Below are 72,089 nucleotides of genomic sequence, written 5' to 3'. Positions count from 1 at the left end.
ACCAGACTTCACTGCAACCAAAGGAAGGCAGGCTCAAAACGAAAAGAGAGGGGGAGATGCCGTGGAGGCCAGACAGGGGGCAGGCTACAGGCTGGGCGGGGACACGCAGAGAAGGCTTTGGGCTGAGGAAAATCTACAGTAGGCATCAGCTCCAAGGTTGCCTGTGTCCCAGTTGTGCTTCTTACAGTGATAAGCACCTTCTTCCCTCACAAGAATCAGGAGTTGGGCTACAAGCCACATGACGGGATGAGAGTCTACGAGAAACTGATGGCCTACAATAAAGAGGAGGGGAGCAGGAGTCAAGAGGACAGTGGCTGGATTTTGAGTTTCAGCGAGCTGATACCACAGACGAAGGTCCTAGGCCATATTTATAAATACAAGGAAGCAGTGGTCAGCCACCAGTAGGCCACCTTACTGTGTTTGCGCTTTGCAGATTATAATGATCTTTCCCCTGCTGGGAACTATGCCTTCCGCCACCACATCCATACACACACACACTTGTGTCCCCCAGGTACCTTTTTGCCTGGGGATAGCTATCATCTGTGTACCTGCTTTTGAGTATGCTGAATGACCAAGTCTTCAGATGAGCAAGAGGAGGGGATATTGCCCAGGAAGCTTAAGCACCAAGGGCGGGCCATGCCAACACCCCTCCTCAGGGAAATGGACCCTATGAATGACCAACTGGTCTCTCATCTGGCTATCTGGCCTGGCCCTAGTGCTCCACACACCAAGAATGAGGAGGACCAACTGAGCAATGAGACCTTCGCCAGGAGTTTATATGTGAGCCTTAGAGAGACAAAGGAAAAGGGAAAGAGAAAGAGAAAAAAATAAGGAGAAGGGTCTTTGAGTAACTAACAGGGATCATTTTGTGTAGGATTACAACTCCTTCCTCAAATCACCAGACTTCCACTGGACTCCTAGAGCTAAAGCCTTTGCCTGTGCTGACTTCTCTGCCTGGAGTACATTTCTCTCATTTGGCTGTCAATGTCCCTTCGTTTCCAAAGCATATTTAACCTGAAAAGTTAGGAGGAGTGCAGGGAAAAACACCTAGAGGATACTCCCGGAATAACTGGTGCCTGGAAAAGTCTAGAAGGATAAAGAGAAGGCAATGCTTAACCTGGAGACAAGAGCACCTAAAAAATCCTTCCCAGTTCCTGCACAGGTGTAGGGGATGGGTCTCCCGAGCTTGGCACTTTATCCCAACAATGCCAGAGGAGGCTCTGTGTTGACCTACCCTCTCCCAAGTTCAAGGTTCAGTCACTGATTGGTGTCTTAGTTGTGGAAACAGCTGAACCCTTATCTAAATTAGCTCTGATCTTCTCATTTTTTTAAACAATGCAGACAAACCAGTTTCACATAAGAAACAAGTGACAATAAAGGAGGGGGAAAGTAACCTAGATGAAACACTTGGTTAACAATTTTTGCTGGATTTACTCTTGGGAGACAGAGTGCTGAGACGGAAATACTTGGGTTTTATTGTTAGACAAACCCAGCCCTGAATTCATCCTCAGCAAGCTCTATGAAGTCTTGGATAAACACTGTAACCTATCTGAGCCCGGTTTCCTCAAGTGAAATGCATATATGAATAATTGCCTCATAGATGTATGAGGAATAAATGTGATAATATGTGTAGAAAACCTTGAGCATATTTGGTTGTAAATAAATGTTAGCTTTATGTGCTAATATATTGAGCTATTAAAATATATCCCTGCCACCCTCTGTTTCCCCCTTTCCTGTTCCCTTTTCTAGCAGGTAATTGTCCTTGAATTCCTTCATTCAAAGGAGATTTATTGAAAGCCTACTACATGACAGATGCCATTCTAGGTGCCGGGAATATTGTAGTATATAAAATATACAAAGCATTATTTCCTTGGAGGACAGACACTGAAAAGCAAAACGTAACCACCCTTCAAAAGAAAAACAAAAACAAAAACAAAAAACCCAAAAAGTATAATGGATTTGCTTTCAAAAGCCGAAGTCCCCGGTAAGAGAAAGGATTTGAGTCCAGATACCTCGTTGAGGGAAGCACGGTTTCCCGGCTGAGAAGAGACTGCGTGGGCAAGAAAATGGGCAGACAAAGACAGATGGGGGGGTGGCTTAGTGCGGTCCTCTGTTCCTGGGACTGCAGAACTCCAGAGACACATGGCTACACGGTCCACAGGGGACATTTTGCCAACTAGCCACCTACATGGACATTTTGTTTGGGCCGCAGTATTGTCCCACGTTTCATTTGAAAAAAGAATTAGGGTCTGGAACACTTAAGAGGTAATTGGATCCACTTCTTTTACAGATGAGGGATGTGAGGCCGAGAACAGTGCAGTGCAGTAACTTGGCCAATTCGCACTTGGGTCATGGTGCGTATAACCTAAATGTAGCTGGTACTGATCATGGGAGGCCAGGCCCAGAAAGATGGTCTTATTCGGCATGCATAAAAACCACCTGGGGGCGGGACGGGGCGGGGGGGGGGGGGGAGGGGTCGCAAGTGGTGTGTGTGTGTGTGTGTGTGTGTGTGTCCTAAATGCCGATTCCCAGGCCCCACCCTAAGGGCTTTTGATTCAGTTGGTCTGTAATAGAGCTAGGGGAAACTGCATTTACTAGGCACCCCAGAGCGGTTCTGATGCAGATGGTCTGAGGACTAATTGCCACCTTAAGCCTCTCCGGTGCTAATCTGTATGGAAACCCACAACCTCTGGGATGTAATAAGGTGCCATCAGTTCCATAAAATCCCTGGCTAGTGCAGCTCCCTTCCATAGGTGCGAGCCGAAGCTCTTCAGCTGAGTTATTGCGTGTATTTGCATAAATTACCATGAGAAACTTGTTAATATTTCCTAGATCTCTTTTCTCATTGCTCCATTAGACAAGGCTTTGTGCTTTTGTTTGGGGCTGAATGTCAGCCAATTGGAATCCACAACTGCGACGGCATGGAACTTGAGGTTGTAATTTATTCCCCTCATGGAACCCTGGTGTCACCTATCTGTTCTAAGAAATGCTATCTGAAATCAGTTGAATTTTAGCATGCAAATTATAGGAAGTGTTATCATTATAAGCAGCGGGAGGTTCCTGATTTGCTATCATTTACACGGTAAATGAGTTCGACCTGTTAGGGATAGGGGACGAGTTTGGGAGGTAGATGGGAAGGGGCAATGAGGGAAGCGATTCTACCAGGGCTTTGAGGCCCCCAGGGGCTTTATGCTTTCCGTAAAATGAGGCCTCCAAAAGACGCTTGGATTTGCTTGATAGAAAAGGCACAAAAAGTTTGCTTTTTGGAGAGGAGGCACGCATGGGGAGGGAAAGGGCGTGAGGCAGTTACATCTGGCGCTTTCAGCGAAAGCGAAAGCCTTAGAGAAGGCTGGCTTCGGGAGAGTCAGAAGAAGTCAGGACCTTGAGATAATCAAGTCCAGCTACTTCATTTTGCCGTGAAGGAGACTGAAGCCTGGAGTGGCGAAATCACACGTTCAAAGTCAAGTAAGTAATTTGAGCATAAAAACCACACGTCCGGGTGCCTGAGCCTGGGGTGTTCCGTGCCCTCTGGCTTTCAGTTTCTCTTGGACTCTCCCCACCAGCACCGTAGGCAGTATTAGACCTGTTGTGTTCACCCTGCTTCCTAGGTGCCTGATTCCTCTAATCCGTTTCTATTTCTTTTCTTGAATCAAAACGTACCCACTTTCTCTTCCATCTCTACTAAAATAAGGACACAAAGCTGGAAAATCCTTCTCTCCAAAGGGGTGTGGTCCACACACCTCAACCTCAGTTTGGTTCTCCTCTGGGATCGTCTCTGTCCACCCTTTTCCATCTGTATCTCCCCATCTTTTCTGTATTCCTGAAGTCCAAGATAGCACATGTAAATAGCTCACCACCCTCTCGGGTAACCTGGGATAGGAAGAATTGAATTGAGCATTCCTGCTTGGCCATGTTCTCTTCCCAGGGTAATTGCAAATAAAAGGAAGTGTAAAGGAAAGAAGGATTCTTTAACCTTTGATATTGAAATTTCAGCCACAATTACAGCAAGCACATTAGAAACATCTCTAGGAAGAGCTGCTTCTTAATGACTTCCCTCAGGCTACATTGGCAAGGAATACAGAATGTACTTTCTATTCAGCCAATTCTGTGTGTCTTCCTAAAGGTGAGTGAACAACAGCAAGTAACAGTGAGGGGTGGGGTAGGAGGAAACAGGGGGAGAGGAGACACAGAGACTGTAAAGAACAAGATGGATAAAAAATGAATTGTAAGATCTTCAAGCCAGTGCAGAGAGGAAAGCAGAAATTACCCATGGAGTCTGAAGTAGAAGCTTTGGAAGCAGCTGGTAGGGAGCTAACTGACCAGAATGATCAGTGGTCTGGGAGTTAGAACACCTAGCTTCTCATCCCCGTTCAGCTACAATTATCCATTTAAACTTCGATAATCCATTACAGCTCTGTGGCTTCCGTGACCCATTCTATAAACTGAAATGTAGAAGTGAATGATCTCTATCATTGTGTAATTCTAAATGACCTTATGTCTATGAGAGTCATTGGCAACAGGCCTGTACTAACACTAGGATTTCTGGAAGAGACACAGCCCCTGTGGTGGATAAAGATTTCAGGAAACTGGCCAAAAGAAAGGGAGGATCATTAATAATGAAGAGCTAGCAGGGCAATCCCAGGTAGTCAGATGACAGGGATGAGAAGAGAGCAGGGGATGGAAGGGTGTGCTGATTTCATATCCCAACATCTCTCAGAAGCAATCCATATCCTTGCTCAGGAAAAGTGAGGAGGTCACCTTCTGCCTGACTAGCAAGGGAATAGAGCACATGGGGCCAGGCTTCACCAAAGACCTGAATTACAGTCATCAGGGTCCAGCTGAACTGGAACCAATTACTTCAGTCCCCCCATGTCTGTCATTCCCTATTATTAGGTTTGATAACAGTGATCAGAAATTTCCTTTAGATGGCACCACGTCATTCATCCCTGAAGAATTTTGAGCTCAGTTGGGAAAAGAATACTTATTGCGGGAGAGCCCCAGGACAGCAAGGCCACTGGGTGGGGAGTCCGGGGGAAGGTGGCAGGATTTTCAGAAAAGGGGGGATGCTAATAACGGGATCAAGATCTTCTCTCAACCCAAACCTGGAAGCCACTTTTAATTCTAGCTTCCTGGGTCTATTAAGAAATATGTATATTAATGGGATCCACAAAGGATCTGGGGGATCTTTCCTCCCAGTTTAGCTCCATTTGTGACGGTGTCATAACAGAAGAATGGAAGAATCTCCTTTTTTTAATTATGAGCAGATACAGTCAAGTCAAGACTTGTATTTTTCCTTGAAGCCTTAATATTCATTATGCAGTAAGCCTGAGGACTGAAAGTCAAGAGTTCCTGAAAATAACTTGTTGATTGGTACAAAACTATGTACTAATCCCACTGATTAATTCAGTGGGCTGACTCTTCTCTCTCAGTGACCAAACCCTAGTGTGTTTTGACAGTTCCAAAGCTGCAATCATTTGGTTACCTCCCTACTTCCTTCTTGCTCATATATTCTGTCAAACATTTGGTTCAGGAAGTTTAATCCCTGTACTAAGATGAGAATGTGTTGTACATCTATAGGATCCAGCTGGGTTTTGAGGTTGTAACACATTTAATTACTGGGAAAACACCACTCAAAATAAAGGAGGTGGTGTCGACGAGGTCCTTTGCCTCCCACCAACATCCTCTTGTCCAGACAGACAAAAGGAGCCCAGGGAAGCTAGCCTGCAAGTAAACCTTGGTGCTTTGTTTCTGCCACGCTCTTCATACACGGGAGGCATCAGTGCCTAGTAGCCATCCCCTGGCTGCCATGTTTGACAGTATCTCAGACACACATCCTGAACATGGGCTGTCCCTGGAGAAGTTTTGGCACTTAATCCTGTCACTATAAAGCATCCATGCACAGCCAGGCTACAGGCAGACCCGATGTTCTCAGGGAATGGCTGTCAGTCATCAGTAATCCTACAGCCAGCAAGATTACACACTGAACCGGTGTGCAGATGAGCTTGAGAGGAAGTGGGAGACGACTCGGACTATAATGCGTACAACCAGCACAACCAGCACGAGATTCTCTCCTGCTTGGAGGAGTTTCAGGTGGAAATGATTTCCAGGATGGTGTCCTTTCAGGCAGTCCACTACCGTCATGCTTGGAAGGGGTCACCTCCATAGTATCTGAGACGTAAGCTGCTATGGTTGATCAGGTCATCCTTTTGAGGAAAATATCCAGAGGTTCCTTAAAAATCAGTCACTCATCCACGCATTTATTTCCCATGGAACCTGTTACAGGTGTAGCATGGACAATATAAAGTTGGGTTTGGGATAATGTGTCTCCTGAAAGATCAAACTTAATATCTTTGACCATCAAAATAAAGAGGGTATTGTTCAGGGCCTGGGTAACCATCCTGAAGCCTTCACTTGGTATTCTCTGGTCCAGCCCTCCCTACAAACTCCTTTGCTTTGAATAATGGGAGCCTGTATTAAACTATTTCATGAAATATGTTATTTTCCTACTACAATGGCAGACATCCCCACCCGTGGGGATATGTCATAAAGTTATTAGCACTATTCATAGATAATGTATCAGAAATTAAATAAGCTTAAGTGACAAGAGCAAATCCCCAGCTAAAACTCTGGGTCTTCCGCCTCCAAGTCCAGCACTGGAGTCCTCTTCCCATACCTCCATGTGACTGTAGGTCCCGCCAGTTGCGGTTAGCCCCCAGCAGGATCAGTGAGTCGTGCACTTAGCTGGCCGAGGGCCCCTAAGGAACAGACTGGGCTGGTGGTTGTGTCCTTTATCCCAGGACTAAATACACCCTAAGAAAGGAATTCATGGCTCTTGAGAAAGTTTCTAACATCCTCTCACAAAAAGTGAACCAAAGATTGTTGGCAGTTTCTTCACAGAGAATTGTTTTCAGCAAACTAGGTATCTTGAACTTATCAGATGACAACAGGAAGGGACACAGAAGTGACTCTGAACAACCCCTTGTGAAACATGTATCCTGAAAGCTGTCCAGGGACTAAAACCTCTCAAGATTATCGTGTCTGTTTGTCTTGTCTCTGTCACCTTCGACTTGAGATAGAGGGCATTTATGACGGCCTAACCTTTTGGTCTTCTAGGATTTGTGTTTAACATTTGATGGAAGGGTGATTTTAAAAAAAGAAGAAGAAGAAAGAAACAAGGAAACGGGTGCATATATTTCCAGAGCTATGAACTTTTTCAGCAGGTTTTAGTCCCTGGCGTGGTGATGCTGTAGGTGGAGGTTTACGTTCTACCTGCATTTTGCTTCTTCCACCCTTGGAGTCCTTTGCATTTCTTTCCTTACTTCTTCTCTCATCCAGGAGCAGTTATCTCTTATCCCACTACTCACAATGTCATGTCGTATCCCACTACCCTTCCCTCCATCAACCCCCCCCCCCCCACACACACACACTCCTAGCCCTTTATAAGGAGGAGACTGTCTAATATAGGAATCAAGAGTATTTCTATTTTAAAGAGGCCACCCAAGAATGTATCTCCAAGGCTGAGCACCACCCAGATGTGAAGGATAAATCTTGGTGCTAAGGGAATGCTGGGGTATTTTTCCATCCCTCCTCCTCCCTCCTCATGCCCTATCCTTGTCTACTGCAGGTGTTGGGGTATGGCTAGTCATGCCCTTCAATCTCAAGATTAATGTGACAATACCTACAGATACATACGTTTTTCACTTACACAGGGATATCAGAACAAAGAGTATGTTGGGACCCCTGTAGTTTTTCATGTTTGCCTGTGAGTTGTCCCATGGTCTGAGGCCAAGGCTCAGCTCACACAGGACCTCAAAAGAAAGACTCTTCCCTCATATTGTTGAGTTGTGTTTTAGATGCCAACATAGTTAAGAAACCTGGGATGGCTGGAGGAGAAGCAAGGAAAGGTTGAAAAGAGTGGGGATAATATTCCCAAGGAAAGATGAAAAGATTTATCCTGACCAAGGGATTTCTAAAGGGCCTAATGATGGGCTTTAAGTATATGAGGGTGTATTATGCACAGAACAGTGACCATCTGCTCCCCACTCCTTCCTCATCTGCAATCCTACAGCACAGATTGTCTGTAACATTGTTTCAGCCATTCATCATCTCCTGCCTCATGACTTGCCTTCCGTGGTTGTCTGGAAAAGTCATTTAACTTTATCATGAGCTTCTCTTTCTTCTTTCCAATTAAGAACCTCCTTCCTTGAGAGTAGGAACCATTTGCTACTTACCTTTCTACCTCTTTCACTTCTGAGCACCAGACTTCACACATACTAGATACTCAAAAATCAATAAATACGATTTTCGATTTGGCAATTGATACTGAGGGGAAGAAAGATAAACTTTACTATCAGAGATCTAGGTTAGAGATACGAACATAAGATCTTGACTGGAAGGAGTTCAGCAGGCAGTATGATGGAGAAAGAAAGAAGGACAGGAGTCGTCTGAGGAATGGAGCACTTGGGGACTCAAATACTTAATTTCTAGGCCTCAGTTTTCCTACCTATAAAATGGAGACCTACTCAGCAATTATGTGAGGTTAATGTGTGGGCCACAGGAGTCACATAATCACACGGACTTTTGAGTCAAAAATTGAATTTGAACCATGGTTCTGTTCCTGACGAACGGTAGGACCTCCAACACGTTACTCTCCCAACTTAGACTCAGTTTCTTGGTAACAACACCTCCTCCACAGGATGGTGGTACGTGTTAAGTGAGCCGACGTCTGTAAAATGATTATCACAGTCCAGCACAAAGTAGGATTTAATATATATGAAATATTATTAGGTTCTTTTCATAGGAATTCCTCGTTCTCTCTGAAACAAAGTCTTAAAAGGAAGAAGATAATCTCATCCTTTTTCTTCATTTCTCTGCATATTTCTCTTACTAAGAGCCAAGATGGATGGCTCTTAGTAAGAGAAATACTTACTATGGATGATACTGCCTTTTCAAACTGAGGTAAAGTAAACTCAAAGTGCCTTGAAGTAGATCACCAAAAAGACATTGGAGAATTCTATTGCCCAGCCAGAAGTAACTAAGAGTAAAATCTAGGTCCAGCTAATCTGGTATAGACTGTTACAGAAATTCCAAACTGATGAGAGAGCATCTGTTATGGCCACTGGAACAGTCCCCATTCTGGATGGCTCTCTGTTTTATGTAAAACATCCTGCTTGCATCTGAGACTATGGAATTAATAGCTTTGGTTTGGGTTTCTTTTTCTTTGGCCTGGCATAGTATCTTCAGAAAAAATAGGTACTTGATTATTATGTCATAAAAATGAGAAAGATTTTATGGGCCGTGGGACAGAGTTGATCCTCCCTTAGAAACAGAGAACCTGTTCTCTATTTTGAGAGATATCTCTGTTATGAGATATCTCTGTAATGAGAGATAAGGCAGGTCCACAGACATAGAGATAGAAAAAACAAAACTAATACAGAGAAAAAGAAATGGCATCAGAGGGAAAGCTAAATGTAGGAATAGAGAGGCAGAAAGAGAAACACACAAAGGGAAAATAGTTACTGCTTATCTTGGAAGGTATGGAATCCCCTTCTAAATGGAAGGGCCAGGACACCTGGCTAGTTTCATTGGAGGAGGTGAGCCTACAACTCTTCATTTTGGGGTGGTACATTCCAGCCCCACGTTGGCTATAGAGATTAGTAAAAAATAAACAAATAAACTTTCAGTGGAAGGGCCCTCTCCCTGGAAATTTCCTTTGTCTTCTCCTTTCATTGCTGAAATGTTTTTAAGCAATACCTTCCCTTTGAGCGAGTCCCTATATCTCCCCTGCACATACCCTTCTGAGACAGGAAATAGGAACTTTGTGGTTACTTTAGAGTCTTTGCTTGAAGCCCATTAGAGTAATAATTACACTGTAATCTTCTCAAGAGATGCAGCATAGTGCTGCCTCCAAGGTCACGGTCCTCATCATAAACAAACCTCTTTATGACAATTGCTGAAATGCAATCTCTCTCTTTCAAAGGTCCATCGCTTCATTAATGAACCTGTAATCCCAAGCACACCTGTTTGCCTGATTTATAGTTGTTTCTGTCTCTTCAACAGACCCATACATTTTCATGCCAGCCTCAGGAACTTTCTCACTTGTCTTAGAGTATAAAGTTTGAAATTGGGCCACCACAGTTCTCTGATCCCACACCCTGAGGCCCACACACCATCCCTGGGGCACTAGTTCTAATGTTCTGTTTCTTTCAAACATGTCTGAAACATCAAATCTTTCATGGCAGCCCCCAAGCTTCTCCAAAGCACAGTAGTACCCTCAATCAGGTCATACTAAATCAAGACTGGATTAGCGCCATGAACTGCTTTATTCAGGGCCCAGAAGAGAGAAGGTCAGCTTGATCATCTTAGAAGCCAAGTATTGCAGCTGGCATATCTATAAGGTCATGTGCATTGTCGTTTGGGAGAGGACTGACCAGGAAGAGCCCCTCAGTTCACATCAAATTGTGACATAAGCAATAACTAAACACTTATTGTGCTTTCTTCTTTTGGGTTTGTTGCTGCAGTTAATATTAATAACTGTGAACAATATACCAGCCATCCTTCAGGGTTAAGATTAAGTATTACTTCTCTTAAGAGAGCTGTCTCTAAATCTGTACCCATCTAGACATTCATTTCTGCATATATGTAATACTAGATCTGAGTCATTTTGCTTCATATCTGACTGTTTGAAGGGTGACATTTTCTTTTCATAATTAATTTTGAAGCTCATGGGAGAGTTTCCTTGAAGTCTATTACATCTTTTACATTACCTACACATGATCTTTTAGGTCGACAACAAAGACAAGGAGGGAAGGAAGGAAGGAAGGAAGGAAGGAAGGAAGGAAGGAAGGATAATTTGTCACTAGGCACTAATATACTCAACGTTGTCGACTGAGCAGGCCAAGGTAAACAAATGCTAGTGGTTTATCAAAATGCATGGAAAATAGAAAGCAGAGGTGAAAACGCCTGAGGACAGGCAGTAGAGTGGGAAATATGGGAGAAACAAATTTTGTAATTTGTAGGAAATTTTGGTAATCTCTGTTTAGGGACAATAAATTCAGTGGATATTTATTGAATGAAAAGTTCATGCCAGGTATTGCAAAGGGGTATTTTGCATACACGACTCCTTACTCCAGTACCATAAATTAGGTATTGCTATATGATTGTATAGGTGAGGAAATAAAGTTGGAATGAATTGTCCCAGGGACTTGCTTAAGGTTTCTCTAACAAATATATCTTATTTATGTCCTATAAGTTTAAAAAACAGTAACAGGTCCTCTTACCCCTGATCCAGGGAAACGTGTCATGGTAACACTGAGAAATCTCATGTAAAACATTGGGAGACACTCTGTTGACCAGCTGTCCCAGTTTGCCCTTGACTGAGGGCTTCCCTGGGGTGCCATGAGACTGAATCTCAGTACTGAAACCAGTCGAACTGAGATGGCTAGTCACTCTAGGAAATGTTTATACTCTTTCTTCCCTTCCTCCCCAACAGTGGACAAATGACAAAACAGAATCTCTTGGAGTCCTGGAAAGAAAGGCATGATGGGAGTGGAAGACATCATTATTATTCAGGAAACATACATTTTTTGCAGCAAAGACCCAGGGATAAAACCAACACATTTGGTTGATAATCCCCTTCACATGTGCGTGCTAGTTTGGCTTTCATTTTCATCTGCAGGGAGTCTTCAACAGATGTTACTGTCAGGCCTTTGCACTGTTTCCAAACCTAGAAGAACCACACAAGGGCAGGAATATTCAGAGAATGAAGTCGGAGGGGCTTAAGGAAAACTAGCTCACTCGCATTGTCATCTGGAAATTCACACCCCCCTTTCCCCTCTGTCTCCGTTCCTTGCTCTCCTGCTTTCTCTCCCTGTGTACCAGGCAGAGATCCCGGGATGAACACCAACGTGCCTGTTTGGTATGCATACCGTGTGGACAGTCCAGATAGGAGGCTCTCACTTCATTGTTCACTAGGGCTTTCTGTTAAACAGTGTTTAATATTATCTAAGGAATTTAATGGCACAGTTATTGGAAATATCACAAAGACAAGAGGAAAAAGAAGTCATCCCTCTTACATTTTCCAGATCTGTCATGAACGCACTCATCCCAGAACCTGACACCTTTTGCTACAGAAGCTTTGTTCATTTTTGTTTAATTTATTGAAATTATATACGATCTATTTCTGTCCTAAAAGAATTGAGTTGCCCATATCTCCATTTAAAGGAAGCGTTCAGCCCACATTTCAAATGCACTTATATGGTGATATAACGTTGGCTGGGGAAGGTCTAAGGAAAGCCTAGATGGCAACCTTTGCCATGTGTGGAAGAATCCATCACAAACCAGAAATCCCTGGTGTGGACCCTTGGCATTCGTATATTTAGATACTCAACTAGGTAACTCTAATGTGCAGTTTGTTCCAGTCTCTTCTTGAATGTCAACTCATTACCGGATGCCTTCATTCATCATTCATTCATCCATTCATTCCTAATTAATTTATTGAATATCCCCTATGAGTCCAGCACTATGCTTTACCCTGCGGAAGATAGAAAGCAAGTTGAAGATACACTTCCGACCCCTAGGACAGTTATAACCCCGTGGAAGAAACAAGACAAACACACAGGTGGAGTGCCCTGTAAAAGATGAAATTGGCATTAGTGAGAGTAGCTAGGACATACTTTATGTAGGAGGTCATATTTAACAAGGTAAGAGGGTTGTTTTGTTTGTTTGTTTGTTTGTTTTTTAAGATTTTATTTATTCATTTGTCAGAGAGAGAGAGAGCACAAGCAAGGTGAGCAGCAGGCAGGCACTGAGCAGGGAGCCGGATATGGGACTCAGTTCCAGGATCCTAGGATCATGACCTGAGCTGAAGGCAGACATTTAAACGACTGAGCCACGCAGGCATCCCAACAAGGTAAGAGTTTAAGTATTAAAGCCCGGAAGCCCAGGTTTGAGTCCTGACTCACCATGGCTTGCACTATATACATATGCAAGTCACTTTCTCCTTCTAGACATTTTTTTTCTCATTTGCAAAATATCCTCCAAAGTTCATAAAGATCAGTTTAGATAATGTATGGGGACAAGTTTGTAAGCTTTCAGGTATACCAGATGTTCTCATTGTTGGTGACTGCATATTTACTATAGGACTCTATTTCCTATAATCTGTCCCCAACCTAGATTTCCAAATTCATGTACAATTTCTAGCTTCAAAACCTAGGCCTTTAATTTTATTTGCATATTCATCTATAGCTGAACTGATCTATTGCACTTTCCTAAAGCATGCCATGTTTATTCCCATAACTGAGTCTTTGCTGATGCCATTTCCTCCTGGGAGTATCTCTTGCCCAGTTTTCCCAGCTTAGTTTACTGATCAGCTTGAATATCAGGTACTTTCTGACTATGCTAATTTACATGGATCCTCCATCCTAAGATCTTACAGCAAATAATACATTGCATCATAATATGGCTTGGTTGACCTATTTTCCACACATTTATACCTTATTTCACCAACTGGTTTGTTTGTCAACTCCTTTAAGAATAGGTACCACAGGTTACGTTGCTTTGTTCAACTACAGAGACCTGTTGCCAAGTTGATACGTATCAGTACATGGTTGGAAGGAAGAATGGCGGGAGGGAGGGAGGATGGAGGAAGAAAAGGAATAAAGAAGATCAAAGGAGGATTGGAAGGAAGAATGATTCTTCTCTACGTACTGAGACTTCTAAATTGTTAACACTTGTTATAGTTGCTCTGGCATCCACACAGTTTTAGGTGTTGAACTCCAAAACAGCAATGTCTGCATTCTCCCCTACACCTATAACCTGCATAACCTCTTGCCCTAAACATATTTACCTATTCTTTCCCCATCTGAACCTTACGTTCTCTTCCAGTTTGATATTTTAAGCTTCAATTTATAGAGTGGCTAAGTGAGAGTTATTTCTTTTACTTCACTTCTTCCCTCCTTTATTTAAAAAATGAGGAAGGAGAAGTCTGTTGATAGTTTCCTGGCAAGAATATTTAATACGCCCTTTGATCAATGCTGCTTCCAAACCAGGGAGGGATGGGGTCTAGGCCCTGGCTAGAACCCTGCATTAGAGGCCCTCTTCTGCTTGTCATCCAACCACAATCCCCCTTCAAAGAAGTAGTCCCTGGGACTAGGACGAGTGATCAACTGCATCCCATATCTCTCTCAGATCACATTGTGAGAATGTAATTTCCCATCCAAATGACCCAAGCCACTATTCAGGGCCTGTGTGTGCCTCTTCCTGGGTCTATGTTTCCAAGGTCAAACTACACTTTCAGTGTGCAGTCCCATAGGAATGACCAATAGGCATGGTTTGTGGGCCATGCGGGCAAAATTTGGACATGAAAGTTGAGATGTCCACGTAGATGATGTGGAGCATAGGTAAATGAAGAATTGAGGTGGACTAAAAGCTAAAGTCTCTATGACAGTCTCCAGGTTATGAGGTCCCAAAATACTCAGCTCAAATCTGGCTTCCAGGTCATAATTCAGGCATTTGAGTGAAGGTATGAGGTTAAAAACACATTTTATGTAAGATTTTTTTTTTTATCTCAATATGATACTTCTTAAATCTTCAGACATACAGAATTCTCTGTTTCTACTCTTGCCACAGGACCAACAAATTAAGGACATGCCTAAACTGGAGAATAAAAAGTCCTTTAAAAACCTTTTCCATCCCTCATGTGTTCTTGTTAATTTTGAAATAAATCTTAGTGAGATACCATTTACCAATAACAAAATGCATCGAGTTAAAGTGTACAATTTGGTGAGTTTTGACAAATGTACAGACTTGAGTAATCACCCTGCCAATCCAGGGAGATCGTATTTCCATAACTGCTCAAAATTTCCCTTGTACCCCTTTGTTATCTAAACTGAATCATATGGTTTTTATTCTTTTGTATAAACCTTCTCTTGTTCAGCATAATGTTTTAGCTTTATCTTTTTAATTGTAGTTTTTAACTTTCCTGGGGCATCTGAGGAACACAGTTGGTTAAGCCTCCGACTCTTGATTTTACCTCAGATCATGATTTCAGAGTCCTGAGATGAAGCCCACATCCGGCTTCATGCTCCACTTGGAGTCTGCTTGTCCTTCTCCCTCTGCTTCTCCCCCTGCTCACTCTCTTTCTCTCATAAATAAAATAAAATCTTTAAATAAATTTGTGTTTCCTGATATCAAATGGTGTCAAGCATCTCTTATTGTGCCTATTGGCCATTATTATATCTTCCTTTGTGAAGTGTTTGATCAAACATTTTGCTTTTTGTAAATTGTGGCATTTTATTCTTACTAAGTGGTAAAACTTCTTTATGTATTCTGGATACAAGTTCTTTGTCCAATGTATGCACTATAAATATATTTTCCCCTAGTAAGGTTTGCTTTTTATTTTTATTATTATTGTTTTCTTTTTTTTTTAATTTTCTCATGGCATCTTTTAAAGAGCGGAAATTTAAAATTCTGGTGAAGTACAAATTATTATTATTTTTTTCTTTTATGTTTCAAGATTTCTGTGCCTTGTCTAAAAAATATTTGCCTATCCCAAGTTATAGATATTTTTCCTATGCATTTTTCCTAGAAGTTTTATAAGTTGTAGTATTTAAGTCTATAATCCATTTTGAATTGTTTTCGTGTATGGTGCAGGGTAAAGAGCTGGGGTTCATTGATGTTTTTGTTTTTCTTTGGAGATAGCCGATTGTTCCAGCACGATTTGTTGGAAGCATCCCTCTTTTCCTATTGCTATGCCTTGGAAACTTGGTCAAAACCAAATCGATCCTTTATTTTTAAATCTATTTCTAAATTCTCTATTCTATGTTACAGGTCTATGTGTCTATACTTACATCACTATGACTCTGTCACAATTCCTACAGCTTTACAGTGAGTCTTAAAATCATATACTCTGAGTCCTAAAACTTTATTCTTTTTTAAAAATGGTTTGAACCCCCTAGAATTTTTACATCCATATAAATATTAGAATCAGCTCATAAACTACTATTTTAAAAAGCCTGGTGGGAATGTTGAATAAAATTGATATGAATTTATACTTCCACTTGGGGAGATTGACATCTGAACAATAGTGAGTCTTCTAATCCATAAATATAGTATGTCTCTTCATCTATGAGGTTCTTTTAAAGTTTTCTCAGCTAAACCAACCTTGTGTTCCTGGCATAAATTTCATTTCTTACTTTATGATCCTTTTTATATATTGTGGACTCAGTTTGCTACTATTTTGTTAAGAATATTTAAATCTATGTTTAGAAGGTGTATGTGTCTTAGTTTTTTCTTGTGATGTCTTTGTCTGGCTTTGAAATAAGAATAATATTGGCCTCATATTTCAGTTTGAATGTCTTTTCTGAATTAATTTGTGTTGGATTGGTATTATTTCTACTTCAGATATTTGATATAATTCAATAATTTGGGCCTGGAGTGTTCCCTGTAGAAAAGTTTTAAATTATGAATTCAATATATTTGATAGATGAGGGGCTTTTCAGGTACTCTGTTTCTTCTTGTATCATTTTTGGTAATATAATCCTTTAAAGCACTTTTTCAATTTCATCTAACTTGTTTAATTTATTGACATAAAGTTGCTCTAATATTTTCTGACTTTTTTTCCTCATGGGGAAATGCTCAAAAATTTATCAAGTGAAAAAAGTTACACCTGATTATCTTTTTAATGTTTGGAGAATCTGTAGTGATATATCCTCATACATTTCTGGTATTGGTAATTATCCTTTTCCTAGTCATTCTAGCAAAATATTAAATAATATCCACTTTTCAAAGAATCAACTTTTGGTGTTACTGATTGTTTTTTATTTTTTGCTCTCTACTTCATTTATTTTAAATATTATTTTTATTTTCTTTCTACTGACTTTGAGATAATTTGTTCTTTTTTTAAGCTTTTACAGGACATCATTGATTTTAGAGACTCCTTTCCTAAAATAAACATTTTACATTTTGCCTCTAACCACTGTTTTAGGTGTTCCCACAAATTGTAACATATTGTGACTTTATTATAATTAAGTTCGAAATATTTCCTAATTGCCTCTGTGATTTCTTCCTTGACACATAAGGTAATTAGAGGTCACTTGTTAATTTCCCAAATTTTAAGAGATTTCCTAGAATATATTTTAAAATTTATTTCCAATTTAATTATATTGTAGTCAAAGAATATACCCTAGGTGACTCCAAGCAATTTAAATATATATAATATACTTAATATATTATATGTTAAATATATTATGACTTCTTTTGTCCTGAGTATGGTCTATTTTGGTGACTGTTTATGTCTCCTTTAAAGATAGATATGCTTTCATTTTGTATATATATACCAATTAAATTAAAGTAGTTGATAATGATGTTCAAATTTTCTCTACTCTTATTTTTTTTTTAATTTTTTAAATTTTTTTATTTTTTATAAACATATATTTTTATCCCCAGGGGTACAGGTCTGTGAATCACCAGGTTTACACACTTCACAGCACTCACCAAATCACATGCCCTCCCCAATGTCCATAATCCCAACCCCTTCTCCCAAACCCCCTCCCCCCGGCAACCCTCAGTTTGTTTTGTGAGATTAAGAGTCACTTATGGTTTGTCTCCCTCCCAATCCCATCTTGTTTCATTTATTCTTCTTCTACCCACTTAAGCCTCCATGTTGCATCACCACTTCCTCATATCAGGGAGATCATATGATAGTTGTCTTTCTCTGCTTGACTTATTTCGCTAAGCATGATACGCTCTAGTTCCATCCATGTTGTCGCAAATGGCAAGATTTCATTTCTTTTGATGGCTGCATAGTATTCCATTGTGTATATATACCACATCTTCTTGATCCATTCATCTGTTGATGGACATCTAGGTTCTTTCCATAGTTTGGCTATTGTGGACATTGCTGCTATAAACATTCGGGTGCATGTGCCCCTTTGGATCACTACATTTGTATCTTTAGGGTAAATACCCAATAGTGCAATTGCTGGGTCATAGGGCAGTTCTATTTTCAACATTTTGAGGAACCTCCATGCTGTTTTCCAGAGTGGCTGCACCAGCTTGCATTCCCACCAACAGTGGAGGAGGGTTCCCCTTTCTCCGCATCCTCGCCAGCATCTGTCATTTCCTGACTTGTTGATTTTAGCCATTCTGACTGGTGTGAGGTGATATCTCATTGTGGTTTTGATTTGTATTTCCCTGATGCCGAGTGATATGGAGCACTTTTTCATGTGTCTGTTCGCCATTTGGATGTCTTCTTTGCAGAAATGTCTGTTCATGTCCTCTGCCCATTTCTTGATTGGATTATTTGTTCTTTGGGTGTTGAGTTTGCTAAGTTCTTTATAGATTCTGGACACTAGTCCTTTATCTGATATGTCGTTTGCAAATATCTTCTCCCATTCTGTCAGTTGTCTTTTGATTTTGTTAACTGTTTCCTTTGCTGTGCAAAAGCTTTTGATCTTGATGAAATCCCAGTAGTTCATTTTTTCCCTTGCTTCCCTTGCCTTTTGCGTTGTTCCTAGGAAGATGTTGCTGCAGCAGAGGTCGAAGAGGTTGCTGCCCGTGTTCTCCTCAAGGATTTTGATGGATTCCTTTCGTACATTGAGGTCCTTCATCCATTTTGAGTCTATTTTTGTGTGTGGTGTAAGGAAATGGTCCAATTTCATTTTTCTGCATGTGGCTGTCCAATTTTCCCAGCACCATTTATTGAAGAGGCTGTCTTTTTTCCATTGGACATTCTTTCCTGCTTTGTCGAAGATTAGTTGACCATAGAGTTGAGGGTCTATTTCTGGGCTCTCTATTCTGTTCCATTGATCTATGTGTCTGTTTTTGTGCCAGTACCATGCTGTCTTGATGATGACAGCTTTGTAATAGAGCTTGAAGTCCGGAATTGTGATGCCACCAACGTTGGCTTTCTTTTTCAATATCCCTTTGGCTATTCGAGGTCTTTTCTGGTTCCATATAAATTTTAGCATTATTTGTTCCATTTCTTTGAAAAAGATGGATGGTACTTTGATAGGAATTGCATTAAATGTGTAGATTGCTTTAGGTAGCATAGACATTTTCACAATATTTATTCTTCCAATCCAGGAGCATGGAACATTTTTCCATTTCTTTGTGTCTTCCTCAATTTCTTTCATGAGTACTTTATAGTTTTCTGAGTATAGATTCTGTGTCTCTTTGGTTAGGCTTATTCCTAGGTATCTTATGGTTTTGGATGCAATTGTAAATGGGATTGACTCCTTAATATCTCTTTCTTCTGTCTTGCTGTTGGTGTAGAGAAATGCAACTGATTTCTGTGCATTGATTTTATATCCTGACACTTTACTGAATTCCTGTATAAGTTCTAGCAGTTTTGGAGTGGAGTCTTTTGGGTTTTCCACATATAGTATCATATCATCTGCGAAGAGTGATAATTTGACTTCTTCTTTGCCGATTTGGATGCCTTTAATTTCCTTTTGTTGTCTGATTGCTGAGGCTAGGACCTCTAGTACGATGTTGAATAGCAGTGGTGATAATGGACATACCTGCCGTGTTCCTGACCTTAGCGGAAAAGCTTTCAGTTTTTCTCCATTGAGAATGATATTTGCGGTGGGTTTTTCATAGATGGCTTTGATGATATTGAGGTATGTGCCCTCTATCCCTACACTTTGAAGAGTTTTGATCAGGAAGGGATGTTGTACTTTGTCAAATGCTTTTTCAGCATCTATTGAGAGTATCATATGGTTCTTGTTCTTTCTTTTATTGATGTGTTGTATCACATTGACTGATTTGCGGATGTTGAACCAACCTTGCAGCCCTGGAATAAATCCCACTTGGTCGTGGTGAATAATCTTTTTAATGTACTGTTGAATCCTATTGGCTAGTATTTTGTTGAGTATTTTCGCATCTGTGTTCATCAAGGATATCGGTCTATAGCTCTCTTTTTTGGTGGGATCCTTGTCTGGTTTTGGGATCAAGGTGATGCTGGCTTCATAAAATGAGTTTGGAAGTTTTCCTTCCATTTCTATTTTTTGGAACAGTTTCAGGAGAATAGGAATTAGTTCTTCTTTAAATGTTTGGTAGAATTCCCCCGGGAAGCCGTCTGGCCCTGGGCTTTTGTTTGTTTGGAGATTTTTAATGACTGTTTCAATCTCCTTACTGGTTATGGGTCTGTTGAGGCTTTCTATTTCTTCCTGGTTCAGTTGTGGTAGTTTATATGTTTCTAGGAATGCATCCATTTCTTCCAGATTGTCAAATTTATTGCCGTAGAGTTGCTCATAGTATGTTCTTATAATAGTTTGTATTTCTTTGGTGTTAGTTGTGATCTCTCCTCTTTCATTCATGATTTTATTTATTTGGGTCCTTTCTCTTTTCTTTTTGATAAGTCGGGCCAAGGGTTTATCAATTTTATTAATTCTTTCAAAGAACCAGCTCCTAGTTTCATTGATTTGTTCTATTGTTTTTTTGGTTTCTATTTCATTGATTTCTGCTCTGATCTTTATGATTTCTCTTCTCCTGCTGGGCTTAGGGTTTCTTTCTTGTTCTTTCTCCAGCTCCTTTAGGTGTAGGGTTAGGTTGTGTACCTGAGACCTTTCTTGTTTCTTGAGAAAGGCTTGTACCGCTATATATTTTCCTCTCAGGACTGCCTTTGTTGTGTCCCACAGATTTTGAACCGTTGTATTTTCATTATCATTTGTTTCCATGATTTTTTTCAATTCTTCTTTAATTTCCCGGTTGACCCATTCATTCTTTAGAAGGATACTGTTTAGTCTCCATGTATTTGGGTTCTTTCCAAACTTCCTTTTGTGGTTGATTTCTAGCTTTAGAGCATTGTGGTCTGAAAATATGCAGGGAATGATCCCAATCTTTTGATACCGGTTGAGTCCTGATTTAGGACCGAGGATGTGATCTATTCTGGAGAATGTTCCATGTGCACTAGAGAAGAATGTGTATTCTGTTGCTTTGGGATGAAATGTTCTGAATATATCTGTGATGTCCATCTGGTCCAGTGTGTCGTTTAAGGCCTTTATTTCCTTGCTGATCTTTTGCTTGGATGACCTGTCCATTTCAGTGAGGGGAGTGTTAAAGTCCCCTACTATTATTGTATTATTGTTGATGTGTTTCTTTGATTTTGTTATTAATTGGTTTATATAGTTGGCTGCTCCCACATTGGGGGCATAGATATTTAAAATTGTTAAATCTTCTTGTTGGACAGACCCTTTGAGTATGATATAGTGTCCTTCCTCATCTCTTATTATAGTCTTTGGCTTAAAATCTAATTGATCTGATATAAGGATTGCCACTCCTGCTTTCTTCTGATGTCCATTAGCATGATAAATTCTTTTCCACCCCCTCACTTTAAATCTGGAGGTGTCTTCGGGCTTAAAATGTGTTTCTTGGAGGCAACATATAGATGGGTTTTGTTTTTTTATCCATTCTGATACCCTGTGTCTTTTGACAGGGGCATTTAGCCCATTCACATTCAGGGTAAGTATTGAGAGATATGAATTTAGTGCCATTGTATTGCCTGTAAGGTGACTGTTACTGTATATGGTCTCTGTTCCTTTCTGATCTACCACTTGTAGGCTCTGTCTTTGCTTAGAGGACCCCTTTCAATATTTCCTGTAGAGCTGGTTTGGTATTTGCAAATTCTTTCAGTTGTTGTTTGTCCTGGAAGCTTTTAATCTCTCCTTCTATTTTCAATGATAGCCTAGCTGGATATAGTATTCTTGGCTGCATGTTTTTCTCGTTTAGTGCTCTGAAAATATCATGCCAGCTCTTTCTGGCCTGCCAGGTCTCTGTGGATAAGTCAGCTGCCAATCTAATATTTTTACCATTGTATGTTACAGACTTCTTTTCCCGGGCTGCTTTCAGGATTTTCTCTTTGTCATTGAGACTTGTAAATTTTACTATTAGGTGACGGGGTGTGGGCCTATTCTTATTGATTTTGAGGGGCATTCTCTGCACCTCCTGAATTTTGATGCTCGTTCCCTTTGCCATATTGGGGAAATTCTCCCCAATAATTCTCTCCAGTATACCTTCTGCTCCCCTCTCACTTTCTTCTTCTTCTGGAATCCCAATTATTCTAATGTTGTTTCGTCTTATGGTGTCACTTATCTCTTGAATTCTCCCCTCGTGGTCCAGTAGCTGTTTGTCCCTCTTTTGCTCAGCTTCTTTATTCTCTGTCATTTGGTCTTCTATATCACTAATTCTTTCTTCTGCCTCATTTATCCTAGCAGTTAGAGCCTCCATTTTTGATTGCACCTCATTAATAGCTTTTTTGATTTCACCTTGGTTAGATTTTAGTTCTTTTATTTCTCCAGAGAGGGCTTTTATATCTCTCGAGAGGGTTTCTCTAATATCTTCCATGCCTTTTTCGAGCCCGGCTAGAACCTTGAGAATTGTCATTCTGAACTCTAGATCTGACATATTACCGATGTCTGTATTGATTAGGTCTCTAGCCTTCGGTACTGCCTCTTGTTCTTTTTTTTGTGTTGAATTTTTACGTCTTGTCATTTTGTCCAGATAAGAGTAAATGAAGGGGCAAGTAAAATACTAAAAGGGTGGCAACAACCCCAGGAAAATATGCTTTAACCAAATTAGAAGAGATCCAAAATCGTGAGTGGGGAGAAAGGGGATAAAAAGAGGTTCAAAAAGGAAGAAAGAAAAAAAAAACAAAAAGAAAAGAAAAAAAAAAAAGAAAAGAAAAGAAAAGAATTTTTTTAAAAAGAAAACACCTAAGAAAAATGTAAAAAAGAAAAAATATATATATTAGATAAACTAGTAAAAAATCGTTAAAAAAGAAAAAGGTAACAGTTAAAAAAAAAATTTTATCCGAAGGCGAGAAAAAAAAAAAAAAAGAAAAAGAAAAAATTAAATTAACTGCAAGACTAAAAAAAATCACAGGAAAAAAGCCATGAGTTCCGTGTTTGGCTTTCTCCTCCTCTGGAATTCTGCTGCTCTCCTTGGTATTGAAACCGCACTCCTTGGTAGGTCAACTTGGTCTCGGCTGGATTTCTTGTTGATCTTCTGGGGGAGGGGCCTGGTGTAGTGATTCTCAAGTGTCTTTGCCCCAGGCGGAATTACACCGCCCTTACCCGGGGCCGGGGTGAGTAATCCGCTCGGGTTTGCTTTCAGGAGCTTTTGTTACCTGAGCGCTTTCCGTACAGTTCCAGAGGACGGGAATACAAATGGCGGCCTCCTGGTCTCCGGCCCGGAGGAGCCGAGAGCCCAGGGCCCCACTCCTCAGTGCGCCCTCAGAGAACAGTGCCCAGTTACTCCCGTCTGCCTGACCTCCGGCCACGCTCCGAGCTCACCGAGCTTGCGACCGGTTCAAGGTAACACGAAGCTGCGAGCTTACTGTCGGCTCTGTCTCTGTAGCCGGCTTTCCGGTTCCAATACCCGCAAGCTCTGTGACACTCAGACACCCCCGATCCTTCTGTGACCCTGCGGGACCTGAGGCCACGCTGACCCCGCATGGGCTTCGCCCCGGTTTAGCCTCTGGAGCGATGTCCCTCAGCGGAACAGACTTTTAAAAGTCCTGATTTTGTGCACGGTTGCTCCGCTGCTTGCCAGGAGCCGGCCCCTCCCCCCGGGGTCTATCTTCCCATCGCTTTGGATTCACTTCTCCGCCGGTCCTACCTTTCAGAAAGTGGTTGTTTTTCTGTTTCCAGAATTGCTGTTCTTCTTCTCTTCGATCTGCCGATGGATTTTCAGGTGTTTGCAATCTTTAGATAAGCTATCTAGCTGATCTCCGGCTAGCTGAAGCAGTCTCAGCTTGCTACTTCTCCGCCATCTTGACTCCTCCCTCTCTACTCTTATTATCCCGATTTTCTTTTGACTTGGGTTATCAATTGGCAGGTGGGGTATATAGAAACCTCCAATTATAGTTGGGTAAGTGTCAAGTGTCAAGTTTCCCAGTCACGTTTAGGATTAGTATACTTTCCTCTTTGATCGACTGACCCTTTTATCATTGCAAAATATATTATTTTGCTACAAAAATATTTATTGTCCTCAAATCTACTTTGTCTTTTATTCATACAGTCACTGCAGTATCCTATGATTCTAGTTTGCTTTTATATTTTTTCCATCCTTCTCCTTTTACCCTGGGTATATTCATTGATTTTAGATTTCTAGGTTGAGAGGTTGAACTTTTTTTTTAAAATACTTTTTGTGATTTTTTTAAAGTAAGCCATACACCCAACATGGGGCTTGAACTCATGACCCCAAGATGAAGAGTCACATACTCCACCAACTGAGCCAGCTAGGCACCCCTGAGTACTTGACTTTTTGTCTTTGTTTTTGTTTTTGTTCTTTCTGAACTGTAAAGTTATTTTTTTTACTGAAATCATTTTTGATAGAGAGTTTGTAGGTTTTGTTTGTTTTATTGTCCTGTATATAATGTATCTTTTTTTCCTCTTAGATACTTTTTAGATTTTTCTTTATCATCAGTTTCCAGTAATTTCAATGTCCTGTGATATGGTTTCTTTGTTTATCCTGCTTGAGTTTTGTTAGACTTTTTATATCTAGAATTGTATAACTTTTCTCAAACTTGGGGAAAAATTTAACTTATTCAAATACATTTATTTTCTCTACTCTCTTCTCCTTCTAAGATTCCAACTACTTACATTATACCATTTGCTATTTTCTCACAACATCTATTTGGGTATCTTCTATTGTTGTATTTTCAAGTTCACTGATATTTTCTCCTGCAATGTATAATCTGCTATCCATTCAGTTAGTTTTTAATTCTAGATACTGTATTAGTGAACTGTAGAAATTCCATTTGATTATTCTTATGTCTTTCATTTCTCTCCTTACTATGTTCTTATTATTCTTTAAATCCTTGAATATATGTTTGGAATAGCTGTTATCTGTTCTTTCTATCATTTCTGCATCTATTTCTACTGATTGGTTTTTATCTTAACTTTGGGTCATTTTTCTGCCTTTATTTTTTCTATATCTGGTCATTTTTTTGTCAGATGCTTGGCATTGTAAAGGTTGTATTTTTGAATACTGATTTTGTTGCCTTCCTTTAAAGAGTATTGAGTTTTGTTTATGCAGGCAGTTAAATTACATGAGGTCCTCTTAATCCTTTCAAAGTAAGAATTTTAAATTTTGTTGTGTGTAGAGTAGCTTTCACTTTAGTTTATATTTCTACTATTAAAGTGTGATCCTCTGGGTTCTTTCTAATCTGACAGATTGGAACTTGAACATACCCTAGTATCCTAGTTTTCTTTTTAAGAATATTCATCTTGTGGCTACCCATTAGTTGATCAGCCTTTGCTCAGGCTTACAGTCTTACCCAACAAGTGCATAACTTAGAATTCAGCAACCAGCTCAGAGGAACTACCACACTGGTTTCTAGGATTCCTTCTCTGTGTTTTTGCCTCCAATCTGGCCCTCTGTTCAACAAATTTAATCCTCCTCGTCCTCATCAATTCAGATTACTGTATCTTCATCTTAGCCATATGGTTGTTCTTTGCTTGTGTGCCCATCTCTACACTGTGGTCCAAAAAATGCCTTCAAGCAGAAAGCCCAGACAATTGTAGGATTTACCTGGGTTGTTTACCACCGCTCTCCTCACCCCCCAGGGGATCATAGTCTTGTGCTGCTTTTTATCTAATGTCTGAAAGCAATTGTTCCCTCTTTTTAAAAAAAATTTAGTTTTTTATGTCAAGAGGGCAAGCCCAGGACTAGGGATTAAAACATAGCTGAAAACATAACTCACTTCACTTCGTTTTTAATTCCTTCAGACTTCCGATGTTATCTGTGGTCTGGTGGTGTCTATCACTTCTCCTTTAGAAATAGTCCTCATAATTTCCCTCCCAGTTGTGCCAAGGAAAAAGATTAGAGAGGGTGTACAGATATATATAGATACACACACACACACATACATATACATATGTGTGTATATATATATATATTTTTAAGATATTATTTATTTATTTGACAGAGAGAGATCACAAGTAGGCAGAGAGGCAGGCAGAGAGAGAGGAGGAAGCAGGTTCCCTGCTGAGCAGAGAGCCCAATGTGGGACTCCATCCCAGGACCCTGAGATCGTGACGGGAGCTGAAGGCAGAGGCTTTAAGCCACTGAGCCACCCAGGCGCCAGGTGCCCCCAGATTATATATATATATATATATATATATATATATATATATATTAAAAGGAATAAGACACACTTTCCTGAGAGTGATTGGTAAATATTTAATTCTAAGAAATAGAAAATAGGTATCCATGTCTCTTAAGAATCCAGACAATATCTGACAGCAGCCAGCTCTGGTTTAAACATCCTAAAGTTCAGCAAAAGCTTTCTTAGTGATGCTGTCAACTTCTGGGCTTTCCTAACACATCTTTTCCCATGAATCCAGGTACCCGGTATACCCTGACTCTTTTCATCTTTCTGGCTCAAATTCTGTTATCTAGTAAGTGTGAAATAAATTTCTTATGAGATGCTAATGACTCATAAAACTCAATATACTATTCTACTAAAAATTTTTAGAAAGTCTTAAACTGTAGATTGAAAGAATGAATCACTAATTGTGGGAGTTTAGGCCTTAGCCAGAAGTATGAGAAAGAAATATGAAAAGACTGGGTGTCTCCCAACACACCCCTTATATAGACTTGAGTGAATGGTGGGACAAAATTAAGCGTTCTAACAAAGACCTGAGAAGAAAAGAAGAACGCCCACTATTTCACCTCTTCAATAACCCCACAGAAACTGCAAAGTGTGGTCTAGTTTAGCAATAACCTCCCCCACCTCCCTCCCCTGCCCATTAGCTTGAGCCAGTGGATTATAGTGAAAGGCAGGAGCTCTCCCGCCTCTAGGGGGAAAATAACTTTAATCTCGTCAGAGCCCTGGAGAAGGGACTATTAAAAGAGTTCATGGAAGAAACTTCTGAATAGATGGGTCAGGCTGTGACAAACCAAAGTCATTTTTTGACTTAAGAAGGAAAAAAGAAAAAGAAAGCTGGTGATACAGACCCTGTGGCGCTGATGGCCTCTAAGTCCCCTATCAAATCAGTCCTAAATGCAGTAGCATCCTGATAATTTAATGAAGGACTCCGGAGGTGATGTGGTGAATCTGGTCACAAAGGTGAAGTGGGGAAGAAGTATAGTCCAGTACACAAAGAGTGTCCCCCTGCATCGTTACTGAATTATAACTGAGGGTGGAATGTTTTTGGAGTTTCAAAAGACGGAAGTTAGAAAGCTCTCCTTAAATTACCAACATACGAATAAATGGACTGTGGCTTATCAAATAAAGTAACCAAGCTACACGAGAAATGAAAGAGGGATAGAAGGGCGATTTTAGAGTCTAGCCAGCAATCATGTCCACAAAGTGACATTTCCCAGTCACTCCAGAAGAAACAGTGGAATTATCATATTCTGATGGTTCAGATTTGCCAAACTCTCTGGGGTATTTGTAGATTAAGTTTGTAGTTAACATGCAATAAGATCCACAAAAAGAGGTCTTTATGACCATGTTTATTCTGAAAAGATCTATCAAAGGATGCACAATTTGGGGGAACAGAAATGTGATCATAGAACTAATTTGAAGCTCTTCATTTGGAATCGTTACAAAAGAAAATTATGAAATTATTGCTATATTTTCGGTCTCTCAGTCTTTAGAGATGCTTTGGTTCAATCCCATTCCCATGCCTGATTATTCAGGCTCTTATGGACATTCTAAGGCACCAAAATCCTTCCAATAAACTACTCTTCCTGAATTTACCCAAAATGCATTTGCTTATAATCAAAGTATCCTCAATCATATACTATCTCACTTATGCAATTCTCAGATGTGAACAATTATAACCACTGCACTGTGGAGAGAAGGAGAGCAAAGAAAGGTTAAGTGACATGCCCCCAGTCACACAGACAGTAAGTGATCGAGGACTCAAATCTGGGTGTGCCTGATTCTGAGTTTCAAATGTTTAACGTGTATAGTACCAATTCCCACCTGTAATTTTCAAAACACTTTCTCAAAGATTATCAGTGTTCTCCATGCTGATCCAAGATTTTTCACTGCTGAAATTGAATAATGTCAGTCTTGCCAATTTAGAGGGAACAATAACTTAATGGATAGAATGTTTTCAATTTTAAATTTTCCTCCCATAAATTTTTCTTAAATCTTTGGTGGTTTCAACTGCTTGTCTGTGAGGCAGACAACAAAACATATGAACAACAGCAAATGAATATTAATGGCAAAACTCAGAAACAACAGATCGTGCCTCCCTCAAGAGCCTGCTTTTTTTGCATCGACATTTTATGTCGCATACCTATAATATAGTCATTTTCTGCCAGTAAAATTGTCCCTGGTTCAAATGCTGGAATTAAATACATCCATATTTCATAGTGTTATGCAAAGATTTTCAAGCTGTCGGCCACCTCACAAAATTTAAGAAACATTGACCCAAATAAGCCTAAGACAAAGGCAAGGGAACATTTTGGGTGCTATTGGTCTCATCACCTTTAGGAAACTCAGCCCTTTATCTATATCCAAAGCCATCAGATTTTGAGGATAAAGAGTTTGGCACTTGCTGGATTCTACAAGAATAATGTCATTTGTCAGCCTAACTGCAAGACCCAGAATCAGTTTAAGGGGCTTGAAATCTCATTTTAATTCTTGGCCTGGACACAAGTAAAATGCCTTGGGCCTTGAGAAAGGCCAGTGTATGGTATATTTATTGGCTGTGACTACAAATCTGGTTAACTTGATGGGAATTTATAGAAAAGGGATATAGCAAAGCCAGCTTTTGCTTTTGGCCACAGATGCATCAGGTTAATAAGACACAGGATAGTGGCCTGGCCTTAAGTCGGAATAGTAGCCCAGTCAGAGTTTCCACGGTTTGAAGATTAATATAATGAGAGTGGAGAGTGGACCCCAGGATCTCCTCCCCAGCCTCACATCTTCTCCTACAGCACAATACTATTTTACCTCCACCACTTTCTGTTTTGTGATTTTCCCCTCAAGTTACCTCTCTTCCAGAATGTACACTGCATCTGAACTGTTCTCTTCTCCAAGAAGCCAGACCAAAATAATATTATTTAAAATTGACTTTGGGCCAGCAGTGGCAAGCAGAAGGGATAAAGGATACACCAGTGACCAAACCATAGGTGCTTCTGTACAGGGAGTTTATTGTCTAGCAAAACACAACTTTTCCCTGGGAGATGGACTATCTACTGCCCTTCCCATCCTGAATATAAAGCTTTCCCCACTTTTAGTTGTGCTCATGTGCATTCTTTAGCATACAGAATATAGTAATGTAAATACTGTATTAGTCTGTTGAACGTGTATTCTAATTTGAGTCAACTCTGCGTTGGTATCGCCATTGCGATATCTGCACAGGTGTAGTCTCTGACTGAAATGTACTAGACTGTGACAGACTGGAGCTCATTAATTTAGATGAAGTCAACTTTCATCTAAATGTATAGGTAGTGAGTCTTCCGGGAGAGACCCAGGGATCATGGTCCCTCCGTGAGTCATTCCCTTAAAGAGGTAAAGCTGCTCCACATCTTTCCTTGCAAGGAGCTGTATCAATTTCCATATGGTCTAATGTCCCTCTGTTTTCCAGGTTCCTACCACCCATGGAGTTTAAAAATCACTTCTGTGACATCTAGAGATAGCTGGGGAGGCCTTCCATCCCTCTCCGCTGTACTTTATTACCAAATGTCACCAGGCAGTGCACCGGGCTCATTTTGTTTACTTCCGTAGTCATTTATATTGAGGTATAATCCTGGATCCTAAAAACAAGAACACTTTACATCCCGAGTGAGTGATTCACACTCAACACTACGTTGACACGTTCTACGGGACAGAAAAATCTCTGTTCCTGTGATTTCAGCCCCATCAGCATAATTTTCTTCCACATGGTACAGGTAAATTATGGTTAAATATTGAATCATTTATCACCCAGTGCTTTGTAAGCCAGATCTCATAAAATCTTAGGAATAGATTATGCTAACAAAGCAGCTAGCAACCAACTATGATTATCAAATTTTTCCTTCCACAATCTGTTCCTCATTTAGAGAGAAAATGGTAAGGAAATTAAAAATTAGTAAGCTTTACCTCTTTATTGGTAACAATATAAAAGGTATAATGATTTTCTTTAGAATAAAATTCTTATTTGGGGATTTATAATGAAAGGGAAAAGTTGAAATCTCTGGTTCTTCCGGAAGATGAATGGTAGTTCCCTGTGAAAGCAATGCCATTTCAGAAAGTATCCCCCCCTCTTATGTTTCCTGGGCTTAGGCTTAAATCCACTGGGATAGCACATTGAAAGAGGAAAGTTTATGCTTAGATGAAGAGGTTCTGTGACAAGCAGGGAAGTCAACCTTTCAGCATTCCGATAAGGAAAAATAGTATCTAGGTAAAGATGTTCTACAGACAACTAACTCTCTCTGCAATCAAACCTCATTTACTTCTGAAATGGTACCACCAATTTCTTTGCTGGCAAATGAGATCAAATCAAGAAAGTATTTTCTAAAGGCCAAGGTTTCCATTTAACTTGTTCCTTGCTTGGTTCTCTCTATTTACAAACAGGGGCCCACAGAGAGCAGTTCAAGAACAAAGGAGATAATGGTTTCCTACCACCCGGCTCCTCTGTCCCTACCTGAGCACCACACACCTGATTATGAAAAGAAAGACCATAAACTTGAATTGACAGAAGGGGTGGAAAACGGTGAGGGGACATGAGCTCGGATGGAAACTGAACAGAGCCCGAAGACGTAAGTGGTTGGATATGACTTTAAAATCTGAACTTTAATTCCTGTCCATCTGAGCATTCCTTTCCTCTTAGAAATGGTGAATTAAGTATCATTGTTTCTGTAAGGAAACAGTGGTTCTTTCTGGTTCAAGGCTGTGAGATCACTGTTGTTTCAATGATCAGTGACCATAGAAACAAGATTGAGTAAACAAGTCTCTCATTTAGTATGTGGAATGCCCAACCACACCTTTTTGCCTTTGGGGATTGTTTTAGAAAAAAAGCACCTATCTGTACAGCCCTAAAATAAACTGTGTTTATCCTTGGGCTGTCAGAGGGCATTAAAGCAAACCCTTCGGTCTCTCCCAGATTAGGACAAGATCCAGGCAAAATTGGAAAGTGTGTATCCCCTATCATGAGAGGAATTTGAGTACAGGCAGGATAGGCTGAGAGAGGTTATCTGACGCCAGGAGTCCAAGTAGACCAGAAGGTCAGGGGAGGCCAGAGGCTACTATGGGAGTGTGGTGAAGCATCTGTTTTCTTTGGCTAGTCAGACAGAGATGGGAATCTAGAAAGTAGATTTCCCAATGAGGTGATTAATTTGAGGCACAGAAGGGGAAAATAAGTGGAAGAGGAAACACCGGGGTATTCCTCTCAGTAAAGATGGGGGAAGCATACCAGAAAGCTCCATGCAGGCTGGAAACCTGCACGGGGGTAGAATGAGGGGATGTAGGGAAGGAAAGAAAATGTCTCTGGGGCACAAGACCCACTGTGCAATTTAGTGGGATAGAACACGAGCCCACTATCTTGGGAACAAGGCAGACCCAATGACTGCGTTCTTAGAGCACCAGAAATCACTGAGGCCAACTCCATGATGAACTGAGGGAAGCTGCCTTGTGACACTTGCCTAGTATCAGTATCTGTGCCAGATTGAACCTATCTATATAAGGTTGAAACTGCAGGGCAGGATAGGTAAGGTGTAGTTAGTAGAGTTAGAGAAAGAAGGCTTTGGAAACCTAGCAGGCCAGTGCTATACTCTGTAGCTTGCCAGGAGAGTGGAAAGAGCACTGATTTCAGCATCAGAGGGCTTAGTGTGGACGTCAGCCCTAGAGCAGGCTGGCCATTATGTACACTAGTGACAGGTGCAAGATCTGGAACCCTGTTACGTGGACTCAATGTCAGTTCTGTGGCCCTGAGTAAATTACTTTATCTCCCTTGGTGTCAGTTTCTTCATCTCGAAAATGGACAATATTTACAGTATTAGTCTCAACAGTTGCTCTGAACAGTAAATGAGTGAGAACATGTAAATACTCAGACCTGTGTCTCAATGTACCAAGTACACAATCAACATTAACCATTATTATTATAAGGCATGGAGCAGGGTACTCAGGCTCTTTTAATTTCTGTTTTCTTACCTGAAAATAGACAGAATAGCACCTGTCTCACAGAGGAATTATAAAGATTTAAACGAGATATAGAGAAACTACATCATGTTTGTCACTGAATGGGGTTGTCAGTTAAGAATGCTTTTGTGTCCTAGCAACAGAAAACCCTATTAACCATGACCTAAACATATTAGAATAATTTTTGTCCCAAAGAAAGTAGTCCAGGGCTTGGATGTTCTTCACATTTCGTCAGAGACTTCCTGAACAGCATCTCTGTGATAACTATGACTGTCATAGTCCTCATTTCAGACAGGAAGAAAGAGGAGGGGACACCGTGAACTACATACAAAGCAAAAATATATGCATGGGTAAGGTTGCCAGATAAAATCCAGGAAGCTCAGTTAAATTTGGATTTCAGAGGAATAAATGAATACATTTTTAAGATAAGTATTTCCTATGCAATATTTGAGGCATTATGAAATATTTGTGGTTTACCTGAAATTCAAATTTACCTCAGCATCCCATGTTTTATCAGGTAAATCTGGTAGCCCTACACCAGGAACACCTCATGAACCATTTGGTGCAAACTGGCCGACTCTGTCATCCTGTAGCCCTTATCCACAAAGGAAGTGGTGGGAGGGGTGGCGGGGGCAGTATTTGGTTCTTTCATCCTTTCTAGGGAGTGGGGGATAGAAGTAGGTTGGTCAGCTAACATTGCCCTTTAGTAGGTTTTCAGTCAATGTGCATTTCCTCTTCTGACCCCCTCCTCAAAGACCTGATTGTCCCTGGACACAGAAGAGAGAACAACATCAACCTTACTACCCTAAAGTATTATATAATTAATATCAACAGATGAAATCAGCAATTTTCATATTTTTAAAAAGAGATCAGAAGCTTCAATTGGCACACACAGTTGTTAACTACATAGAACAGATGTAGGCTGATTTTTCGCCATGGTCATTCAGTGATATCTGTGCTAACAGGCCTCCCTGCCCCATTGGGAAGTTTTTCCCCGATGTTTGAAAGCAGGGTCACGAAGAAGGTAAAGTGAGGCATCTAGGGAGCAAAATTTAAGGAGGCGCCTGCTCTCACTGCATGCAATCTCCTTAAATTATGTGCCCAATGCACTTCTCTTGCTCCTCCCTAGTGCCTTGACTATGTGAAACAGAGCTGTGTTCTTTTACTTAAGCTCAAGAATGAGCCATTGATATTGTTAGTTCTTAACTCCCCAATACAGTTACAGATTAGAAGTCCTCAACTCATCAACTATGTTGATTATTTCTAGAGGGAAAGCTTTGGGTGACTTATGTGACCTAATTTAAATTAGTGACACTAGGTTTTCCATACACACCAGGGATATTCTTCCCAGTGCACAGGAATACATACGGTTTTTACTCCATAGGCAATAACTCTGTGTCAGAGTATATTAGGACCCACCAAAACACTATGATCTGTTTGCAACATGTCTTCAATTACAGACAGCCTCCTGCTTTCTACCAGACAAGACCACAGCTCCAAGGTTCAGATATCATTTGACTCTCTTTTCTTTATGTGCCATAAAGATTATTACTTTTTAAAATTTCTCTACTATATCTCCTTTTTAGCTTCTCAATCTCTACTTCTCCCTTTGACCATCATTACCAACGAGATAATGACAGGATAAACTGACAGCTTATCGCCACTCTCACCCTGAATCTGGGAAGAAATTTGGAGGTCAGAGGTCATCTATTTGAGACAGCACCATTCATCATAAGCGGTTCAGACAGAAGCCTTCTTCACTAATATAGAGACAATATGAACTGGCAAGTAAGTCTAAGAAAGAGGAAGTATGCTACTTTAGGAAAATACAGATGGGGTTTACAATTTTACAGAGAGTAAAACCATTTCAACAGAAGGATTGTGTGCATCTCACATGAGATTAGACTTAGAAGAAATTCTAGAAAAAAACTTTACATCATGGTGCTAAGAGCATCTGCCTTTTTCTGGAAACATCGAGCCAGAGCCATTTCTGGAAGAAGACCAAAATGTACATGAAAGAAGCACCTGAAGCCATTGAATATTATTAAAGCCTTCCGAAAGGGTCTATCGGGAAAAGAGAAGTATGATGGATGAGGTCAGCAACTAGAGAAGAAAGCCTTACTCACCAGGGAGGACAGCTCCCAGTGGCCTGGACTATGAGACCGCCATCACCTCCCAGTGTGGCAGGAAGGGAATGGTTAGCTGAATCAGGATGCAAATGACAATCCCCTGACTCAACTTCCTGGAAGACTTACTTAAACCTTCCATGCATAGGTCAGTTTAAACCATAACTGGAGTCCAACATGTATTTAATTTTTGGATAATATGTCAGGTGATACTCAGGAAGGGCAAGTTCTGCTTCCTGGTCGTCACTGCCCCACTTCTGGAGCAATGGCAGGCAGATAACTCTGCAGTGTGATAGACTATGGTCTGGTTTCCCTGGACTCCCACCCAGGTTTATACCTCCCCCAAAGAAGAACAAGAGTCATTCTTGTGTACAACGGAGAACCTGCTACTTGCATTATTCTGCTAACTAAGACACAGAAGGGAGATGGACTTTCAAGTGGTAGTAATGATATGAGGAAAATACCCTGAAGACCATCAGATCCAAAACAGAAAACAGAATGTAATGGCAGTTACCAAGTTGACTTTGATTAAGAGGCAGCAAACCAAGAACACAGAAAAAGCAAACCTACTCTTTGTCATTTGAGATTAAATGTTTTTGCCTTCTGTCTTTCAACATCTTCTCTTTCTGTCTCTAAGCAAATAAAATAATGTTTGGGTGAGAAATAGATTTATAAACAAGCACCTTTCTATTTGGATACAGGGTCACACAAAGGAAAGGTTTGGTTCTTCCACAAAAAAATTCCTGCACATAAAATGCACACAAATGATTTCAGCAGTCACTGTCACAACTTAGAGAAAATGCAGATGGTATAAAATAATATTCACAAATGGCTAATAGAATTTTAATAGCTACAGGAAAGAAGAGAAAATGAAAACACTGAATCTACTTGGGATGTGGAAAGAATGAGAAGGTTCTAGGGAAAGTCTAAAAGCAGAGCAACCCTTGATTTTTCCCATGTTTAGAAGTGGCATTCCCTGGTGCATTGATTTATGTGAGGATTAGGCAGCAATCATAGTCTGTATACCAGCCTGGAAGGCATGTGCATAAAGTATGATATTTGCAATATGCAAATGTCATGTATGATGAATGAAATGCTCAGTATGTCTCGAGGACACCCAGATGCTAACCAGCCATTGCTTCCATGCTGCAAATTGGAAAGGAACTTGAACAAAGGTATCTTTCTATAGCTAATTGATTTTTTTTTTTAATAACGTAGTCTTTGAGTCTAAATACCAGTCGCTGAAACATAAGTCATTCTACCCATGTTAGCTTTGGGGGACTTGAGATGGTTCTTGATGATTATAACTGGCCCAAAGGGAGATTAAAGCAATGGAAATGTGGGTCAACTTCTGTATATATAGCACCTCTAGGACAAAGCCACCAGGTCAAATGATGACTGGACTAAGGAATGGATTCCAAAAGCTGAGTCCAACAGTAGAAATAAAACTTGGCAGGAAGTTTCTGCCTACTATTCTGCAGGGCAGAGGACAAATGGGTCACAAATGTCCTCGGCCAAAGTCCACGATGACTCCGGATGGTTCTGAAGGATGAATGAGAACAGTGAAAGATAGAGGTCCCACAGAGACACTAGATCAACATCTAGATGGTTTGGTGGGAACTAACTTAAGAAGACAGGCTCAATAGCAGCCATCCATTCTCCATTCTCTGTCTGTAGGCAGACATTACATCACAGTGGGAGGAAGATGGAATCTGATCAATGCAGACCAGGGATTTCAAAGTAAGACCAGAGCAATACTGACTTGAACTGAAGACAATCTACAGATCTAGGGACTTTTCTCTTCCTGTGCTAGGAGTTCTAGGGTCTTTAGAATCTAAGAATGGGCTTATGCCAACTGTAAAATAGAGACACAGTGTATAGATTCCATCTGCTCACCTACATATTACCCATGCTTACCACCCATGCCTACCACCTCCGAAAGGTTTTCTTAATGGTAACCCGAGTCTCCTGCGTTGGAGAAGATCTTTCTTATCAGTTCTTGCCGATCTCTGTTCTGTCCCTTCTTCAACTAGACCTAGATGCTTAGTTCCAGAAGACTGCCTAAAACTGAATGCAGAAGTCATGATCAGTGGGAGAATTACTGAAGCTTAGAGACAATTGAGGGATGTTCTATAGAGCAACTATGAAATGCCAGATGGGTTTTGGGGCCTGGGGAGACAGGATGTGTGATAGCAGTGTGGGTTCTAGGGCTGCTGTCCCCAATCCAGCAGGCACAAGCTACATGTGGTTATTAAGCCTGTGCCATGTGGCTAGTGCAGACGGAGACATGCTGGAGGTATACAATCCACACCAGATTTCAAAGGTTTAGCACGTGCATTCACACGTTTACACGCGCATGCGCATGCACGCGCACACACACACAATCCTTATGAATTATGTTTATTTTGGTTGCATATTGGAAAGCTAGTATTTTGGATATGTTGGGTTCGATAGAATAGAATATTAAAATTAAACTCACCTGCTCTCTTTTCTACTTTGATTAATACAGCCGCTAGAAAAAAATTAACATCCCCTATGTGGCTTACATTCTATGTCTGCTGCTCTCTGGGGAAAAGCAGAATTTGGTGATCCATGCTCGTGTTCCTCCAAGGGCTGTCCGTGGACTGGCATCCACCCGCACATCATCATTACTAACCGGTGTGACGATAAGTGAAGAACCCGAGAGAAAGGATCCAGGAACTTTTACATAAATTTAGCATTGCCATGACATCCAAGTGTGCGATGTTTTATTTTCCATATGCATCAGACTATGAAAAATTGGGAGAAAAATTGGTTTCTTTCACCTTAAGTAGTAGGCGGAGCATTGAGGATTTATGGCAAGATGGAACTTTGGTAGGTCAGAGAAGTGTATCATGAGGTTTAGAAACCCAGGGATTTAGGAGGCAATTGCCAGAGGTGTGCTAAGTGTGCTCCAGGGGAAGAAGCAGGCTACAGAGGCCACATCAAGAAGAAAATAGTGAACGGCCTCCCATCATTCTCAGCAACGGCTGCTTCTGAGAATTATTGCAGGATTGGGGAGGCCACAAAGGCATAGGTAGTGAGAATATAGGATCCAGATGGCCCTATGGAAGTGCACAGCTCCTTTCCAAGGCAGAATTTCATCCTTCACAGGCCTCATGTGGATATATGTACTCATTGGCTTATCTATTCAATAAACATTTATTGAGTAGTTACTATGTTCCAGGAACTATGCTAGATCCTGGAATGATGAGAGTAAGAAATTGCAGCTGCTCAGGGGACGACACAGAGTAGGTGGGACAGAAACATACACCTTGCATGACAGGACACGATGTTTGGGCCTGGGAGAACAAGTGGGGTATGGCTGCCGTGACTCTACTTGGTCTTTTTGGGTCTTGGGATGGGTCATGCTACCCTTATAGAAAGCTCCTAGTGAAAAGAGGCAGCAAGGAATTTGAGAAAAAGATCAGTGGCTTCAGGTTCCAATCGTACTGGGTTTGAATCCTGGTCTCCCTGTTTATAGGCATGTGTTCTGGGTCCTCAGTTCCCATCCCTCTAAAATGCAGCTAGATCTTCAGCACTGAAGAGCTGTTGCACATATTAAGTGAGATAGAAAAGTTAAGCACCAGGCATATGATGAGTGCTCAGTAGTGGTGACTGAGTACGCTTTACGTTCAACTTCACGCAAGACGAGACTCTTAGATCCTTGTCAGGCTGACACTGCATCGGGGTCATGTAGACCCTGCTCTGAAGTCTGGAGAATCACAGGATCAGGGTGTCGGACAAACCAGTGAAGAAACAGCAGGCTACACTGCTTTCAGGCTAGACTGAACAGAAACATATCTTGGCTGGGTATCAGGTAGATAAATGTAACATTCTGGGGTACCTGGGTGGCTCAGTGGGCTAAGCCTCTGCCTTTAGCTCAGGTCACGATCTCAGGGTCCTGGGAATGAGCCCCACATCTCTGCTCAACAGGGAGCCTGCTTCTCCCCTCTCTCCCTGTCTGCCTCTCTGCCTACTTGTGATCTCTGTCTGTCAAATAAATAAATAAATAATCTTTTCAAAATAAATAAATAAATAATCTTTTGAAAATGAATGAATGAATGAATAAATAAATAAATAAATGGTACCATTTTCAGTCACTAAGGGTCTTGAGTAGTTGGGAGTATCCCAGGTCACTAGCATGTCAGAGAATTACAAGTGAGTTGTAAAACCGGTGTGCCTTGCAAACCAGAGTAGTAGAGGAAACAAGCGAGGGACATACAAGAGCTCTGGAGGGCGGAAGGGACCAGTCAATGGAAGGTGTTACTAGTATCATTAAGTGTTGTCTGTCTCGAAAGGCAAGGGTTGCTGAAATGGGCAACATGCAAATTCAAAGAGCTTGTTTCACACAGAGCCAAACAAATGAGGAGTGGGGGGGTTGTCCCTCCTTGAAGAAGCTGACATCTGATTTGTTGTAGGACCCTGTATCCCAACTCTGGGAACCAATCCAGGGCCAGAGAGTGGACAGCTGCCAGCCCTACCAGGAGAGCCCACTGATTCAATGTAACATCAGTCACTTAATGGTACAGACAGCAGGCAGGAGAAATGAGAGGTTTCCTTTGCATCAATAGCTCCTGCTTAGACAAAAGCAAAATGAAGTGCCTTGGCATTTTTCTTGCAGCACTGTGCGATTGGCTGGGGGAGGGGGCGTATTCAGTCCCATTGAGGATTCCTTTAAAAAACCCACTACCATGGATCACCACATCCTTATGCAGATGTGGTCGCAATCTCGGGGCTCTAATTGATGTGTGTCTGCATGTGCATGTGTAGGTCCCATCAACTGTGCCTAAGGTAGCAAGGTAACGAAGAGGTTATTTTTTTAATTATTATAATTTTCATTTGATACAATTACTATTATTAACTGGACTCATAGAAATTAAAATAATAAAACTATATTATATGACTGTGCTCTGTCACCAGAGACAAAAAAAAAGGGGGGGAGGACGCCTGGGTAGCTCAGTGGGTTAAGCCTCCGTCTTCGGCTCAGGTCATGATCTCTGGGCCCTGGGATGGAGTCCCACATTGGGCTCTCTGCTCTGCAGGGAGCCTGCTTCCCCCTCTTTCTCTGCCTGCGTCTCTGCCTGCTTGTGATCTCTCTCTCTGTCAAATAAATAAATAAAATCTTTAAAGAAAAAAAAAAGATGTCTCTTTGCAGCTAGATGCCAATATCTTCAGTATTAATTCATTCCACTCTCTGGACTCATAGTGATACATACCATATAAAGGGTTGTTTTTTGTTTGTTTGTTTTAAATCCTCCCAAATGGCTCATTCAATCAACCACAGCTTTGATTAACTTTGGACTTTGTTTTTCACTAAATTAACTGAATTTACATAACAGGGGACAACCATGTATAGGTAGACTCATCTTTGAGGTTGTGAGTGTAGACGTGTGTATATGTATAAACAGAGGACAGGAACAAGGTGAGATTCTGAAGACATTAGTTTTCAGAATCAGAAATTTCAAATTTGTTATATTGACATTGAAAATCACATCGAGGTGGGCACCAGGGTGACTCAGTTGGTTAAGCATCTGACTCTTGGTTTCTGCTCAAGTCATGATCTCAGGGTCCTAGGAAGGAGCCTTGTGATGGGCTCAGTGCTCAGCTTGGAGTCTGCCAGAGAGTCTTTCTTTCTCCCTCTCTGATAGCCCCTCTCCCAGATCATACTTTGTCTCTTACTAAAACAAATAAATTAATTAAAAAGAAAGAAAGAAAATCACATCCAAACTACAGAGCTTAAAGACTTTTTATGGGAAAAACAGAAATATGCATGGTTGTAAATACTTCCTGTGAAAATTATATAGAAAGCAGTGTTTTCTTGGAAAAAGCTTGGGGGAGCAGACATGAATATAATGAAAACCACACGGGAAAGCTTGCTGGACAGCTCCCCATCATGGAAACAGATCTGAGAAAACTCAGTTTAGGTTAGAAGAGGGCTGCCCTTTTCCATTTTTTAATTATACCTTTGTTATTTATTTATTTATTTTTTTACTGATTTCAGGAAATCTAAAGTGGGCCCAGGCATTCACATCTTTCACAAGCTCCCTAGGCGATTCTGAAGTAGGCAACCGAAGTAGAGAATCACATATATATGTATACACACACGCACATACATTTTATTAAAGAATGATACAATTGCATTGGAAAAAATTTAGAAAATAATTATAAAAGACAATGATTATTCATAATTCTACCATCCAAATTCAACTATCTGTAGCATTTAGGAATATATTTACTTCCAGATTTTTCCTCCCTTGTACAAGAGTGTTGCTATTTTATAAGCAAAATTTTATAGCCATGAGATTATGCTCTACAGGATTTTGAATGAAACTTCTAAGTGGAGGTTCTCGTGGCTTTCTTTGGGAGGTCCTTCCCTATTTACTACAGCTGCCAATTAGGAACATTTATCCCCTTCCTGGACTCTGTGGCCAAGTCATCCCCACCACCCACCCCGGGATTAAGCTCAGGGCTCCTGACTACCTGGCGTTAATGCAATTGTTCTCCCGGAGAGGGCCATACCTTTGTCAGAAAGGCTTGAACTTAAAGTAGCAACCTGGGGGGCAGGTGGCGATCTTAACCTGAATTTATCCGTATTTTCCACTCTGATTTCTCTGTTTATATATGCTAGGGGATATCAAAGCACTGCCTGGAATCCCTCGCCTCCCACGAGTTCATGAATCTCTCCCTTTCACTTACACTGCAGGGATATTAAACACATTATTCTGTTTTGACTGAACGCCAGTAAAATTAAATTCCATCTTTCCATCTGCGGCACCACGCAGGGACCACCACCTTCTGGAAAAGGGGAGCAGAGCAATGGAGGAGGGACCCCTTCAGGACACTCATGAACATGCCACTTTCTGCTAGACAAGATGAATTTGCCCCTTCCATGGCATAAATCTCAACATCTGCTCTGTCTTCGCCTCCCAGACACCCTGATAGGTGTAGCCATCTTTAAACCATTGCTAGGAAGCAACATATGGATTGTCAGCAGTGACTGAAGGAGAAAAGGACGCAGGGTGGGGGAGGGGCTCCGGCTCTGATCCACCAGCCTTACTGGGATTTTTTAATTTGGTTGAAGTTTCTCCGGGCTTTCCTGGGTGTCCATCTCTCACTATCCCACTGACATGCTTGGCACGAAATTCTGAATTTTCCCTCTTGCCTTTTCCAGCTGTTTCTCACCATTTAGCCCCCTCTCTGTCTCTTACCCTCCAGGAAAAGGAAAGTTAAATGATGTTAATCTGCCAAATATTTCTGATCATTAGGAAGCCATAAAAATTAACATAACCATCAGAGGAAATTAATTGCCAAAGAAGACAAGGTTGGAGCAGGATGGTGAGGATGGGGGGAGGGGTGGGGAGAGGAGCACAGCTGAGGGGCGCTTTGTTCCTTCTTTGTGATTCTGAGCGAGGGGCTGCAGCTGGAGGCGCCCAGGAGGCTCTGCACAGGTCTGCTTCGCCCACATTTAATTATGAGCACAGCCCCAGAATATCAAGTAGTGCCAGTAGTAAAATCCTACAGAGGGATACCCTTAATTCCTGCCTTTTTTTCCCTCCTGCTCCTCTGGGGGAAATTTTTGGTTATTTTTTAATTCTAGTTCAAAATAGAGGTTGGGGTGGGGGAGAAGCCCACGCTGGCCTCCTGCAGGAAATGCCATTAATAATTAATACCCAATAATAATCATATCCATGGGAGACTCGTTACAAGTAACATCTTGACAGACCCATCGATGGATGCCTGTAGCTTTACTTCTTCATCAGCTTACAGGATTGGTTCAGCAGGGATTTGAGCACACATAAGCGGTGACAAAAAAAAGGATAAATAGCAGGTTTGTTCACGGTAGAGCCTTATTCATCCCTATAGGGTTTTTTTCATTTTAGGTTTATGGCTTGGTGGGGAATTTCCCTTTAATTGGGATTGTAATATGAGGATGGGACCTGTCGACATTTACAAGAGAGATGGGAGGCTAATTCTTCCTAACTTGTTTGTTGTTATTATTACTCCACCAGCTCCTTTAGGGGGCTCTGTATAAAAGAAGCAGACAATCAAAATGGATCAGAGACAAAGTATACCCATGAAAGAAGGAGAAGAGATGTCCAGGCACTGGACTTATCTGGGGTTAGCAACTGCTTGCAAGTCAGATTTGAGAGTGTTTGAAGCTTTACACTCCGCTATTCAGAGCCATTTGTATATTGCATCATTTCACTTCATCCTCACAATAACCTTGTGGGGTGAATGTTAATAAGCCCACTTTCTAGATGAAGAAATTGAGGAAGGTGTGGTTTAGCCATTCAAAGTGATTCCACAGCTCCCACGCAGCAGGGAGGCTGGCTGATTTGCTACTCTTTTCTGCTACTTTGTTACTCTTTTGCACCTAGCGGAGAGAAAGGACTCTGCCCAGTCCCTTAAGCATGGTAGGAGAAGGCGACTGGCCTTTGTAAGGGGGAATTTCCCATTATTCTGCCCTGTGTTCTATAACAGAATTGAGATAGCAGTGCTTCATTGTCCAACAGGTTCCCAGAGAAAGCAAGTAGGGTCAGAGCAGGGAAACAACATCCCACTCAGATGGGTCATCCAAGGAGAATTTAATGTGGAAACCGTATGCCAGTGTGTGGCAAGGGCAGATTTAAGGAACCCAGAACAAGTGACAGCAGCCCTGACCACTAGCACCTAATTCTAGGGCAAAAATGCAATGCTCACCTCACTGAAAACCATACAATGCTTCCTTCATCTCGAGGTAGAATTCCTCCCAAAGCAGGCTGTGTGGGGATCTGAAGAACCTCTTCTGGCATTTTGTTTGGAGTTTGTTATTTTTGTCCACCAAGGAGACACACAGACTGTAAAGTAACCAAAAGCATGTATTTGGCGTCTTAGGGATTGCAATACAGGAAACATAGTGCCCCCCTGCCCCCCAAATCAAAAGTGTGCTCAGAATTGCCCTTGGGGAAAGCAGGCTTATAAAGGCAAAACCTACCAAGTTTACCTAACTTGTTTTGAAAGAATTATGCTTGGCGCCTGCAGAGTTAAACTATCTAATACACCTTTGGCTATTTAGCTAACACATGTTACATTATCTCTATTTTGGTCCAAAGTAAAAGAATGTGTTCCAGAAAGTGATCCAGCTGTATTTGACAAGGTGTTATTGACAAAAATCCAAAGTTCATAGTTTCTGAGAATTGAAACGGGAGACTCACCTGGGCCCCTTTTCTCCTTTTTATCTTTCCATGTTATTTTGAATGACTCCCTTAACAATGCTTACTTCACTTTGGAAACTTCCTTCATATTTGAATTAAGAAAAAATTAGAATAAACAAAGAATACTGAATATAACATAAGAAACCCCATAAACCCGACATCTAAATTTATCAAAAGATATCAATGCATTAATCCATTAGCTCCATATATGCATATATATGTATATTTTTCTTTTCAAAGATTAAAGTTATAATGTAACTGAAGCCCCACCTCCATGACACTCATTCACCCTCCCTCTAACCCTGAGCAATCAGGATGCCAGAGTTGGTGGGGTATCATTAGCAAGCTTTTTATGCTTTTACTACAACTGATATATCTGTAATCATATCTACTATTGCTTTGTGTATTTTGAATTGCAGGTAAATTGTATTTGTATGTACAGTTTGTATGTGAACTGTAAGTATTTGTAAGCAACTTGCTTTTCTTAATTAACATATTTTCAAGTTAATTCATATCATTATAGATACATTGAATTTATTTTATTATCTGAATGTCATTCCACAGTATGCCTGTACTACAGTTTATCCCTCCTTTGTTGATGATATTTAAGTTGTTTTTAATTGTTCTCTGTTAAAGACAATGCTTCAGGGCAGCCCCTCATGCACAGGGCAGGCAGCAGGAGGGAAAAGAAACCGACAGTAATGCTGCAATAAGCATTCATATATATACATATATAATCTACATGAGCACATAATGCAAGAAATTCTCTAGGAGGAGAATCACTGACTTAGAAAGCATTCCTGTCCTTGATTACATTAGCTTCTGCCAAATTGCCTTCCAAGGTGCCAGTTTTTATACTGACTAGCACTGAATGATGGTTCACATTTCTGCACACTGTGGTTTTAATTTACACCTTCTGGTTCTAATTTATATTTCCTTTACTACAAATGAGGTTGAACTTCTTTTTATATGTTTACTGACCACTCATGTTTCCGCATTTATGAACTTTCTGTTCAAATATTTTTCATCCCATTTTTTTCTTGGATAATTTTGATCTTACTCTTTAAAAGAGTGGTTACTATTCTGGTCACTGATTTTTAGATGTGTTACAAATACTTATCTTTTCATTTCCTTCATGACACTTACAGTTGTGCAGAAGATTTTAATTTTAATGTGGTCAAAGTTGTCAATCTTTCTTTTTACCGTTGAGTGCGTGTGTCTATGTATGTGTCTTGTTTAGGAAAGTCCCTTTTACACTGCAGGTTCATAAAGGTGTTTTTCTGTGGTCTCCTCTGAAAGTCAGTTCTGCTTTTCACATAAGGTTTTAGATATAGCCAAAACTGATTTTTGTGTGAATGGCATGGGATATATATAATGTATTACATGATCATAACATTATCTGCTAATTACAGTATGCTTGCTCCACTGATTTAAATATCACTCTGAAAAAAAATAATACTGCCCTGTAATATGCTTAGTCCATACAGGCAGGAATTCTTTTCTAACTGTTGCATGGGTGTTTTTTGGCTAACCCTATGCCAGTACCTCCCTGCCTCAGTTAATATATTTTTCAGTAGGCACTGATAAATATGCACATATCTTAATCTTCTTAGATATTCTTGGCTTTTGCTCTGTCATACCGATTTTAGCATTAGTTTATCAACTTTTTCACAGAAACCTCTGGTGTACTTATAGAGTTACCTGGAGATTTTATTTTCATTTAGAAAGAATTTTTATCTTCACATGAGTTTTCCCACCCACAGACATAGCATTATCACAACCGGGATACTGAGATGGAAACAGTCAGGAAACAGAATGCTTCCACTATCACGGGTATCCTCATGCTGAGATGGAAACAGTCAGGAAACAGAATGCTTCCACTATCACGGGTATCCTCATACTGAGATGGAAACAGTCAGGAAACAGAATGCTTCCACTATCACGGGTATCCTCATACTGAGATGGAAACAGTCAGGAAACAGAATGCTTCCACTATCACGGGTATCTTCATGCTGCCCTTTTTTACCCATGTCCCTTCTCCCTCACCTCCCCTATCTTTCCTTCCTTGGTCCTTCACTTCCAGCAACTGCTAATGGGGTCTCCGTTTCTATAATTAGTTATTTTAAGATTATCATATAAATGAAAGCATACAGGAGGTAACCTTTTAGGACTGGCTTTTTTCACGAAGTATAACTCTCTGGAAATTAATCCAAATTGTTCCATGTAACAATCATTTGTTCCTTTGCTTTGCTGCATAGTATTCTATGGTATAGATGGAGGAGCCAGTTTGTTTTATCACCAGCTCAGGGACATCTGGGTCGTTTCTAGTCTTGAACATTTATGAATAAAGCTAGCATATTCATGTACAAGTTTGTATGGGAATATAAATTTTCCTTTCTCTGGAATATACGCCCAGGCATGCAAGTGCTGGACATAGGGAAGTTACATGTTTAGTTTTTAAAGAAACCGCCACATTGTTTTCCAGAGTTGCTGGGTATCATTTTATTCCCACCAGCAAATAGAAGAGTGATCCAATTTCTCTGCAACCTCTCCAACATTTAGTGTTATCACTATTTTTCAGCTTTGCCGTTTTGATAGGTAGTTTTGCTCTCTCACTGTGTTTCTAATTTGCATTTCCCTAATGTCTAATGATACCCAACATTTTAAGTGTTTATTTGTCATCCACATACTTTTTTTAGTGAAAAATCCTTTTTCAGATATGTTGCCCATTTTCTAATTGGATTGGCTGGGTTTTTAAAAAGTTAATTAGTTAATTTATTTATTTATTCATTTTAGTCTTGAGAGTTCTTTCTATATTATAGATACTAGTCCTTTGATGGATAGATGATCTGATAATATTTTTTCTCAATATATAGTTTGTCTTTTCATCTGGAAAGATGAAAAGATGTCATCTTTTTTTTTTTTTTTAACATTTTACTTATTTATTTATTTGTCAGAGAGAGAGAGAGCCAGCACACACGCAGGCAGAGTGGCAGGCAGAGGCAGAGAGAGAAGCAAACTCTCTGCAGAGCAAGGAGCCTGATGCGGGACACGATCCCAAGACTATGGGATCACAGACTTGAGCCAAAGGCAGGAACTTAACCAATTGAGCCACCCAGGCATCCCTTGTCTTTTCATCTTCTTAACAAGGTCTTCTACGGGGCAAAAGTTCTTGTTTTTTGTTTTGTTTCACATATGTCCAATTTCCCCAGCACTATTTGTTAAAAGAGGGATTTTCTATTCTTTGCCATTGAGCCACATGTCTTTCCTTCCCCCACACTCTTCTGAACACTTCAACTTGAAATCAGGAAGAGTGATTCCTTCCACTTACTTCTCTATTCTCAAAATTGTTTTAGCTAGCATAATTTTTTGTTTGTTTCAGTTTTTGGTTTTATTTTGTTTTTGCTTTACTTTCCATATAAATTTTATTTTACTTTATTTTCCATATAAATTTTAAAATATTTTTTCTATATCTACAAAACAGTCTGCTGGAACTTTGATAGGAATTGTGTTAAACCTGTATGTCGTTTGGGGAGAACTGACAAACTTATTATACTAAATCTTCTAAACCATCAATATAGTATATTTCTCCACTTTTTGGATCTTTGATTTCTTTCATCAGCATTTTGTAGTTTTTCAGCATACCAGTCCTAGACATATCAACACTTGTGAGGTGTTTTTTTTTTTTTTTTTAATTATATGTTTATCTACATCCTTGCTGAACTCACTATTAGTTTTAGGATTTTTTTTTTTAAGTTTCTTTGGAAATCTCTAGGTATATGAGCACACTATCTGCAAATATACAAATAAAGAAAATTTTATTTCCTCCTTTCTAATATGTAGGTCTTATCTTTTTCCTGTTTTTTGGTGTGTTAATTGAACACTTTCTTTAGAATTGTATCTTGATTTATCTACAATATGGGGGCGGCTTATCTCTTTGTATAGTTTGTGTGTGTGTGTGATTGTTCCAAGTACTGCATTATATATAAATAGCATCAAAGTTCTCTGGTGCTGACATTTTACCAATTGGAGTAAAATACAGAAGTCTTATTTCTTTTCATGTCTCTTTAAATCCCCCAATTATAAATGTCTTAATCATTTCCTCTACATATATTTAGAACCAACTCAGGCTGTTAAACTTCTGCTTGAGCTGTTAAATACTCTTCAGAAAACTCAAAGGAAGGAGCATGTATTGTATTTACCCATGTTTTACTCTTTCTGTTATTATTTCTTCCTTTTTGATATTTTAAGATTCCTTTTTTTAATGTTTCCTGACAGGAAAGTTTTTTTTATTCATAGTCTTAAGGGAGGGGAGACCTTCTTGTGAAAAATTCTCTTAGTTTTCCTTTATCTGAGAGTGTCTTTGATTCTCTCTTCCTTCCAGAAAGGTATTTTTACTGGATATGGAATTCTGGGCCGACAGCTATTCTCTTTAGGCACTTAAAAAATGTCATGCTGAAGGGCGCCTGGATGACTAAGTGGATTAAGCGTCTGACTCTTGATTTCAGCTCACGATCTTGGGGTCGTGAGATCCAGTCCTGTGTTGGGGGCCACATTCAGCATGGAACCTGTTTGAGATTCTTTCTCTCCCTCTGCCCCCTCACCTTTGCTCTCTTAATTAAGTAATTAATTAATTAAATCCTTAAAAAAAAAAGAGAAAAATGCTATGCCAATTCGTCTGACCTCCACGCCTTTTAATGGGAACTCCACTGTCACTGAAATTGCTTTTCCCTCATAGGTGAGATGTTGCTTCTCTCTTGCTGCTGTCAGTATATTTTTCCTTTGTCTTTGGTTTTTAGAAGTTTGACTATGATGTGTCTGGGTTCAGATTTCTTTTCAGTTTATCCAGTTTGGGATTCATTCAGCTTCTTGATTCTGTTTTATGTTTCCTGCCAAATCTGGAAAGTATTCATCCATTATTTCTTCCATGATTCCTTCACGACACTCTGTTTCTCTTCTCTGCCCTGTTGGAGCTTTTGTTATAGTTCCACATGTCACCAAGGTCCTGTTCATTACTTTTTTCAGTCAGTTTTTTCTCTGTGGTTCAGATTAGATAGTTTCTTTCCTTTTTTTTTTTTTTTTTTAAATTTTATTTATTTATTTGACAGGCAGAGAGGCAGGCAGAGACAGAGAAAGGGGGCAGCAGGCTCCCCGCTGAGCAGAGACCCTGATGTGGGGCTCGATCCCAGGACCCTGAGATCATGACGTGAGCTGAAGGCTCAGAAGCTTTAACCCACTGAACCACTCAGGTGCCCCAGATTAGATGATTTCTATTCAATCTCAAGTTCACTTATTTTTTTCCTTATCTTCTTCCATTCTGCTGTTGAGCTTATGCACTGAGATGATAATGATGTTGATGATGATCATGATGATGATTTTGGAGGGCTGAACAAGAGAGTATGATGATTTTAATTACATTTTAAGACCACTCTGGTTGCTACAATGTGAGAAGCCAGAAGTAGAAGGAAGAAATGATGATGGTTTAGACCATTCAGCTAGCAGTGGAGATGGCATAAAATGGTAGGGTTTGAGATATATTGTAAAGGACATCTGATAAAATTTTCAGATGGATTGGATATGTAGTATAAGAATAAGGGAGAAATCAAGATTAACTCTTAGGGATTTGTCCTGGGTAACTGAAGAGTGGTGATGATTTTTCTTTTTCTTTTTTTTTTAAATACTGGGAGGAAGTGAGTTGGGAATGAGAATAGGGAGCAAACAGTATTCAATGGACTTCTTGACTTTAAAGCGTTTCCTAGACATCTGAGTGTATATATTGAGGAGGTAGCTAAATGTATATATATCTCAAGCAAAGAAGAAGGTTGATTTTGGAAATTTTAAATATAGGAATCATTAGTGTGCTCTGTATTTCATCAAATTGAAGGGAATATTGACTATAAGATGTATCCTTAAGCAAAACAAAACAAAATAAACAAAATACCCTACAACTGGAATATTTTAAAAAACTAGTTACCTTAAAAAATAAAGCCCTACCAATTTAGCTATGATATCGTAACTTAGTAATAGTCCTCTCTGATGCATGAATTGGTCACACCTCTAAGTTGCTTAAATATTTTTTTTTTTCAAAGCATTTGGTGACTTCTGCTGTCGCCACTTACATTAATAAAAATGTGATAGGGGCACCCGGGTGACACAGCCAGTTAGGCCTCCCTTGGTTTTGGCTCAGGTCATGATCTTAGGGTCCTGAAACTGAGATCAGCAGGCTCTGTGCTCAGTGTGGAGTCTGCTTGAGACTGTGTCTCCCTTCCTCCTCTCTCTCTCTCAAATAAATAAATAGATAAACAAACAAACAAATAAATAAATAAATGTAATAGGTAAACTCTTTGTAGATATTTCAGGAACAAAATATAAAAGACTTCCTCTTGAAGGAGGAGCTTCTTTATGAATTCTTTATGGAGATTCTTCATGAATCTAAAGATTCATCAAGTGGTTGGTGGTTGTTTTGAAGAAAAAATTTTGTGTTCTTTCACAGTGCTCTATTTCCATGCTTTTCTGTATATATATAATAATAGTTTTCCTTCAATGACAAATCACGTATTAATTTTCAGATTCATTTCAACTAGCATTCAACCCAATACGTGTGGAGCCATTGAGCCATATGTTTCTACTGAACGGTGTTAATATTAAGAACAACGACCAAGTTCTCACGGTGCAGACAGTGAAGGACTAAATCCGGACCTCTGTCTGGATGATGGCAACTATTTGAGGAGGCATCCCTTTCCAGAGATGTAAAAGGTGAAACCATTCATACTTAGATTTGAGGAAACGTGCAAGTATTTCCACCCTGGGGAAAATTGAGGTCACACAGTCAAAATGTCAGTAGAGGTGAGCTCTGAGGTCAGAGTCCTGGGATAACTCAGGAGAAGAGTGGAATGGAGCAGCAGTGATATAGGAGGGAAACAAGCGGTGTGGTTTCTGACAAGGCAAGGAAGAGAGGAAAATACAGATGAGGACTGAGGCTTGACCGCTGGCATTGGAAATGCAGGAATCTTCGGCGACTTTAACAAGGATCATTTCTTAGGCAGGTGGGAAGAATCACCTGAGGGAAAGGGGATTAAGAGAAGGGGAAGTAAGAGAGTAAAAGACACCTCCTCCAAAGCTGGCGTGTGTCGGTTTTTACTTGTTTGTTTGATTTTGTTTTGTTTTAATAAAAAGAAGCAGGGAAAACAATAGGAGTAGTTAGAAGGCAACAGGAGATTAAAAGAGGTTTTTTCTACTCAGAGATTTAATGGTATATTTATATGCTAATAACAATAATGGAGAAAGAAAACTTGCAGAGGAAAAGAAGGAGCAATGCCCTTTCTCAGACATGCAGAGGAAGGAAGGAGAGATGCCCTTGTTTAGACAAGAAGGACTAGGATCTGGTATCATTTAAGCCTCTGGAGAATGCCCACCTTGTGTAAGTATTTATATGTCTAAATCTCCTAGGCTCAGAATTCCTTTATGGCTGGACTCATGCTCCATTTACTTTTTCATAACCAGTTCAGGCAGAAGAGCAGTGTTCACTCAGTGTTTGTTAGTGTGCACTTGGGAGGCTGATTAGATTTGGACCCTGAATCAGACACTTTCCAGCTGTGTTTTTGAGAAATTGAATCTGAAATTTTCTATGCCTCAGTTTCCTCATACATAAAATGGGCATACTAGTCTTACTTAACTGTTGTGACAAAGTATGAATCCCTTGGGGAGCCTGGGTGGCTCGGTGGGTTAAAGCCTCTGCCTTCGGCTCAGGTCATGATCCCAGGGTCCTGGAATCGAGCCCCGCATCAGGCTCTCTGTTCAGCAAGGAGCCTTCTTCCTCCTCTCTCTCTGTCTCTGTCTGCCTTTCTGCCTACTTGTGATCTTTCTCTGTCAAATAAATAAGTAAAATCTTAAAAAAAAAAAAGTATGAATGCCTATAAGGTGCTTAGAATAGTATCTGACATGTAACAAGTGTGCGGTAAATGATAGCTACTGTTACCTAGTATATAGAACTTAGCACACTGTATGGGTTCTGTGAGTGAAGGAATGATTGAATGAATAAATGTTACTTTAAAACATCTTTAGGGGGCGCCTGGGTGGCTCAGTGGGTTAAGCCGCTGCCTTCGGCTCAGGTCATGATCTCAGGGTCCTGGGTTCGAGCCCCGCATTGGGCTCTCTGCTCAGCAGGGAGCCTGCTTCCCTCTCTCTCTCTCTCTCTGCCTGCCTCTCTACCTAACTGTGATCTCTCTCTGTCAAATAAATAAATAAAATCTTTAAAAAAAAAAAAAAACATCTTTAGGGGCGCCTGGGTGGCTCAGTGGGTTAAGCCTTTGCCTCCGGCTTGGGTCATGATCTCAGGGTCCTGGGTTCGAGCCCCGCATTGGGCTCTCTGCTTAGCAGGGAGCCTGCTTCCCCCTCCCTCTCTGCCTGCTTGTGATCTCTGTCTGTCAAATAAATAAATAAAAATAAAAAAAAATCTTTATAGTTTAATTATTTCCTAGTACGGCTCTCTCTGTGTCAGCTTTGAACTCTGTTCTCCCTGCAGCTATGGTTAGTTAACCCCCACCTGCAGACTCAGCTCCTGCTGGTCTCCTGAGATCAATTCGAACCTTTAGGAAGAAGGATTTCAAGGGGTTTGGGCGGATGTTTAATTCTGACCCTGTGCCCCATTTATGCAAACTAAGGGGGCATCTGCCCATTTTTCTTGTGTTCAGGACACTCTCTTTCTTAGAAATTCTTGCCTCTCTGACATTTTTCATGTCTGTTTCTCTTTCTCCTCCTTGACTGTATAATCTGGGCTTGCTTTTGCTGTGCTTCCAAGATTGTAAACTCTGCTTAGCTCCATGCATGACTTTGGAATGGGCATTAAGTTCCCAGGGCTCCCCTATAATTAATGTTCATAATTAGTGTAAATATGCTGCAGAGATTTGCAGCACAATATGCCACATGTGGACCTAATTGGGACCAAAGGACTAGTAGCCCCAATTCTGAAGCCTTTAGGATAAGGGAATTAGAAGCATCTAAAGGGTTCTAAGGGAGCTAATAAGGCACAGAGAATTAGGTAATTAATGGATCTAATGCTGTCCTGGAAAATGTTGTAAAAGGCTTCTCACCAGCCCTACACCTCTGAAGGCAAATTTTCTGATGTGAGATGATTCTTCATTCCTTTCCAGTTTGTAGGGGTTTCCCTCTGGGGGGACATCTAGGGAGAGTATAGCTTTGGTTTGCATTTCCTTTTGCCTGTGGTCTTGGAAGACAATTAAAACTTTAGCAGCAAGGTGCCATGGAGTGGAGTATTGAAGCAATTACCTGGACAGTCCAAGGAAGAAGGAAATCTTTATTTCTTGGCTTAGATTATGCTGAATGGCTTTATTTTTGTGAATCGGTCTGTAACGTAACCATCCAGAGGGTATAAGGCACATAACAGGAATCCATTAAATATTTGCTGGATAATTGACTCCTTAAAATATCAATTAATATTAATAGTTTTTAATAATTCTAGTTTGCACCTAATTTTCATCTCTTGGCTTAGTGAGTTAATGAGCAGAAATAGCAAGTCCAAGTTCCATACCCCAAATGGGCCTTAGCTTACCCAGCTATGGAAGAGAATTTGGCTTTTACTAGATAGTTGTTTGTAAAACTTTGGGGGATTTGTTTGTTTGTTTGTTTCTTGTTTTTATGACTTACCAGACAATGTTGCACCTTTAATCTTTTCTTAATCTGAGGAGTTTAAACCTGATACAACAATGACCTTCAAATTTGGTGGGGGTGCTGAGGATGGGGCAGGGAATCAGGCCACTGGTTTGCCTCTCAAAGATGAATTAGTGTGTTGATTGATTGTTGTTTTGGTTATCTAACTGGTTAGTGAAGGACTGCTTCCAGACCCTTTCTGCCTGCAGGCAGGAGACTGGCTTCCATGTTCGAGACCTTCTGGATTTCTTGACATTGGTGACTCTGAAGTATGTTTATTACCCCCAAGTCCTTCGGTCTTTGCTCAATAACTTGCACAACTTGGAAGCTAGAGATTTCCCAGCCAAGAACAAGATGCAGGAAAGAAACAGGATGATGGTGACGGACAGAGAAGAGAAGTGTCTGCATTTTGAGGTTGTTGTTGTTGTTGTTTTAAATTTTCTATTGTTCATGGGAAAAAATGACAAAGCTTCAGAAATCACAAGCCTGAGCTTATTTACTTCGTGATTTTTGCATTGTTCCCTTAGCTACACTGTACCTTGTTTTGGCCAGCTGGGAAAAGAATGATTACTATAACTCACAGGATATTAGTGAGAATCATATGAAATGCATGTGAAAAATTTTTTAAATTACTAAACCGCTTACAAATATGAGGCCAGAAATATCTGTGATAGGAGGAAATCTGTGAGTGGAGAAAATCATACTGTGGAGAAATCCCAGCGCCAGAAACTCAGAAAATTAATTCCATCAAAGAACTTGGCATGGCACCATCCATGCCCTAACTTACAATGAACCAAAAAGAAAGAATGTAGGATCCAATGTGAGAATGAATTCTGTACCAGGTGGCCACCTAGCACCTAGTCCTGGATTAGCCCAAAGTATAGCTAGCAGCAAAGTCATACCACAAGCCTTTAACAAAAGCAAAAACTGTATTACACAACAGGTAAAGGGTCATCTCCTCTCTGTTTTTCCCCAATACCACCTGTCAGAGCATTGCCTGGGCTAACAGGGCCTAGGCCTGAGAAGTCCCCTCTAGCCTGTGCCAGCGCCCAGCTTCTTCCTCCCACGGCACAGTTACAGACTGCTAGATTCAAGATGGGTCCTGGGGAAGGACCATGTGCTGTACATGCAGCCTAAATCTCCACACACCCCTCCCCACCATGCCCTGATGTTTCCAAGTAATAGAAAGAGCTGATGGGTTTGAAAAGAATTCAGTATATCAGCTCTGTGGGGAGGGTTTGTGCTATGGTGAGTGCTATGAAATGTGTAAGCCTGACGATTCACAGACCTGTACCCCTGGGGAAAATAATTCATTATTTGTTAATAAAAATAATTAATAATAAAAAAAATAAATCAGCTCTGCTTCCTACGAGCTGTGAGGCCTTGAACAAATCATTTAACCTTTCTGACACTTAAATTTCTCTAAAATTTTCTCCACATGTGGAAAATAAAACCTCCCTCCTGGATTTGCTGTGAGATACTTAGATCACTGTGAGGGATTTAATGAATGTGGACTTCCTTCGCGGCGCTCTCCCCTGTTTGTTTGCGGAGGGGACCCGTTGGCACAGGTATCCTGTGTCTTCCCATTTCCTTCCCTTTCCCCTCTGGATGACAGAAATAGACACCCAAAGCCAGTGCTCCCCAGTTATCCCAACACCTCAGCCCCTTTGATTTTGTTCTCACTGAACACAGGGCAGAAATCACAGGACCGAACGCTGTCTGAGAGCTCAGAATCAGTACAAAGACACTGTGCCCCAGGCCCAACAAGCCTTGAAAGAAAGAGACGGACTGAGGGAGGATGGGAGAGAGAATGCACAAACAGGCCTACTTTGAGTGTGTCTGGAAGGACTTGGAAGCAAAGAGAAGCTGGGGAGGAAGCCTAATCACAAAGAACCTAAGGGGGTGAGAGAGGCAGAAAGAAAAAAACTGAGCTCAGTATCTGTTGTAGTTGATCAAGCATGTCCTAGGCAGCCACCCAACTGCCACTGGGTGCTAGATGCAAAGACGGAGGGCACTCGGTCTCATCCTTCTCTGTCCAGTAGTGCGTGCCGTGTAAGGGAACGGCGCTCTTCTGCTTCTGTCCAAGACGGCAGCTCCGCGCCCCTGGGGCTCTGGAGCACTTGAGGGGTGGCTGGTGTAGGGGAAGAACTGCCTAATTTCATGTTATTTACATTAATTTAATGTAAATAGCTGAATGAAGCTGGCGGCTGCTGTATCAATAATCTGTCCTTGTTACTGTGAACAGGAATCTGTGGTTACTACAGACACAGGTTCCTGAGAGCTGGGAGAGGTTAACGGAAGATGGTTTTAATCCACCGGCTCTGGCTTCTGGTGCTAGCCAAGTCCCGGAAGCTCTTGCCCTTACCTAACCGGAGTGTGGAAAGGTGGGGATGTACTGGATGTTTCCAAAGCCAGCCAAATGGAGAATGCGCCCCACAGACCTCCATATGGAAGCCCCACTCAAGGACGTGGGCTAGGTTTCCTTCAGACACGCTGTAGCCGCCTCGGGGTTAAGAATGTCCTCCTAGAGGGTGTCTGCCTGTTGTCGCTAGAGAAGTAGGCTGAGGGAAAAGTCCTGCTGAAGCGGTGGGAAAAACAATCCATAAACCGGCTGCTGATCCATCACCATCTGTCTCTTTTGTAAGAGGATTCTTAGTACAGAGCCAATCCTTCAAAATCTCTCCCCCTCCACTTTTTTTTTGTTGTTGTCTCCAAGGCCCATCAATGGCCATTTATCTCTGAGCCTATCATTTCCAGAGCCCAAGGAAAAAAGAGTTCAGAATTAAAGTAGGATTGTGAAGACAACCAAGAGAAAGGATCGGCTACATAATTCCTGCTTGCAGTGTTGCTGATTATTGGGTGGTACCTACTACAATAAGGTTGTTCTCTACATTGCAGGACCAGACACCTCCACGGAGGCAAAGAAACCACAGAGCGCACGCAAGGCGGCTTTTGTAAATGCCACCCAGTAGTGCCTTCTTCAGTTCTGTGTCCAGATCTCCCCCCGTGGTTTCTGTCCTCGCAGGTTCTGACCATCTACCGTTAAGTAAGGCAGAGACTTTGAGAACCTCTTCCCCACCCCCAGGTCAGGTCTACAACGAGTCTTATTCCCTGGATCCTAAGGACTTCCTCCATTTCCCTCAAGTCCTATCACCCCAATCTTAACCTTCCCTGCAGCAAGTGACTAGCCCTAATGCTGAGTAGTTCAGGGATTCTGCAAGCGCACTTCAACTTGTGCTGAAGCTTGACATTTGGTGGTTTGATACATTGGCATTTGGCTACAGAAAGTCCCAGTGCCTGATCCCAGGGACTGGCCATAGCTGAATACTTCAACTCCTTGTCTGTGACATTGAATCGCTAAAGGTCACCAGCAGAGACAAAATGAATCATCCCTTGTGCCTTTAAGACATACTTTCCAACTCATTATGATAAGATGTCTGTTACATTTTTTTGTCCCTCTCTGTAGAGATTAAGCCTCATGTGTGTTATCTGCACTAATGAACCACTTGCTCTTGTATGTTGTTTTCTAGATGGTTTGTCACCGGGGCTGTCCTGTCCTTTAAAGCCCCAGTGACAGTGAGCTGTTGACAGAGTATTAGAAGGAGCTCAGATCTTTAAAGCCAGGGATGTGACAGAGAATTTTTTGCAGTTTCCCAATCTCCACAGTCTCTGTGCTCTAACACGATTCCATTAAATCATAAAGATTAGAGCTTGTCAAGCCCTTAGCATCTTTCCTCTGATTTGCAAAAACGAGTGGGGGATTTGTTATTAATTCTTGTTGTTGCAGCTACAGAGCCGGCACCATTAACCATAGCTAAGCCATTAACCTGATTGGTATTAATCAGAAGTATCCCATGAGTCATATTGGTTGGAGAGGCCTGGATGTTTTTCAGTAAAGGGGCTTTGTGGAATCAAATGAGAATTGATTGATGATCCCAGAGTACATGTATCCGGCTAAGGAATCAGCCACATTCTGGGTATCTCACTTCAATGAAGGCACTGTCCTGTCTGAATGCAAAGAAGGCAAGTGGTTTAACTGACCATCACAAAGACAGTCTGTGCTTTGAGTTATTCCTCTACAGTGGAATGGGATAGACAGAGAGAGAGAGCCTGGGAGAGAGAAAGAGAGAGAGAGAGAGAAATTAACCAGCCCACAGAAGGTAAACAAATGACAACTTCAGCGTTTTGTGCTCTTGAAAGGGGTCCTTCTGGAGGACTTTGGCACAGAGATGCTACTAAGTCCTCACCCCTGCAGAATTACCCCCAAGGGTTCCCATAGACTGCATGGCCCCTGTGTTTGAGGCAGGGTCAAGGAGCATAGTCTCCAGCCAAGGCACAGAAAGGAGTTGAGGAGTCCAATAGAGGATTAAGTCGATGACCTTGGTGTCATTGGCTCCATGCTTTAATTCACTGAGCTAACCAGACACCGATGCTCTGAAAAGCTGAATGAACTCTCTAGAAAAAGTCAAAACAAAAAAGAATTCCTCATAGTTTTCAAATTCCATTTCCTAGTTAATCTTCTTAAACATTTTTGCTGAATGGTTGTCCTAAAAAAATACTGTCATGTCTAGGCCACCAGAAGAACTTAGATATTTCGGGGGCACCTAGCTGGCTCAGTTGGTCAAGCTTCTGCCTCCGGTTCAGGTCATGATCTCAGGGTCCTAGGACTGAACCCTGCATCTGGCTCCCTGTTCTGAGGGGAGTCTTCTTTTCCCTCTGCCCTCTCCCCCCACTGTTTATGTGAGCTCTCTTTCTTTCTGTCTCAAATAAATAAATAAAATCTTAAAAAAAAAGCTTAGATATTTGGATAACTAACCAGATTATTAAATAGTGTTTACACTGAATACCATAAGGGTTGTTTAAGTTGGGGGGAAAAATGGAATTATATTAAGAGTTTCCTAGTAACTTAATGCCAACTAATTTGTCCTTCTCCACACTGCCCAAATAGAGATGATAAAAATTCAGAAGGAACCAAGGCAAAATATGGCTGGCTGTGAATTCCTAAAGACAATTCTCCCTCTAAGAACTGTTCAAGGGAGTTTAGATTTTTTTTCTGGTCGAATACATCCCGTTTTAAGGAAAGGACTTGAGGAAACTTATGGAAATACATCATATAATATATGGAAAAATATACACCTGTAGTATAGTTTGAAAATTCAAGTATGTGTGGAATTTCCATAAAGTAACAAACCAGCATAGGAAAATAAAATCAAATCAAGAATAGAATTAGTATGTATACTAGAAACCAGGAGGTCCTGCAGAGTTACCAAAGGCATTTTAAAAACTTGGTTGCTCAACTGAATTAAGAATCACAATTTTCATAAAAGACAAATGTTCATCCCCTAGAAACTGCATAAGGGTTCCTGATACAAAAACTCAAATAAAAGGTGTGCCAAGGTTTCTACTAAAGGGAATGAGCATATTATGATAGAGCAAATGAAGTCTTTACCCGTGACATCCTTAGGAGGATGTAAGAACGAACACTTTGTGGCTATTGCTTTTAGTGTTGATGATACAGGTCATGTAACACTGATTGTTCATTCCACTTAGTGACACATAACATGTACTACTTGGACTGTAGATTAAGGTTTCTTGTGCTCAGGTCTTGACCTTTTATCTAAATTCTGTCTCTCCTTAGAGCAAAGGTTAAATGATATTTCCTGAAACATATAGCACAGACCACTGAACACAAAAGGTTTCTCAAAAATATTAGATTAATCAAGTTATCGACCAATGGACAAAGATATGAGACATCTATCATATTGTCTGTTCAATGCCTCCTTGTTTTTTATTAAATACCTTCAAATTCAAAGCCACAGTCCCTATTCACATGGTTTCAATGGGTGTGGCAGCCACGTTCAAACATTGAGACCCCAAACCCTTCACTGAATACAATGATTTGTGGGAGGGTAGTGATCTAGAGGCACATACTAAAATCTTTACCTTTGGGAATTCGGAACTGAGACCAGGTTAGTCTAGTTAGTCTGAGTTAACTTTTCAATAATAAGTCATAATATTGGCCACTCTTGATATTATTGAGAAGATTTTATGCTCTGAACATGTTAAACTGATCAGTTCTGTGGGAACCAGAGAGAAGAAAGACTCACAAATGCAGGAAAAAGGAAGAAATGAGAGACAGAGAGAAAACCTTGGCCATTTATACTCAGTACTTCATTCTCTGAATAAAATCCCTTGGTTCCATTAGATATGTGTGTATCCATATGATAAATATCATGTTTTTGTTTTAGCTCATTTAATGGGCATCTGCTATTCTCAACCAGAAGTGTTAACTAATATAGCAAATCATAATAATCTAATTTGCCAGTGATATTTGTTCTCACATTCAAATAAATATTTATTGAGCACATACTATGTGCCAAGGTATATTCTAGGAGTTTGAGGTGCATCATCGAACAATAGACACAAAGATTCCCGCACTGTTCTATAGCATACAACCTCTCCCCATGCTTTTTCCAAAGAAATGGATGATGTTTATCGAGAGGACAGTGTCCAGCTGTATTAGTATAGTTGTTTTTAAGCACTAAAAAGCTGAACAAATGAAAAAGAGACTTGACCTAAAAGGATCAAGAAGGGAGAAGCTACCAAAACTTCTTGAGTTTGATAGATAGAATATTCAAAGTTGTCTAAAATAGTGCTTTTCAGACTTTAGTATGCATGATAAACACTTGTAGAGATGTTAAAACATAGCCTGACCTATTCCCCGAGATTCTCATTCAACAGATCTGGTGTGTGGGGATTGGTGGTGAAGAATTTGTATCTCTAACAATATTCTAGGTGATGACAAGTGCTACAGACCCACTCACCAACCATCAGTGGTCTACAGAATGCATGAACATGGCTTCATAGGTAAATTCTACGAAATGTTTAAAGAATTAACACCAGTCTTTCACAAGTTATTTCCAAAAAAAGTACAAGAGGAATGTACTTCCAAATGCCCATCAGTGATGATTGTCTAAAGGCAGTGTGGTACTCCCATACCACGGAATATGACTCAACCTTGAAAAAAAAAAATGAAGTAATGACACCTGCCAAAACATGGAAGGACCTTAAAAATGTGAAGCTAAGTGGAAGGAGTCCATCACAAAAGGCCATGTATTATATGATTCCACTTAAATGAAATGTCCAGAATAGGCAAATCTGTAGAGACAGAAAGCAGATTAGTCAGGATAGAAGAAGGGTGAAGGATGGGAAGATACAGCTAATGGGTTTCTTTTGGAGGGATGAAAGTGTCCTGAAATTAGATAGTCCACATGGGTAGGTAACTAAATAAACGACAACCCACTGAACTGTATACTTCTAAAGAATATGTAAATCATATCTCACAAAGTTATTATTAAAATCTAAAAAATGGCATGCATGAGCCACCTTGGGATCAACAATGGGCTGGCATGTCCAGTAAACTAGCAGTTACTGGAGTGGCCTAAACCTAATGGGAGAATCCTTGGGATGGATGTTAAAGAGAGAGAATATAATCTAGAATCTTACCTTATAAAATCCCTTTAATTCTGAATAAATAGATGACTAAAAAGATTGTGATTTTAAGGTTATACTTACATTACAGTATCGCTGACAACTAACGTATATCGTGTTTTTATCTCATGATTTCTCTCGGTGATAGAAACTAGTATCTTCCCACTTTTGACATTTCTTATAGGTAATTTATGACCCCTACTATGTGCATGATAAAAATAGAAATAAAGCTTTCATATGGACCCTGGTGAATTAGACTTCTAATATAACATGTTAACTTCTGTGCCTGACATATACAAAGAAAAGAATCATAGGAACATAGCACATTGACACTGTGGTAGGCTAAGAAGCAAATCCTATATCACAGAGGAGTACCGATGTGGAGGGAATAGCATAGCCACTGATTAAAATTAGGGGCTCTGGAGCCCGACTTCCTGCATATGGAACCGTGGAACCTGGCTCTGCCACTTACTTGTGGTGTTAGCTCCTCAATTGTCTCATCTGCAAAATGGAATTAACAATTATACCTACCTACAATTTAGGCTTGCGACGATGAGTCAATGACTTATTATCTGTAAAGCACTGGGAGCAGATGCCTAACACAGAGTACATACTAGATGAGGGTTTGTTAGTAAATCCCTAGAGTCCAATTTGGATAATTTTTCCATAAAGGTGTCTATTTGGGAAGTCGATGCTCTCGCAAATGGGGTGACCTTTCCACACTGTCCCCCTTTCTTGGATGATTTCTATTTTGTTAATCATGTAGACAAACTCTTAATTAGACTAGTCTCTATTTAAGACTTAACAGAAGAGTGGAATTAATCTTGACACATAGGAATATAATCACTGGTGCACTGATTTCCATATAAAATATATTTAACACTGTATTCTATCTCTTAAAGAACCATTAAGGAATATGAAAGATTTGTCTTTTCTCTGATGTAACTTCAAAAATTTTTCTCCCCTTAAAAATATGGTTTAAGATTTATGTGTACTAAACTCTAATTCATTTAATCTTCAAATAGGCACTATAATCTCCATTCTACAGGGGAGAAAGCCTAGTCTCAGGGGATTGAAGTGACTCCTTTGCAAAGGGGGTAGAGACAGGATTTAAATCCGGGGAAGTAGGACTTTAATTTGAATGCTCTTTGCAGTCTCATACATTCCTGCTGCACCTGGTGACTTATCATACAAACACTGCTGACTTTTTTACTTGTATTTGTATTTTTTTCATCTTTGCCTTTTAATTGCATTTATTTATTTATATTTTTGTGCCATATATATTCTTGGTGGTAAATTCCTTAAATTGTAAAATATTTCACTGATTTGCCTCCTCTAAGCTGTAGAAGGAAACAATTAAACAAAACAAAAACATGGTAGAGAGGTTGCGAAATCCTGCCCTAAAACTTGCTACCCTCTTGTGCCAGGCAGAGAGAGAAGAGATATGGCGATTCCCAGGGTGTCTTCTGAAGCTTTTGCAAGCCAACCAGCAGCAGTCCCTGCCTCAAAGCTCACTTCTCTTGACTGCTTTTGGGGACCAGCTGGATACTTGTCAAGCCTGAGTGATTGACCCCAGGTCATTCATTTGCCTCTCTTCAAGGATGCGAAGGCCCTCGTGCCTTATCTAGAGACATTAAAGAAGGCTGCTTGACGTTGGACATCAAATTGATTTCATGCCAAGATCTCAGTCAACCACGGGTGACAACCATTGACGTGTCAAAGGCTTACAAGAAAAATAAACATGTCTGATGCAAAGAGTCCTTTGTTTTTGATGCCAGGTTGAATTACGCACCTTCTCTCAGATCTGACACTGGCTGTGCCTGTTTGCTGGGAGGCAGAGTGGAGGCATGTAGGGTCTCAAATGGGAATGTCAGGGAAGGGCAAAGGACAGCTAATTCAAAGGTGGGTGCAAATTTAGGGCTGGGAGAGAACCCTCATGCTCTCTCTATCCCTCCTCTTCCTTTTCCAATTCCACCCTTTAGAACCCAACTCATCATTCTCGGGCTCCTGGTTCTGAATGCTGGAAGTCACTTAACTTGTCTGTTCTCCCCAGAGAGCAAGCCTGCTATTTAGAAAGGGCTTAAAACCCCTGCAATATTCCTCTCTCCAGCCGTGTCTGCTCAAGGTGACATCTGTCTTAGAACAAGCATTCCTAGCAGGCATCCCAGCTGTCTGGGCTTGGCTAAAAGTGGGGGTGGTCCACAGTAGAGGCTTGGTGGGTATTTCTTCTCCTTCCTAGCCTGAGGGATGCATAATCACTCCTCTGATGTTTCCTAGCTTCCTGGTTTCCCTGAAATCTTTTCATCCAGCTGTGTTTACTTTTTTTTTTTTTGTATTCTGTCTGAAGAAGACTGAGAATTTGCATAATTAAGAATGACCTGAGCAATCTCTGCTAATGTCTGCACTAAAACCTCTGACTATCCCTGTTAACTAATTACATCTATCATTGTGTCAGACAGGTAAAAGACTCCTTCAGTCTGTTGAGACAACATTATTCACCTGGGATTATCAAAGGTTTCAATTCTGGCCATTAGCTGAAATTGCTTGGGTCATTCATTATGGCAAATTCCGCATCCTTTCCAGACAGAGCAAAGTAAATGCAGCATCAGGAATAGATTAAAGAGCCATGCATCAGAAGCCTAATTCAGAACCTCAGACCCTTCTTTTCCTTAACGCTAAAGGGTGAAAAATGAGCAGGAAAACTTTGTTGTTCTCTCCTTTACTCATCGAATATAAGAGTTTTTGTTTCAAAAATTTGGAAAGGACCATCATTTCCCCAATTTTCTCAGCCTAATAAGTGATTTAACAAAGTAACAGAGGAAAAAAATATCCTTACACTTGAAATTAAAATTAAATCTCAAAGTGTGCTGACATCCCAACTCCCCATTGTCAGGTTCTCATCCTCCCTCATTAACCATGCGTGATAGATAGGGTCTTGAATCACTATGGGGTCAGGGATGGGAGGGGTACGGGTGGTCTTTTTGTTAAAATTACTCCACCTGAACTGAAAACAACAAGGAAGACGGGTTAAAGATTCAACCAAGACATGAACAAGGAATAGAAGAAATATACTTGGAGGACGTGAAAAGGAGGCAGGGTTGTTGCTGGGTTAAGTGGCTGCAGCAAACCCAGACAATGTAGGGGCGCCTGGGTGGCTCAGTTGCTTAAGTATCTTGCCTTCAGCTCAGATTATGATTCCAGAGTTCTGGGTTTGAGACCCGCATCAGGCTCTGTGCTCAGTGGGAGTCAGCTCATGTCTCTCCCTCTTCCCCAACTTACACACTTGTGTGTACTCTCTCTCATGTTAATTAATTAATTAATTATAAAAATCAGGGAGTCCATTTCCTATTCATTTCCTTGTATGTGTGCATTTCATTTATTGGACACATGATTTCATCTGTCCTATCCTCACACAGACTTCAGCATTTTTGTCAGCAATGAATATATTTTTATATCGATTTTGAGTACATTAGGTACAAAAACTGCCATGAGCTTGATATAAGGATGTCAAGAAATACACCAAAATAGATGTAGTTTATGTTCTAGTTGGAAAGTCAAGTCTTAGAACAATAAAGATAACTAGCAATGAAAGTTACCTAGCAATATTGCTTATTAATTGTGTGAGAGTATGACTTCTTGAAAGAAAACTCTACATCCAACCATAATATCCAATTTATATTTTTTAGAAACATTTCATATAATGCACATGGGTACCACACTCATTAAATGTGTGCTAGCCTTGCAAAAAGAGTGAGCTGGGAGGTCATAAACCAGATCATTAGAGAACCCAAAACATTCCTTAGTAGAAAAATCTCTATAAGTGACCAAAATCTTTTTTTTCTTCAGTTTTTGGAAATCTGAGATGAAGTGCATTTTTTTCCTGTTCAAGAAAGTTTTTAGTCAAAGGGAAAGAAGAAGATGAAATTTGAGGGGAATAGTATGCTTTCTTATAGTCATTCATTAACAGATATGTATTTGTTATGAATTCTCATTCATAATAGAAATTTGAATTCTGATTATGTATCAGGTGGTGAACAACATCCTGCTGATATATCAGCAAACAAAACTGACAACAATTTCCACCTTTGTGGAACTCGTTTTTCATTGTGGTGAGACAGATATCAAACAGTAAACATAATGAATTAAATACATGTTAAATATTATATATATATATATATGTCTTCACTGACATAATGACATTTGGTCAAAAGTTTGAATGAATATGAGAACATGGACCACATGGATATCTGGAGGATATTTCTGGCAGAGGCAACAACCAAGAGCAAAACTCCTGAGGTACAGGTGTGTCTGGCCTACTTCAGAATTGGCAAATAGACTTATACAGTCAAAGATGAGGGAGAAGGGGAGTGGGCAGCACCTGTGTGGCTCAGTTGGCTAATGGCTGCTCTTGGTTTGGGCTCAGGTCATGATCTCCGTGTCCCGGGATTGAGCCCTGTGTTAGGCTCCAAGCTCAGTGGGGAGTAGTTGGCTTGAGGATTCTTTGTCTCTCTCCCTCTGCCTTTGGCCCTCACCCTGCTTGCCTGCTCTCTCTCTCTCCAATAAATAAATAAATACTTAAAAAAGAAAAGAATAAGGGGGGGGGGAGAATTGTAGTAAGACACAAACTCAAGAGATAGCTAGGAGAGTCAGACCATGTAAGTAAGTCCTTTTAAACCATTGTAAGATCTTCAGCTTTTACTCTGAGCAAAATGAGAAGACACTGATAGATTTTTAGCACAGGGGTAAAATGCACTAATTTTCCCTGTTGAAGATGTACTCTGGCTCTCCTGCATGGGGGACAGAGAGAGGTAATAAGAAGAGAGAGGAGATGACTGCAAAGGTGTATATAGTATGGCGGGTGAGGTATGACTCTGGTTTGAAGCTGGTGTCAGTATAGCAGAGGGGAGAAATAGTTGGATCCTGAATACTTTCTGAAGATCGGGTCAGCAAGATGTGCTCACAGGTTGAATGAAGAATAAGAGGGGGCATTTGGGTGACTCAGTCAGTTAAGAGTCTGACTCCTGATTTTGGCTCAGGTCATGACCTCAGGGTCCTGAGGTCAAGCCCCATGTCTAGTCCCACCTCAGGCTCTGCACTCAATAGTCTGATTCTCTCCCTCTGTCCCTCCCCCTGCTCATGGTCTCTCTCAAATAAATAAATAAATCAATAAATCTTTAAAAGAAAAGATTCTCTCTCTCTCCCTTTCCCCCTTTCTTTAAAAACAACACCAAAAAATAAAAAAGAAAAAAAGAAAGAAGAGAGTAACCAATGATAATTCTAAAAGTTTCATCTTGAGCCACATGAAGTCTGGAGAGGTCATTAACTGAGGCAGGAAAAGCCCTGGGTAGAACTGATTTGAGAGGTAGATCAGAAGTTTGGCTTGGGAACTGTCCATGTGTCAATGTTATTTAAAGCCACATACTGGATGACATCAACAAAGGAAGTGAGGGACCAGAGAAAGGACGAGCCCAAAGATTGAGGCTTTGGGCATTGCAACTTTAGGAGGTGGCGGAAGAGAAAAGAACTCAGGAAAGGAAACTAAGAAATGTAGGAGGTGTCCACAACCCAGCAATTGCACTACGGGGTATTTACTCCAAAGATATAAATGTAGTGATCTGAAAGGGAATGTGCATGTTCAAGGCAGCAATGACCATAATAGTCAAACTATGGAAAGAGGCTAGATGTCTCTCAATGGATGAATGGATAAAGAAGATGTGGTATATAAACACAATGCAATATTATACAGCCATCAAAAAATGAACTCTTGCCATTTACAACGATATGGATGGAACCAGATAGTATTAAGCTAAGTGAAATAAGTCAATCAGAGAAAGACAATTATCATATGATCTCTCTGATATGAGGACTTTGAGAACCAAGGCAGAGGATCATAGGGGAAGAGAGGAAAAAATGAAACAAGATGAAACCAGAAAGGGAGATAAACCAGAAGAGATTCTTAATTTCAGGAAAGGAACTGAGGTTTGCTGAAGTGCTGGAGGGTGGTTGAGGGATGGACATTGGGGAGGGTATGCGCTATGGTGAGTGCTGTGAATTGTGTAAGACTGATGATTCACAGACCTGTATTCCTGAAACAAATAATACATTATATGTTAATAACAAAAAAATAATAAAATAAAATAAAGAAATGCAGGAGGTGGAGAGTTACAATAGCCCAGTCATGAACATATTTGAAGCAGAAAGGAATGGGCAGGTGTATGAAAGCTGGGCAGGTAAGATAAGGTCTGAGACTCTGCCAGGAGTTTAGCAGCTGCAGGCAATGGGTGCATGACGAGAGCAGTTCTGGGGAGGTGCTGGGGTCAAAACGTGGTATAGCCTAGAGCTAATGCAGTGGAAAATGGTCCTTGTGGAATTAAAGATAAAAAGAACAGAAACCATTAAAAAAAAAAGATTTATTTATGTATTCAAGAGAGAAAGAGAGCCCACGGGGAGGGGAGAGGGAGAGAGAGCCTCAAGCAGACTCATCCCCTGATGAACACTGGGCTTGACTGGGGCTGGATCTCAGGACCCCAAGACCATGATCTGAGCCAAAACCAAGAGCCAGCCTCTTAACCGACTGCATCACCCAGGTGCCCCCAGGAAACCTTATTATAAAATAAAAGATGGGTAAAGAAACCACAAAGACAAATGTGTGGCTTAATGAGTTGTTCTAAGGTGAACAGCCTTTTAACCACAACCCACAGCAAGAAATAGAATTTTGCCAGCCCCCCAGAAGATTTTCCACATGTCACAACTTTATTTCAGACCTAATCCAATGACCCATCATCTTGATTTTTGTAGTAATCACATTTTTATGTTTCTTTATGGCTTTATCAGTCTGTGAGATAAAAAATGAATAAATAGATATATATTTGCCCCTGATTCCCAGGATAGGGCTCCACAAGTCCTTATAAATTCCTAATGATAAGAGCACTAAGAGCACCTTTGTTCTAATGAGGCAACTATGGCCAAACCTCTTGATGGCTTCTGGATTGGGGCTGGTTACCAGAGAGACCATGCCACGATTAGAAGCCTGGGATTTTCAGTACCCACCTTCTGCTTTTCCAGAGAAGAGAGAGAGATGCTGGAAATGGAGTTACTAATTGGTTATGCTTACATGAAGAAGCCTCCTTAAACATCCCAATAGATGGATGGTCATGGGGACCTTATCACCCTTACTGAAAACAAAATTCTTTCAGCCTAAGTTCTCTTCGTGTTTCCCACAGATGGAGTCTTCATTGCACACTACCTCTCATCTGTCCTCCACTTGTACATTAGAGCTCCCCCCGGCTATGAAGTCATTCTGTTTAATGTGCAATCTTTGGGACTGCCTATGGACACTTTGTAGTGTGACAATGTTAGCTACACTGGAATAACATTGCCCAGCATTCCCTTCCCCATAAGGTTGCTGCTTAGTGTTAGTCCTAGAGAATCATGAGATTTAGATGGAAATGGAGAAGTAATCGCTTTTACTCTCTGAAGGTCAATGCCAGACATCAGACTCTGAGGCAGATCTCGCATATTGTCCTTGACCAGTTGGCTCACCTTACTGAGGTCAGGCAGCTCCTATACCTGCAGCTTCTCCAAGAGCACCCAGATTCCCCCTTTTCCATTTTTTTCAAGTCTTGAGCCACGTGTGTGGTCATCTCTGTGGTGAAAGGCACAGGCTCTTCTCTTGGTCAGCTGTGACTTCAAGGCTAGAGGTAGCAAGAAACAGAGGGATTCCAGGTTGTCCTTGTCCAATGTGTCCTTGTCCACATCCGATTTTCCATCCTGACTCCTAGTCTAGCTGATCGACAACAACTTCAGGCCCAAGAGCAGACCCAGGGAAGGGGATCACTCTCCCAGCTCCTATGATCACAAAAAATCTCATCCCTCTAAGAGCCCCCTTTTTCTGTACCCATCAGCACTTCTGCTTTTCTGATGAGACTCTGACTGGTACCCTGGCCATTGCCTAGTCTTTTAATTCTGCTCTCTTTGCAGTGCACCAGCTCTGCTGGCCTTCAGTAAGATTATCCCAGTCCAAATGTCGAGGGCTCCTTACTGCAGCCAGAAAAATGTGAGAGACAGCTGGTCTCCCCAGTACTCTCATTCTGTGACAGCAAGAGGCCAGGGCCTTTGTCCCTACGGATGTTTCTTTCCTCGGGTGAATCAAACTTGCAATTCCTAATATCAGAACAATGTGGTTGCCATGCTGGAGCCCAAGATGAAATGCTTTTTATAAGAGCTAATCAGATTGTACATTAATGAGAGAAATATGAAGCTAATCAACACCACAGAAGGTCTCTAGGCTCAGGCCTATTAAACTTCATAAAAAATTAATGACTGAAAGAGCAGACTCTTTTGTAAGGGGTCTCTTGTGGTTGGATAAGGGCCTGAAGTCCCATTCACCTCTCATTACATTGAATTAGCCTCACTTTCCAACCCAAAATATAATCCATCAAGTGGTATTTTCCACTGGGTGTTAGACGGCTAGTGTTTGAAAACACTTGTAAAATATTTATTACTTTTTCTCCTTCTCTTTCTTCCCTTCATTCCCCTCCTCCTTCCCTGCTCAGCCAACCCCCTCTCACCTCCCCCACTATGGCTTTTCCCATTTTAATTAAAGAGATTTGTACTCCTAAAGCCTTCTGGGAAACATCTTCAATGATTGTGGTTTGTAGATGCTTCTGGAGTGCTTGCCAGGAAACCCCTAGCCCTTTGCTCAAAGCATGTTCAGCATCTGCTTACAGAAGCCAAGAAGTGTGGAGAGAGGATTTAGACCAACTGGGTTGAAAAATAATCCTCGCACTCCCCTTCTTGAACTCAGGTGCACTTTGTGTGTGTGTGTGAATGGTGGCTATAATTATTGAATACATTCTGCATAGAAGACATTTATCTACAAGGCTGGTGGCCTCAACTCCAATTAAATCCAAATGCCCACCTCCCTCTCCTGCTACCTTTGCCCCAAACTATAATTCACCTTAGTCTGGTTGTTGTTAAAGGTTAGAGAATCAACTCCATTATTCACCCAGCAGGATACAACAGACAGACAGTGCTTGGCTCTGGGAGTGAGCAAGCAGGTAATTATTCATGGTGGGATGAGATGGGGTCTTCTATATGGACTCTAGCCACAAAACTAACATTAAAGTCATTCCTTTAAATACTGAAATCTCAGGGTGCCTGGGTGGCTCAGTTGGTTAAGGGTCTGCCTTTGGCTCAGGTCATGATCTCAGGGTCCTGGAATCAAGTCCTGCATTGGGCTCTTTGCTCAATGGGGAGCCTGTTCCTCCCCCTCCCTCTGCTGCTCCTGCTCTCTCTCACTCTCTATCTCAAATAAATAAATAAAATCTTTAAAATACATAAATAAATAAATATTGAAAGCTTTTCACCTATAAAAATGGCACTGCCATTAGGAGGCATCCAATCTTCAGGGGTTCTTAGTAATACCATGTGGCCCCGTTCCTGAAGTACTAACCAAGGACAGAGTCCTAGGGAAAGCGCCAGAGTGAGAACCCTGAGGAGTAGTGTGTTTGCCAGGGACAATGGAATGAGTAGAAGAGAAACTAAGTGGAAAATGGAAGTGGTCAAAGAAAATCTCGTCTCCCATTTTGGTTGGAAAGCTAACTCTGGTGCCACAGCTCCCAAAAGACCTCCTCCATGTATCCACTTGTCTCTTAACTCACCAACCTCCAGGCCATGTGAATGCACCAGGGCTGCTCAGCACCCCCTATAAAGATTTTTCATCTTGTTTCTTCTGAAGATTCTAAGCTTGAACACAACCCTGGGGATTTTTGTGACACAAGCTATTAATAGGTCCCTGCAGCATGTGCTAAAAGAGGTGTGAAAAGGGGGGCCAGACTACACTGTGTCAGGATATGTGTTTCTCTGGTGTGGTGTCAGCTCATAGTGACATGTGCCTGGGGTCAGAAACAAGGGTAGTTCAACGCATGGGTTTGAGCCATGGTTCAGGAAATTCTGGCTTACACTAAAGTTCAGAAATTCTCTTCCAGGGGCTCTGGAAAGCAACTGAATACACCACTATGGGCAACAGACAGGCTGGTATGACAGTCCCCGATCCTGTGCTTAACTAGTTTTATTTGCCATGTCAACTGTTTCATAATCAAAGCTTTTTCGTGAAGTATAAAAATGTCCTATTAGCCCAGTGGTCAGCCTTCTAACAACCAGAATCAGCCAGAATACAGCTGTTAATATGAGTATAACAAAAACTACACAGAAAAGTGTCACAAGACTATGTACTATATTTTACCTGGAAGAGAGTTGGGCTACCTTCAGAGGACTAACTTAAAGATCACGTAATAAGCTTCTACAATCTGATTTCCTCTAACAATATTTAATTCCTTTCGAGCTGCAGCCTACAACAGATGGAAAGTAGTTAGGTATGGAAAGTAGGAGATTCCTAGAAGACAAAATGTTATGAAATGACACCTGAAAAGAGCAAGGGAGGCTCAGGGAGAATCACCAAGCTTTAGACGGATAAGTTAAGTATGAGGGTAATTTAGGAAGAAGATAACCTACGTCCCATCTCCTTGTTCAAGAACAAAATGATCTAAAAATAGTGAATTTCCCAAAATCTACAACACTTAGCCCCTATCTTATATCAATTGCCAAGTTAAATTTGTGAACACAGAACTTCAAGTCATTCCTAATATTGTACTTCAGCATATGCCCTATGAACAATACTTTTTAAGCTATCATTTGTAGAGCATATACAAAATGCCCATCATTGGGCTGAGTATTTGACATACATTATTTCATTCAATCCTCACAATAATTATGTAAGTTACACAGTTTATATTCTTTGAAAAATTGACTGGCATAATCATACTTGAAAGGATTAAATGACTTATCTAAGGTCACGCTTTTAAAAGTAGTAGAATTATGAGACAAGCTCAGATCTTTGGACTTCCCAAAATTGGGCAGTTAGCCTCAATAGAATCTTAAAGTTTACTGGAGAGTATGATGTCAAATCCACATAGAAAAAGAAAGGCTTTTTTCTCTCTCACTCTTTTTAAAGTAGCAACAGATATATGTTTGAATATGTTATGCAGGACAGTTTAAAGATTTTATTTATTTATTTGACAGACAGAGATCACAAGTAGGCTGAGAGGCAGAGAGAGAGGAGGAAGCAGGCTCCCTGCCGAGCAGCGACCCTGATGTGGGGCTCGATCCCAGGACCCTGGGATCATGTCCCAAGCAGAAGGCAGAGGCTTTTTTTTTTTTTTTTTTTTTTTTAAAGATTTTATTTATTTATCAGAGAGAGACGGGGGAGAGAGCAAGCACAGGCAGACAGAATGACCGGCAGAGGCAGAGGGAGAAGCAGGCTCCCCACTGAGCAAGGAGCCCGATGTGGGACTCGATCCCAGGACGCTGGGATCATGACCTGAGCCGAAGGCAGCTGCTTAACCAACTGAGCCACCCAGGCGTCCCAAAGAAGGCAGAGGCTTTAAACCGCTGAGCCACCCAGGCGTCCCTCATCATAATTTTCTATCAACTATTGTTTCATAG

Source organism: Mustela lutreola, chromosome 14 (genome assembly GCF_030435805.1).
Source record: "Mustela lutreola isolate mMusLut2 chromosome 14, mMusLut2.pri, whole genome shotgun sequence".
Lineage (NCBI taxonomy): Eukaryota > Metazoa > Chordata > Mammalia > Carnivora > Mustelidae > Mustela > Mustela lutreola.
This window is presented reverse-complemented; position numbering follows the sequence as displayed.